We start from the raw sequence: 72,089 nt of genomic DNA, 5'->3' as shown, positions 1-72,089 counted from the left end.
TTTGCACCTTATGATCAACTTCTCCCACTGTTTGCAGGTCTAGTGGGGAATGGAAAGTGCCCAACACTAGGCCCAGAGTTGGTGGTGAAAGCACTGGCACCTCTGTGCAGCATCCAGTGGTGGGGGAAGAGGCTGAGCATTAAGTTAAGCACTACAATCCCATTCGCTCAGTAGAGGCTTCCAAAAGGTACCAAAGCAGAACATTACCTTCCCTAAGGACACCGACTCACTTTTATAAGTAGTTTTCTAGGCTAAACATAGTGCATTGCTCTTTATTTAGAGTACTGGCCTGTGCTATGCTGATAACCTTTTCCTGTCCTGAAGGTGTGTGTGTTACTTACAGCCTCTTGTGCCCCTTGCACCCCCTCCAGCTCCCCTTGGCACTTACTGAGCAGGCCCCTCTAGCTCCCCCTTGCACTTACTGATAAGCGCTACATAGCACTATAGTAGTATAGTGCCACTGCTGCCTCCTGGTTGTCTGCCTCCTTTTTCTTTTTTTCCTGGATGTACTTTCAGGCTCCCCGCCTCCCCTGCACTCTTTCTGCTCTTTCTGCACCCGCTCAGGCCCCCCGGTGTTCTGCCATTTTTTCCACGCTGCCCCCCACCCATCTCCCAGTGCCCCTCCCACTCCAGGCGGTCACTGCATGTCCCCATTGAGCAGGCCCCTTTGCTCCCCCACCCTTACTGATAAGTGCTATGTAACACCTACAGTATAGTGCCTCCTGGTTTCCATCTGAAGATCTTGCGAAGCATGCAGAGGGTGTGGAAGCAGGAGGAAGCAACTGCATTGACTTGCTTCAACGTCAGTTGGCTGTCCAAGATTATGCTGAGTTTCGGGCGTGTTCAGTCGTTGGGGGAGTGGGTCCAAGTTTTTCAGGCCACATCGGTCATGGCATTGCGGAAGTTGGTTTTGGCATTCAAGGGGTCTTTAGTGAATGATAGGCCGAGCTGGGTGTCGTCGACGTTGGAGATGATGTTGAGTCCGTGGTCTCTGACGATGTCTGCTAGGGGGATCATGTAAATGTTGAACAGCATGGGACTGAGCTTCACATGTTTCGCAAGATCTTTAGATGGATCCCAGTAAATACCAGAAAGAATGTCGCACAAGTCCTGGTCACCAGCTGTCTTTACTATGGCAACACGCTCTACACAGGTATCCCCTCCCAGCTCCTCAGAAGGCTCCAGACAATACAGAACACAGCAGCCAGACTCATCCTGGACCTACCCAAGCATACCAACATCACTCCTCACCTAAGGAAACTCCACTGACTCCCTGACCAGAAAAGATACCAGTTCAAGACACTCACACATGCCTATAAAGCCCTCCACGAATTGGGACTGTCCTACACCAACCACCAACTGAGCTTCCATCATCCCTTGAGACACCTGCGATATTCTTCACTCGCCCTTGCACAAGTTCTCCACATCCATTGCACCAGCAGCAGTGGCTACGCTTTTTTCTTCATCGCCACCAAAGTCTGGAATGATCTCCACCTTCGAATGGCACCCTCCCTTCAGAAAGCAACTCAAGGCCTGGCTTTTCGACGTAGATGCAGCACCCTCAGCGCCCAGATACCCCTAAGTGTGACAGTGTGTGCTTTACAAATGACTGATTGATTGACTGATTGCCTGGAAGGTCTAAGTACTCAAAGAGTCTCAGATTAGGTGCCCTCAATCATTCAAGTCTTACAAGCATTACATTTAGAAAAATGGGTATTTAGCCCAAAGTTTAAAAATGCACATGGAAGCATGGCATTTTGCTGCAGTGTTACAACATACTTCATGGGAGTTATAGGAGAGGATACATTAAAGTGAAAGTGTTTTACTCTATCCCGCAAAAAATTGTTACCCCTTGTACCAGAATTGCTTTCACTGGCCAATACCTGCAAGTTTAGAGCTCGTATGGCTACCCTATAATTAGGTCAGTTTGAAGTTTGAACTGCTAAACAATTGTTGTTTCTGCATCACAATATTATTACCTTCTATAATATGGCCCATGATATTTTTGACGTGACAATATTTTTGACACAATAATGTTGTACAACAATATACTTGAATATATCTCTCTCTCAGCATCACAAACAACCTTTGTTAGACTTCTGTACAGACCCCAAGGACCCAAAAAGAATGTTACCCAAAAATATCACCCAGCCCACATTATCTGAGAATTTAACTGTCCTGGGCATTTAAGCATGAAAACAATGATGGATTTTTTCTATACTTTCCCCAATGCTATAGATATATCAAGCAGCACATCACTGAAGCAACTCATTCCCAAGAGGACAGACCCAACCCCATACTCACAGCCTTACATTCATTACATTCACCACAAGTCCCAGATACCACTGACCTTGTTTAAATACCGTGTCACTACTTCTCCATTCTTCACACCATGCCTGTGTTTCAAGATCAGCAAAAAAGAGAAAAACAAGCATTCCACTTCTTCAAAGACCCACTCATGGAACCCATTCAAGAGGAACTCACCAACCTTCCATAATTGCTGTGAGTCACATCCAACATACATACATACATACTTACATACATACTTGCATGCATTGATAAATGTCTCAACATAAACACCACAACCATGAAAAACCAAGTACAACTGAGTACAACTGAATAATCAGTGAAACCAATATGCAGTAAACCTAGCCTTCCACCGCTATGGGAGACCCAGGACCTTTCTGAGAACAAAAAATTAATACATCAGCTTGTATAGATATCAATAAAAAATAGCCCACCAATCTCAGCCTCAAAGCTCTCCATCCAAATGCAGATTGTTCCCCTCTTACAGCTAAAGTCAACTTCTACAATACTCCCATCACCCCTCAGGGTGCTCAGTATCAATTAACTGCGATGCCTCCTAATCCCACAATCAGCCATCAAGTGCACTACCCTCATCAGTTCTTCATTATGAAGACCAACAAAATTGGAGCCCACATTGACACCATGAAACTGACCTCCACTCTGCCAGCAATTCCCTATCACTGCACTCCAAAACAGACGACCTTCAACCTCCCCTAGCACTGTGTCCTCAACACCTTCCTCATCTCATATGAAGGTGACCTTCTACCATTATCCATAATTGAATCTGTTTAAAAAAGATCCTTTCACAATCCTCCTCAACATCAGCAACTGCTCCCTCAGCCGACAAGCCATCGTTGGTACCTCCTTATCACATAGTCCCTCATTACGAGTTTGATGGTCTTGTTGAAAGACTGCTGTGGTTGCAGGCGCCAAAAGACTGCCAGTGTTGGTGGCATCCCGCCCGCCGTATTAAGAGTCCACAAAGTAACCAGTCGGAAAACAGCCACAAACCCAATACCGCCAGGACAAAAGGGGGCAGGGAAAAGGTGGTTGCACCACCAGCACCGCCACGCAGACAACTTCCCACCCACCAGATTACGACCCACAAATCAGCACAGCTGTCTTTCCATGGCGGAAAACCACTGCCGGTCTGAACCGCTGCGCTCAGAACTCACTCCTGTCAGAACACAACACCACATTGGACAGTTCAAATACCCCACACCCTAGACACATACACACACCAGACACACCTACTCACTGCACTATATAACACACCCCCACACACACCCACAATCCTTTGCAACCAGAAAAACACACACTGAAAGCAAGGAGCGCACAGTTACACCATAGCCACCATCACACTTCACATGCATCACACAACACACAACTGCACCAGCAAAGCAATACACACATCGCTACTGCACACAAACACAACATACAACCAGCACACACAACAAAACACCCCTAATCCCAACAACCACCCCAAACTGCACCCTTGCACACAACACACACCACCACCCACAACACAACCACCATGTCACGTCAAAAGCACCCTGTTAGAAATGAGGTCTTTGGTTGGCAGTCAGGTTACCCCCTGTCCAAGCAAGGACCCTCACTCGAGTCAGGGTAAATCACACACAATCCAAATTATCCTGTGCCCACCCTCTGGTAGCTTGGCACTGAGCAGTCAGGCTTAACTTAGAAGGCAATGTGTAAAGTATTTGTGCAATAAATCATACAATAACACAATATAGCACCACAAAAATACACCACACATTGCTTAGAAAAATATATAATATTTATCTGAATAAAGGCCGATCAAAACGATTAAAGTTGAAATAAGCAAATGTAGGGATATTACTGAAAGTGATATCAAGTGTCTTTAGAGTTCAAAGATTACTGTAAAAGCAATAAAAAGTGTCTTAAGTTCTTCTAGAAACAACAAGTGTCTTTTGCAGGGCAAAGTACCTGGTTCGTGTTGAAAAATCCTCACAAGGGACCGCAGAGGAGGCGATGTGTGGAAAACGTTGAGTGTGCGTGGGTTTCGCCCCTTCACACATGGACTTGCGTCGTTATTTTCCATGTGGGGGAAGACGTTGCGTCGATTTCCGACGTGCGGACTTGGATCCTCTTCAGGTTGGGGGGTTTTCAGACGCCCCGGGGACGATGCGTGGAATCCTGGGCTTGCAGAGTGAAGTCCCAGCGGCTGCGTCGATTCTGGTAGGCGATGCGTGGAATTTTCTTCCGCACCGCAGGTGCTGCATCGATTCCATCGAGCAGCGTCGTTCTGTGTCGGCTTGCGTCGATCCAGTAGGGCTGTGCGTTGAAGTTCTGGTTGCGTCGCTGGTGCTGCGTCGATCTTCTGTTGCAAAGTCGGGCTGCGTCATTCCGGACTCGGTGTGCGGTGAAATTTTCACCGCGAGCAGGCTGTGCGTCATTCTTGGCAGGCAATGCGTCAAATTTTCTCCGCACAGGGATTTCAGCTGCAGGAGAGAAGTCTTTTTCGTCCTGAGACTTCAGGGAACAGGAGGCAAGCTCTATCCAAGCCCTTGGAGAGCACTTCTGCAGCAAAGCAAGACAGCAGGGCAACAGCAAGGCAACAGTCCTCTTCAGAAAGTAGTCAGTTAAGTCCTTTAGGCAGCTAGGCAGTTCTTCTTGTCAGAGTGCAGGTTCTGGTTCAGGTTTCTTCTCCAGGAAGTGTCTGTCTTGGTTGGGCAGGGGCCCTGTTTTTTTACCCAAATGTGCCTTTGAAGTGGGAGAGACTTCAAAGAGTGGCTTAGAAGTGCACCAGGTCCCCTTTCAGTTCAATTCTGACTGCCAGGGTCCCAGTAGGGGGTGTGGCAGTCCTTTGTGTGAGAGCAGGCCCTCCACCCTCCCAGCCCAGGAAGACCCATTCAAACTGCAGATGTATGCAAGTGAGGCTGAGTGTCCTGTGTTTGGGGTGTGTCTGAGTGAATGCACAAGGAGCTGTCAACTAAACCCAGCCAGACGTGGATTGAAAGGCACAGAAAGATTTAAGTGCGGAGAAATGCTCACTTTCTAAAAGTGGCATTTCTAAAATAGTAATGTTAAATCCAACTTCACCAGTCAGCACGATTTTGTATTACCATTCTGGTCATACTAAATATGACCTTCCTACTCCTTTCAGATCAGCAACTACCACTCAAAACAATGTATGAGGGCAGCCCCAATGTTAGCCTATGAAGTAAACAGGCCTCGCAGTAGTGTAAAAACTAATTTTAGGAGTTTTACACTACCAGGACATGTAAAATACACAGGTACATGTCCTTCCTTTTACCCACACAGCACCCTGCCCTAGGAGTTACCTAGGGCACACCTTAGTGGTGACTTATATGTAGAAAAAGGTGAGTTTTTAGGCTTGGCAAGTACTTTTAAATGCCAAGTCGAATTGGCAATGAAACTGCACTCACAGGCCTTGCAATGGCAGGCCCGAGACAAGGTTAAGGGGCTACTTAAGTGGGTGGCTCAACCAGTGCTGCAGGCCCACCAGTAGCATTTTATCTACAGGCCCTGGGCACATATAGTGCACACTTCTAGGGACTTATAAGTAAATTAAATAGTCCAATTGGGTATGATCCAATGTTACCATGCTCAATGTGCAGAGTCTAAAAACCAGCAAAAACAGTGTCCAAAAAGTGGAGGGAGGCAGGCAAAAAGTTAGGGGTGACCACCCTAAGGCTGTCAGGTCTAACACACACACACTTCATAGATGATAGGCTGAGGTTTATGGTGGATAAAATTGTAAGGGTAGAGCCACAGCTATTTGGTGCACAGGTCCAGCAAACATCCATTGCCAGGAAAATGGTGTTATGGCAGCGAATTGTCGACAGAGTCAGTGGGCAACCATCCACACACAAGGGAGGACATCAGGAAGAGGTGGAACAACCTACGGTGGAAGGTCTGTTCCATGGCATCACAGCACCAGATAGCCGTTCACAAGACTGGCGGTGGAACCCCACCACCTGCCCCAGAGTTCACATCGTGGGAGGAGAAGGTCTCTGCAATCATGCATCCTAAGGGCCTGAATGGAATACCCGGAGGACTGGAGTCTAGTAAGCAACCATCACTCCTCAGGCACTAAGTACACATGTCCAGCATACCTCCCACCACCCTATCACTCCCCAAGGCACTTCGTCTACCACTCCATCTCACACCCAATCACCTAATAACCCTCCCCTGCATGCCACACCATCACCCTGCCACAATGTCCACACAGTCCCACCCAAGTGCACGGATAGCATTGCTAAGAACAATCTCTACAGCTCCCACAAAGCACCCGTTCATCCACATGAATACCTGCTAACAACACTGCACAGTACAACTCCTGCATGTACAAACATTACAACCCCCATATCAACTGGATGCTTAGAATGAAGACCAACTCATGGCAATGACAGCAATGCAAACCACATGCCCCAACATCCAATGTAACGTGTCATCTCACTCACAATTCACTATGTCATTGCCATAACTGGGAAGCACGTTAAGCCACTGTATGCATCAGACAAACAGACAACCAATCACAACCACACCAGATAACAATCCTCCACTCCTTTCACAGGTACCTCAGCCACTAGCACCATGGAGACGATGCCAGAGACTTGCAACCCTCCCCAAGAGGAAGGCCCCAGTGATGATTACGCCTCACAATGCTTTGACAGTGATGACCTACCTGGCCCATCTGGCACAACAGGCCAGTCCACACTCCTAGCCTCATCCTGCCCACAACCAACCCTCCCCACCTTGTGGTAATTAAAGCACAGCCAACCACTCGTCCCCAAACCTGCGTCACAAGGACTGGGCAATCAGTTGTGTGCCCCACAGTACAGGGACCAGAGTCTAAACCACAATCACAAGACACTGAGGGGCATATTTATACTCTGTCTGCGCCGAATGTGCACCAAAAACTTTGACGCACATTCAGCGCAAACCTTGCCCCATATTTAAACTTTGACGCCCGAGCCCACGGACGTCAAAATCCCACAGTGTGCGTCATTTTTGAGATGCGGGAACCCGCCTTGTGTTAATCATATGCAAGGTAGGCGTTCCCGTCCAAAAAATTACTTAAACAGCCGTGCGTCGTATTTATGCTTCCGGGCAAAAATGCCGCACGGCCGGGAGGCGGAGCCGGAAAATGACTCACAGCCCGATTTGCATCAAAAATTAACGCCTGGGTCAGGGCAGATGTTAAAATGAGGCAAACACATCTGTATTTAATCAGAACACACAGAAGCAACAGCAGAGCAGCAAAAGGGAGACATGGAGGTGCTTCTCATCCAGCGTGCACGCAGATGCAGAGCCCAGCAACAACAACAGCAGCTATCACAACACCAGCTGGGAACCCAAAGGCAGCGCAGAAGGCAGGAGAGAATATTCTGCACCAGAACAACCCTTCATGGCCTCAGGGAACATGACATCATCCAGAGGTACAGGTTGAACTGGCAAGCCATTCAGCAGCTGCTGAGCAACATAGAGCCACAGTTGGCACCCACCTTGCTGACACCCCGCACCATCCCAACAGAAAACAAGCTGCTAGCTGTACTTCATATGCTGGCAAGTGCCTCCTTTCAAAGCACTGGTGCCCTGGTTGGCGGAATATCACAGCCATCATTTTATGCCTTCTTGCGCAAAGTACTGGATGCCATCATTGGACTCACACCCCGCCACATCTGCTTCCCAAACACACTGCAGAAGCAGCAGGAGACAAAACAGGGGTTTTACTTCATCAGTGGCTTCCCACGCGTCCTTGGTGCCATCGACTGCACACATGTACGCCTTGTGCCACCTGCTGCAACTGAACACCTCTACCGCAACAGGAAGCACACACATTCCATCAATGTGTAGGCCATTGTCGATCACCAAGGATTGATCACCAACATCGTGGCAAAGTATCCTGGGAGTGTGCATGACTCATTCATCTTCCGTCACTCTACCATCAATCAATACTTCCAGGATGGACGATATGGCAATGGACTACTTGTTGGTAAGTACTGAAACCTACTTATACACACACTGCACAGCAACCCTCTAGGACACACAACACATACACCACGACAACAACATGTGGACAGGGACACACTGAGGTCGTGACACCACTAGCCATGTTTCATAGGTCTGCAGTGAACCTGTCACACATCTGAAATTAGTTTACAGTCTAATATTAAGACGTCAATGATCACAACGTATGGAGAGGTTTGGCCAACTATCACCTTGCAAAATGTAAGTGGCTCACAGATGTTTAAATTAATCCATTGCATAAGTCTAATGGTATGGGATGTCCAGGGTACATAGATGCTAATGTGTTACCACCACTGTCAAAATGAATCTGTGTATGGAACTATCATCTCACCCCCAGTGAAGACACAGGCATACCTGTATCACAAGTCACAATGCTAGGGAGTGCACACTACTGCAAATACCCAAACATACTGCTGACAAATGGTCAGCAGGCAAACACTTGTTCTGCCAAGGAAACAACCCAATGCAGATGGTACATCCTACAAGCCTAGGAAGGAACACTATAATACAAAAGAGTCAAGGACAACACAAGACAACTACTGGCATGCAAGCTGATATCAATGGGGCAAGCTACATCAACATGATCCCATTCGTTATCTTTTTCAGCTGATCAGGGGTATGGGAACAAGCCATGGATTATGACACCATTTGGCAACCCAAGCACTGCAGCAGAGCGTGCCTACAATGACGCACATAGGAGGACACGCAGCATAGTCGAGAGGACCTTCGGCATCCCAAATCAAGATTCAGGTGCCTCGACATCACTGGTGGCAGCCTCCTATATTCCCCAGAACTGGTCTGTATGATCATTCTTACATGTGCCATCCTGCACAACATTTGCATACGAAGGAACATTCCCCTCTTAGAACCAGAGCCACACATGCCTGAAGAAGAGGAAGAGGAGGATGCTGGCCTGCATCATGAGGGGGAACAACAAAAAACAGCTGCTGGAGTGCATAGGCGCCAACATATTGTGAACAATTTATTTTAAACCAACTCACCATCACAACTGTATTAACTAATGTAAATAAACACCGATAATAATCACCATATCATGGTCTGGTTAATACTTTTTACTCACCTTTGTCTCTAACTATCAGAATAATAGTGTAGCCTCATGGAGCATTGCTGATATACCGATGATGACACAGAACATTCCAAGCAATTGTGATGCGTATCATACAACAGTCACATATACACACAATGTAAATTACATATATCCTGTACGTTTCACCTTTGAAGGGCAATAGCAGAGGACCACACCTATTTCACACATACATGTTGGCAACATGGTTCATCGCAGCATATAGTGTTGCGTAGGCTCTCATTATCCTAATGAGACTACTGGATTTTGAGCGGCGAGATCGTTCACAGTGTGGGGGACTGAGTCTGACCCACAGTGGATGACACTTGTCACTCTAAATCCGGGTTTTGCTCCGGCTAACTAGCAGTGCCTCATCTCTCCCAAATAGAAGAGACAATTGGGCAGCCGAGCGCATGACATCTTAGTACTTCCCAGGGAAGTCGTGGTCACTCATGTCACAACCGGTTCTCTCATTTACAGTACTGTCTCATATATCAATGACAAAGACAGTTGAAGTTTTAAAGATTTGTTTAATAAAACAACTGCATTTTGGATAGCAAAGCGTGAGCTGCAATAACCAGAACTACACAACACAGTTAGATTAAAATAGTAACGATGAGAGTGAAGCACAAGAATAAAGCTATCATAGTGCACCTAGATTATTTTCTCTCTAAGTTATAGTTCGAGCACAGCATGTAAAGCTCTAAGCCTGCCTTTCAGGTTCCCCCGGGAGGACATCAACCCTCATACCTGAGCAAAGGCCTGTAATCTACATCAGCATCTGCAACGGGGCATTCAGCATCTAGTTGTAGGTTCCGGGCTGGAATCTCCCTCTTAACGTATACTAGGACTAGGAAGTGTTTTTATAACTAACATGCAGATGTTCTAAGGAAATGTCCCCACGTAAGGATGTGTATTTTCTACGAATACTGGAGACTAAACTTCTACCACGTTTACCGGCAATGTACCAGACTGTAGCCTTGACTGAAGCACAGAGCTATCAAGAATGCATTATTTGAGAACACAGTGCTGAACTAAGCTAAACAGTGTGATAGAAGAAATTAAAATAAGACCGTAAAACTGGTTATTGTAAAATAACAGTGCGAAGCTGAATAAAATATATCTAGGGCAGAGTGCACAGCGGCCTAGTGTGTTAAACTAACGTGCATGAAGCTATATCAAAAATGGCTACATTATAATGGCACACAACTAAGACACCATCAGTCACTGAGGGAAAAAATGCCTCATACATGACGCATTGGATGTGCTATTACATTGGTAACAGGAATGGATGACCAGACCCTTCACAGCAGTAAGTCGTACAGCACCTATCTTTGCAAGGACTATCTGTGACTAAAGTTCTATAGAAGCAGAACATAGACAGCACAAGTGCCACACCTATGACAAGCATTGCACACATGACATTCCATGTACATGTCAGCCCATTTCCTAACTCCTGACACACCCATGCCCCTGGTCTCAACCCACCTGTCTGAAGAGGTCCCTGGAATGGTAATATGTGTACCCCGATATTCCCTCCTCTACACACACAGACTAACAATAGTCATCCAGTGTGCTATACCCTTTCCTATGTTGTGCCATTGTCATAGTACACCTGGACGTCAGGTCAATTAATACACTGGCTTGTTGTTTCTAAGCCCTGTTATCACCTTTAGATTGCTTCCAGTGTGAAAGGTACTGTTGGGCATTTGAACTCGGATCTCACCTACAGGACTTGTGATAAACTGATGCAGCATACACCTGTGATCACCTCCATGCACACCACCCATTTCAACATGCACTGCCCATGCAGATGATTGGAACAGCATAGAATTTGCCATTTTGTCAAATACACTGTTATGCATTGCTAGTATTTAAGCCGTGTAACACAGCACTTGGGTTTATGTGTCACCTTCAAAAACACAGGACAAACACAATTTTCCTTGTCAACTGTCTTGTTCTTCCTCTGACCATCCTTAGTCAGACCACTGAGTATGTACCTTGTGAAATTGCAGAATCCTGATTGACCCTGCATCCTGTCAGCCTGACTGCCACCTGTCTGTGCGTTACCCTAAAGGTCCCTTGTGGCTACATATGTACCACACTTGCGTTACCAAACCTCACATTCCTCAGGGGGTATTTTGTGAGGCACTTCCTCATTGCATACCCAAATACATTGTGTAGCGTCATCTGCTTTTTAATTGTACCATATTAGTAAAATTGTCTTTGTATACCAACATCATGGCCTATCCCTTGTCTGGGTCTCATGTATGCACACAAGGTGTGACAGTATACCAGGGCCGTATGCATGTATTGGGTATGGTGCCTCCAGCAGAACCAGCAACCTCTGATAGTGTGCATGAAAAGTCCACACATGTTAGGACCCCGACAGTTCACATGCAGAATCACATTTCTCACAACATATTGATGTGCTGTGCATGGTGAATAGCTGCAAGATTAATCAACACAGAGGCTATGATGTTCCCAGATGCAGTGGGAACTTTACATGCCAACCTGTGTACAAATGTTGTAATGACACCTGCCAGAACATGACTCCTGACATATGATCTCACTCAGCACACCAAGGTTGCCCTGTTGACAGTCTCATAACACGTCTGCAGAAACAGGGTGGGACCATCCTCATGTAGGTTCTTATATCCTCATCGACTTTACTTCCATTGATCTCAGAAGGACACTCAGTAGATACAGGAATATGCCTCATGATGAGACCTGGACGTAACTGTGACAACATACACCCCTAAAAAAAAAACTACATTAGTAGCCAGTGCACATTGAGCCATAGACATTGAGGTATTGTACTTCTGTGCGTTACCATGCTATCCTCTCCTGACACCAAACATGCCCAATTTGTGCAATACATATATGTAGGCCATACATATGGCCATTTTGTGCGTCAGCCAAGCGTGAGAATCATGTTAAGGAAGTAGCGGATCATGGTCCACAGCAGTATGTTGTCTCACATGTGCCCATACACCGTCAACATCAAAGTGGGTGCAATCAGCCTATCTCAGTTGTGTCACAAATTTAACATTACATTAAAATGGCAAAATTAGCCAAACCCAGTTACTGCCCTGAAATTGACGCTCATGCCCGAAAAACGATGCATTATGCCCTTAAAATTGGTTAACTGTTAAGCCTATTTCCAAATATATGGATGCAGCCTAAATTTTACTCCTGTGCGTCGAAAAAAATGACGCACATAATGTATGCGTCAAAAATTATGACGCATAACGATAAAAACGGCGGCCATTTTATGCAGGAAGTGATATAATAGAATATCCTGTTTACAGAATGTGTACAGTGGGGGTACTTTCACTATCACTTTGCAGTCTGTGATTCTTCTAGACTGTGTGGCTGTGTTCTGAGTTTTGTACAGTGAAATTGTGCTTTTGTCTCCTGTGTGCTCCATTACTTGTTAGTTTGTTATTTAAAATTGTTGTTGTATACTGTCTGAGTGTTCATTGTGTTTATTGTGTACTATTGTCCAGTATTGTATTGTATTGTCTTGGTTTTTTGTGGGAGTCTGTTGTGGGTAGTGCTAGTTTGGGGATAGTTGGGCTCTTTTAGTTGTTAAGTTTACTTTTTTGTCATTCTACTTTCCCCCTTTTCTCCTTTGTTCTTCTTTATCCCCTAAACCCCTTTTTCGGTGCTAAGATGTTGGGTAGGCCACGTCTTGGCAAGATGGGTGAGGAGGAGCTTGGGGGGTTTATACGGCTGGTGTGCCATTTCCTCCCACTGATGATTGAGGCAGAGGGCCGGGTGATACAGGGGTATCACACCGAGGCACGTCGAATCCAGTGGGGAAAGGTCCTGCATCACTTGCAGCGCGTGTATCGGAGCCAGAGGAATGACCACCAGCTGAAGCAAGATCTGCTGGACCACCTGGGAATAGTGATTGGTGGCCCTGTTGGTGAGTACAAATCATGTAAATGTGCACGATTAAAAGCTCTGTAGTGACATCAGATGATTTGTACAATATCTGCTGGCTAAGTTGTTGAGTGTGTGGAATGCTTTGGAAACATACAGGGTCATTGATGGACTATGTGAAGGACCACAATTGCTAGCTGTCAGGAAGCAAGTGCTCTGCAAACTTACTGAATACTTTTGCTGAATGTAATTTGGTGCCGCCTTTGTGTCAGACAGCAACCCAAATTATGAGCCAATCATGTCTATATAGGACACATTTGCCAGTGAAGTATAGATTTTCCAAAATATTAGCAACCTTTGTTGACACAACAGCTAGACTGACTTTAGAAACACTACATGATGCAGAAAATGAGTGCAGGCTTCACGTCAATTGATGATAGCAATGTGGGCCAGACATATGTCTCATGTGTGTCTTGTGAGTGTGTAAGGAATGCGTTCGCGGACGTTCTATGAATGTTAGGGATTATTGTGGTCCTTCATCATTTTGGATACATGTCAGATCTGGATTTGGAAACATAGGGGAAAAGTGTATTATGCCCTCAGCTAACATCTTACACTGGTATTTGGTGTTTGGTGTTCCACCTTTCGTTTAGGGATGGCAGGCCAAAGGTATGCACATGGGTTCATATCTCTATGGTTGGTGCAAATCACCATAGCTGGGCTACATCAAATGAAGAAGATGTAACAACATGAGGGCTTACAAATGTCCCTGACCCTCTGTACATTGTACCTATGTGTCATAAATTTGTCATGGCCACAATGGCTGTTTGACTGGTAATGCACTCCTCAAGTAAACAGGCTTTGGATGTCTCTCTTGGATGCACATAATGAGACGAATACATGCCATTATTATGCCTGCTCACTAATGAAGGAGCATTTTTGCCACCACATGATAGTTAGGGACACTGCATGTGTGCAGATATGTGTGTAATTGTCACAGGAGACCCATGCTATGAACATGTTAGCCATACTATATTGGATGCAGTATCATCATGTCTGAGTGGCTTTACTTACTTATGTCATCTTACACATAGTTTTTGTCTTTGGAATTGTTGGTCATTGCACAGATTTTGAGCACCCTTCTTCCTTCCATGCCTTACAGATGGACCGGCACCCTACACTGTGGGCAAGGTGGCTTCATTTGAGGACCCCGACAACTCCAGTAAGTGTTCATATGTCTGTTATGTGTTGTGTTTGCTGGTGATGTGTGATGGACTCCTGTGTGTTGAGCACATAGCAAGGTGTGATGCGCTGGCCCATCAATTGTCTTGTTCCATGAGTGGGATTTCATTTTCTCAGCATTTCGGAGTTTGCCAATGCTCATCCTATTATCTTATCTAGGGATTCTAGGTCATTCCTGTAGGCCCGCAATGTGAACTGGGGTGAGTCATGTGGATAACACTTGTATCAACAAGAGTCGCACTGGACCTAATCTCAGATTTAGTCTGCCTGTCAGACCCACATTCTCCCAGAATGGGGCTGCAAAATGCTTCCCTATTCACTAATGTACTTATGAAACTGTAGGGTGAACTTCCTAGCAGCATGTAGCTCCACATGTAGTGCTACAAGTATGTGGCACTTGAGTGCAATGGCCTAGGTGTGCATGCAAATAATGGCCAGGGGTGTTCTTTCAACTCTGTGTCTGTTGTAAGTCATGCCTTACTGGAACTATATGATGTGGACAAAGGTCTGCATTGCCAGACATGTGTGGCGCTGGGATTGGTCAAGGGTTTGCTGTCTCATATTTGTAGATACACCTTACCTGTGGTGTGTGTGTAGAGCCAAAGACATGTCCAGCTTTCATAAGCTTCCTGGGTGTCCATGTTGTTTGAAATCGTTAGTTGTCTCTCCACCCCCCCACCCTCAAACACAGGCATGGGTTTGTTAATAGTGTACCTAGGACTGATGATACAAGTATGTTACACAGACATGTAAATCAGTGAATCTTTGGTCGGAACCTAGTATACACACTCAGGTATAGCACATGAGTACTATACTAGCAAGTCCATTTACAACTTGCAGATCATGTGGCCCTGGATTTCCATCCTGTACACTGAAATTTGTAGCCCTGGCATTGGCGGAGGATGTGCTGCATGATTGTTAGCTGACAACTGTCAGAACTCTGATGCCAGATTCATGCCAGTTGTTACCCATCTTGTAGGGTTTGGATGTGCTATGTGTGATATGACCTTTGTAGGCTGGCCTGCCATGTACTTCCTCAGGGACATTCATTGAGCTGTATGATGATATGAGCTGTTACAAGTACAGTAGATGTACTGTCTGATTTACTTCTTGTGCCATTTCACACAATGCAGTTCCTAATGTAATTTTTTGCCTTTGTCTTCACAGCACAGCTGCTAATATGACACCAATCCAGGTCCGTGAGTTCCAAAGGCGGGCAATGCGTTACCAGCATATCCTGCTGGTAGAGTTGGGGTACAGACGGATGGCCCGAAGATACAGGACCGAACGTGCCTCCGGAGCCTGGAGGGCTTTGCCCACCATAGCCACCACCAGCACAGCCACCACTTCCACCCAGGTGGCACCACCCACAACTGGGACTGCTGTCCCAACAACGTCTGCAAGTGCTCCAGGCCCTAGCAGTGGACCACCTTCAGGGCAGCCCACGGGCATTGACAATACACGGCCACACACGTTCTCAGCTGGTACCCAGACCGCCCCAGCTGCAACAATTGACCCTGCTGCTTTTCAGGACATGCAGTGCAAAATGGACCGTGTCCTCTGGAAAATTAGTCACCTGAGCCGGGATGTTCGCCATATGAACAGGCGTGTGCGGTCCATAAAGCGGACCCTCTGGAGGGCCAACCTCTAGACTTTGTTAATGGACATGATTCCCTCCCCCCCTCCTCTTTCCTTGTTCTTATACTTACTAGGCTTAGGGGGGCTTAGTGTTAGGTTAGTATAGGCTGTTGGTTTAGTTAGTGTTAGTGGGTTGATGGGTGGGGGGCTATGTTGGGGTTCTTGTGTGTTTAGAAAAAAAATCAAAAATTTAAAAAAATATATATATAGAAAAAAAAAATATTTGTTTAGTATAGGATAGTATGTGTTTAGGTCAGCATCTGTTGTCCTCCATGTGTCCCGTCTCATAAGGGGGTGAGGGGTTGATGTTTAGAACTTTTCGTTACATGTGATAAGTACGTTTAGCTTAGGTTAGTTAGGGCCAGTTGTGGGTAATGAGTAGTTAGGGTAGCTTGGGGTAGGTAAGACTTTTCCCCCAGTTTCCTCTTCTGTTATTAACGTTTAATAAATATGTAGTGAAATCTTTACAGTATGTGTAAAATGCTTGTTGATCAGGCCCTTGGCATAAGTGTACATTAATTTTGTTCTATTACATTTGTGTCCTATGCTACGAACAAATACCAACTGAGCTGAAAGATTGGCAGCTACCCCAGAGCTACCTTGCAAAGATTCCACTATTCATTGCAACCACCAATCACAGTTACTATGGATCCCAACGTCTTTTTTTCATTACGTATGTTTTCAAAGTCACAAACAGTGCTTCCAGATTTAGTATTGGGGAAACTGTTATATGTCTGACTGCAGTGTGATGTTCAAGGAAACCCTTATTAGCTGAGTGGTCGTAAGCACTCTTGTAGTATCGTGTTTATGACTCACAGACATCATTTGTGACACTGTTGAGCATGATTACTTATTTGGATGTAAACTCAGACACCTTCATTCATGCAGTTTGTTGACTGTTTGCTTAGATTTGTGAGCAGTGTTATATGTGTTAGTATTGCATGGTGGCAACATTTTGCTGCCACTATTTGATGGCTTAGATATCCCTTGAAGAAGCATTATTCTGTCCAACACAGCATGCTGGTGTATGGTTTCTCTTTTCATCAGATATTACCCTCAGGAAGGGCAGAGTATGGTGCAATCCAGGCCACTGGGCATAGTTATCAGACTACATAATTTCAGGACAGTTGTATTGACAGGCTATGTAATTTGACAGGAGGCACATTTCAGTTATCTACTGCACAGTTGATGTGTCACATTACTCAGAGACAAAGTGGTTGTGTAAGTGCTATTTATTGAAAAGTGCTGTAGTGGTATATGTACATTGTCCATGATTGTGAGTCCATTATAGTGACATCTTCCATTGTGATCCTACACAAGTGCTAAAGGAAAATGCATTTGACATGCTGGGGTGATGTGTCAGACAGTACAGAGGGACAGGAGTTGCCAATGAGTAAGTTAGAGACAATTACTGGGCAGGATGACAAGATAAACAGTGGTTTGCAGAGCAGTCGTTGAGTACAGTTGTAAGACTGGCATGTTACAAAGCGCTGGACCTTGGTAATAGTTGGCCATGTGTCAGGGACTAGTGCTTCCGGGTACTTTTCTGTGTGAAGGTGTTCTGTTCCATGTCTTCTTCTTCTGATGTGTGTGTTGCCTCCTCTGTCCTTGGTGGTGATGGTTGTGAAGGGGCAACAAACACCTCAGTGTTAGAAGACGTGGAGTCAGACATCCCAGTCGCTGCTACCTGTGAAGGTCTTAAGGGCAGTACTGCTGCAAGGAGGATCTGCAGCCAAGAGCTTAAGAGGATCTGCTTAAGAATAGCAGCCACATCACGATGGTAGGCAGCCAGGTCGGCCCTGAGGGGGTCATGATTGCATTCGTGCATGCAGTGGAAGGTTTGGGGTGCGAGGTGTTGTGGCAACTCCCTTACTGCTGTGGTGAATTCCTTGACAGTTTGTTGTAGTCCTTGCAGGATGGATGTTAGCGCTTGCATGGCTGCTGCCTGATCTGCAGATAACATCATGCACAAACGCACCCCCTCTGGGCTGGCTGCCATAGTTTGCATCCCCACCCGCACCTCCTTGGCCAGCTCCTGCTGTACTCCGACTACAGTTCTCTCAAAGCTGGTGCCTGTGTCGACTGAGTCCTCAGCTGTATTGGAGCTGGCAGGTCTTACAACTGGTGTTGTGGGTGGGTCCTCTGTGATGGCTGCTTGTTCTGAGCTCCTCCTTGTGACAGAAGGTGGGGTCTGGAGGGTTCCAAGAACCTCTCGGAGGGTCTAGTGGCTGATGTTTGTCAGCTCGTCATCCATGCCATCAGGGTATTCCTGGACAGGCATATCCGCAGGAGATCCATCGTCCTCTTCAATGAAATAGGGTACAATTAGTGTGTCTGTGTTGTGGCATTAGTGATGTGACATGCCTGCCTTGTGATGTTTTCACATTGTGATCTTGTTTCCTGTTCATTGCTCCAGTCTTTCAGATGGGAATTCTCCCAGGCCTATGGCCCACCTGCATTTCACATGTATTGTGGTAAGTTATTAGACTTGTTGGCATCATCTCCTCTAGTGTTGTTTTAGGCCAAATAGTGAATTGCTACCTTCTTGTCCTACTCAACCCTCCGTCTACATCCATTCTAATGGCGAGGCCTTTCACTGGCTGTGGGTGTTCTGATGGCACTAGCAGCACACTTAACAATCTGGACCTGCCCCAGTCTCTGATCTTTCACATCCACTTATATGTAGTTGACATGTAGCGTATCCTATGCATAGCATTGTTATAGCACGATATGGATGTTAGCATTGGTAATGTGTACAGCTGATGTTGGGGAAGGTGTGGAGATTGGATTGCCCTGATAGTCGTGGAAGTGTCCTATTTCCTCCTCTGACTGTGCAGGTGTATTTCAGTGAGCAGTTACATGTGTCCATCCCCTCAATGCTGTTGTCTGAGCAGTATGACATTTGGGATGTTGCACTGTGACCCAGGCACAGGATGGACCCTGGCATATGCTGCATGGGTGTGTCCTTAGTGCTCTGTAGCTCCTACTGTTGATGACATTGGCTGATGTTTGCGGCAACTATGGGCATTCACAATTGCAAGGACTGGAGCATTTGTATTGCTTCAGGGGATTGTTAAACTTGTCGTCCTCAACCCACTAGTTTAGGTGTGTATGATCCATGGGGACGTTACTGCCATTGGCAACTTGAGCTGCACACAGTGCGGAGGTGGTAGTGGCAACTGTTGTCACTGTTACATTCCAGTTGTCGGTATGGCTAGAAGTTGTTAATTGGGCCCTAGTTAATGTAGGGGGTATAGTGGCTGACGTGTGACAGGATGTCAGTTTGACGTTGTGCCCTTCCCTCCTGGCGTGGCTTTACCTTTGCTCCATCGTTGGCATGGCAGCATGCCCCCATGGGACTGTTGTTGGTGTAGTGTTATGGTGTGCCCCAGCTTCCCTCTGTACAGGCCAAGCCCCCATGCCATACCCCTCAGTTTTGCGTCAAAAAGTATAAATATGGGCCTGAAGGTCCCAGTGAAGCTGGGCCAAATTCCCAACATCTTGGGGGAAAAACCAAAGGCTGCAGAGGGAATACCATCAGGAGTCCATGCAGCAGTGGCAGGCGCTCAACGCCTCCATAGCCACCATTGCAGGGGTGCTCAGTGACCTCCCCAACATCCTGCATCCCACCTCCGGCCACCAGCAGGCCCCTTCCACTGGCACCCCCTTATTGGAGCCATGTATGTCAGTGGAAGCCAGTGGACTGGAGGCCCTGCCAGGGGACCCAAAGGACACTGACACCCCTCCCTCAGTAGCTGAGAAACCCTCCTGTAAACGTGGCTGGAGCACATGCCAAGACCAATACCTCTGCCAGGAAGTGAACCTCTCCTGAACATTCTCCCTTGTGTGCCACTGACACACCCTGTTGACTGTGATTGTCATCTCCCACCTTTTCTGATGGCCCTTGGGCCCTGGACTTGTACTACCTACATCTAGGCCATCTACTCCGATGAAAACATCCGCTATGACCCCACTCATCAACTGTAGGACAATGTTACACAATAAACACTGTAGAGCACAGCATATGCATTTGTGTCTCTATTGTATGATGTGGAAATGTGAGCAAAGTGAAATAATATGTGTCGTAACACCCATCAACCTACAGCCAGTGCAAATTGCAGTACAAGGAGGCATCCACATTAGGGAAAATAGGACACCAGAGATTTCACATTAGACTTCTCAAGGAGAGTTAGCAGTCCAGCCACAACCAGAGTAGATCCTGTCATCCAATCTGTAAAAAGGACAACACACGGACACAAATCAGGATGTGAGTCATGGTGCCACCCTATGCACATGTGCAGTAATTAGTAGCAGTGCCCCTTGTGCTTTGGTAAAGAAACAGGGCACAACACATTACACTTCTACATCAAGAAACACAAGAATGACATAACCAAAACTGTGGCTGACATCTGGAATGGGCTCAGCACAACACCTCCAACTCTTAACAGACCCAACTTGCCATAAAACACTCAGGCAACAGTTAGGATATGAAAAGGAAAAGCTGTACAAAACCCATAGCTTGACACACTTCTGGACAGGAGGTAACATGACACAAAGCACACTACAGGACTGTCCTCAGTAGATATCAAAATAGCAACATGCATATGGTACAAATGGCAGCGTTTAAACCACTGACAATGCTCCTGATATAAACTCATTTGTCTATCACCACCCACATATGGTAAGTGTCAAAGTGACATCCCCACTGATATACCTGGCCAGGAGGGGCTGTATATTGAATCCAAGTGCAAACATTTCACCTGCTACATTACACACACAACATACATGTGTGTCATTGGAAGTACTGATTGATCAGCTCCATCCTAGAATCTGCTGCACCATCATCATCTGCCTCCTCATCACTTTCCATGTGTCTATCACCACACACTTGTCCAGCGGCTATCTCCTCATCTGTCAGTAATTGGATACGGCATCTGAGGGCCAGATTGTGGAGCATACAGCAGGCAACAATGATCTGGCAAACATTTTGGGGACTGTAGAGGAGGGCACCTCCCGAGACGTGGAGACACCAGAATCTTGCCTTGAGTAGGCCAAAGGTCCTTTCTATCACATGCCTCATCCTGCTGTGGGCCTCATTGTAGCGTGTCTCAGCATCAGTGGTAGGGTACCTAACTGGTGTCAACAGCCAGGAAAGGTTAGGATATCCTGAGTCACCTGTATGAATAAAGGCAGGACCAGTTGGTAGGTTCCCTAACATGCGGAGTGGGCAAATCCGCAGTTCAGAGGAACCTGATGTAACTGTCCAGGTGTTTTAGGAAAGCTGACAGTACATCCCACAACAAAATGCTGAACATGAGCTGTGACATCCCTGCAGCCAAGCCCACTGTGCCCAGAAAGGACCCTATGCCAAGAAAGTGCAGAACCAACAAAACTAGGACCACTGGAGGGATGGCATAGGGATTGCAGACGGCAGGCAGTAGATCAGTGTAGGAAAGTACCACCTTGCCTGGCATGTTACCCCCATTTTTACTTGTATGTATGTTTGTTTTTGACTGTGTCAATGGGATCCTGCTAGCCAGGACCCCAGTGCTCATAAAGTGTGCCCTGTATGTGTTCCCTGTGTGGTGCCTAACTGTATCACTGAGGCTCTGCTAACCAGAAACTCACTGTTTATGCTCTCTCTGCTTTTAAAATTGTCACTGCAGGCTAGTGACTAACTTTACCAATTCTAATTGGCACACTGGAACACCCTTATAATTCCCTAGTATATGGTACCTAGGTACCCAGGGTATTGGGGTTCCAGGGGATCCCTATGGGCTGCAGCATTTCTTTTGCCACCCATAGGGAGCTCAGACAATTCTTACACAGGACTGCCACTGCAGCCTGAGTGAAATAACGTCCACGTTATTTCACAGCCATTTTACACTGCACTTAAGTAACTTATAAGTCACCTATATGTCCAACCCTCACTTGGTGAAGGTTAGGTGCAAAGTTGCTTAGTGTGAGAGCACCCTGACACTAGCCAAGGTGCCCCCACATTGTTCAGGGCAAATTCCCCGGACTTTGTGAGTGCGGGGACACATTATACGTGTGAACTACATATAGGTAAATACCTATATGTAGCGTCACAATGGTAACTTCGAACATGGCCGTGTAACATGTCTAGGATCATGGAATTGTCACCCCAATACCATTCTGGTATTGGGGTGACAATTCCATGCATCCCCGGGGCTCCAGCTTAGAGCCCGGGTACTGCCAAACTAGCTCTCTGGGGTTTTCTCTGCAGATACCGCTGCTGCCAACCCTCAGACAGGTTTCTGTCCCCCTGGGGCCTGGGCAGCCCAGTCCCAGGAAGGCAGAACAAAGGATTTCTTCTGAGAGAGGGTGTTACACCCTTTCCTTTTGGAAATAGGTGTGAAGGGCTGGGGAGGAGTAGCCTCCCCCAGCGTCTGGAAATGCTTTGAAGGGCACAGATGGTGCCCTCCTTGCATAAGCCAGCCTACACCGGTTCAGGGATCCCCCCAGTCCTGCTCTGGCGCGAAACTGGACAAATGAGAGGGGAGTGACCACTCCCCTGTGCAGCACCTCCCCAGGGAAGGTGCCCAGAGCTCCTCCAGTGTGTCCCAGACTTCTGCCATCTTGAATGCAGAGGTGTGAGGGCACAATGGACATCTCTGAGTGGCCAGTGCCAGCAGGTGACGTCAGAGACCCCTCCTGATAGGTGCTTACCTCTTTCTGTAGCCAATCCTCCTCTGTGGGCTATTTAGGGTCTCTCCTGTGGGTTTCTCGTAAGATAACAAATGCAAGAGCTCACCAGAGTTCCTCTGCACTTCCCTCTTCGACTTCTGCCAAGGATCGACCGCTGACTGCTCCAGGATGCCTGCAAAACTACAACAAAGTAGCAAGAAGATTACCAGCAATATTGTAGCGCCTAATCCTGTCGGCTTTCTCAACTGTTTCCTGGTGGTGCATGCTCTGAGGGCTGTCTGCCTTCACCCTGCACTGGAATCTCCCGTGGGTTGACGGAATCTTCCCCCTGGTAACGCAGGCACCAAACTTCTGCATCACCGGTCCTCTGGGTCCCCTCTCATCTCGAGGAGCGTGGTCCCTGGAACACAGGAGCTGTATCCAAGTGACCCCCACAGTCCAGTGGTCCTTCTGCCTAAAGTTGGTGGAGGTAAGCCCTTGCCTCCCCACGCCAGACAGTAATCCTGTGCACCACGTGATCTTCAGCTGTAGGGCTTCTGTGCACTTTTGCAAGGATTCGTTTGTGCACAGCACAGCCCCGGTCCCCAGCACTCCGTCCTGCATTGCTCAACTCGCTGAGTTGACCACCGCCTTCATGGGACCCTCTTTAGTTCTGCTGAGACAACCATCATGTTCAGCTTTCTTGTACGTCTGTTCAGGTGCTTCTGTGGGTGCTGGCTGCTTCTGCGTGGACTCTCCGTGTCGCTGAGCGCCCCCCCTGTCTCCTCGTCCAAGTGGCGACCTCCTGGTCCTTCCTGGGCCCAGGCAGCACCCCTTATCTCCAACCATGACCCTTGCAGCTAGCAAGGCTTGTTTGCAGTCTTTCTGCGTGGAAACAACTCTGCATCCTCCAGCACGCCGTGGGACATCTTCTGACCAAAAGAGAAGTTCCTGGCACCTTCCGTTGTTGCTGAATCTTTGGCTTCTTCCACCCGGAGGCAGCCCTTTTGCACCTTCATCCGGGGTTTAGTGGGCTCCTGCCCCCCTGGACACTTGCGTGACTCTTGGACTTGGTCCCCTTCCTTTGCAGGTCCTCAGGTCCAGGAATCCATCTTCAATGCTTTGCAGTCAGTTGTTGCCTTTGCAGAATTCCCTATCTCGACTTTACTGTCTTTCTGGGGTAGTAGGGTAACTTTACTTCTACTTTTCAGGGTCTTGGGGTGGGGTATCTTGGACACCCATAGGGGGTCATTCTGACCCTGGCGGCCGGTGGCCGCCAGGGCCACCGACCACGGGAGCACCGCCAACAGGCTGGCGGTGCTCCCACGAGCATTCTGACCGCGGCGGTTCAGCCGCGGTCAGAAGCGGCAAGTCGGCGGGCTCCCGCCGACTTACCGCTGCTCGGGGGAATCCTTCATGGCGGCGGAGCGCGCTCCGCCGCCATGATGATTCTGACCCCCCCTACTGCCATCCTGTTCATGGCGGGAAAGCCGCCATGAACAGGATGGCGGTAGGGGGGGTCGCGGGGCCCCTGGGGGCCCCTGCCGTGCCCATGCCAATGGCATGGGCACGGCAGGGGCCCCCGTAAGAGGGCCCCGCAAAGTATTTCAGTGTCTGCCTTGCAGACACTGAAATACGCGACGGGTGCCACTGCACCCGTCGCACCTTCCCACTCCGCCGGCTCGATTACGAGCCGGCATCCTCGTGGGAAGGGAGTTTTTCCCTGGGCTGGCGGGCGGTCTTTTGGAGACCGCCCGCCAGCCCAGGGAAAAACTCATAATACCCTCTGCGGTCTTCTGACCGCGGAGCGGTATAATGGGGGCGGAATTCTGGCGGGCGGCCTCCGCCGCCCGCCAGAATCAGAATCACCCCCATAGTGTTTTCTTACACTCCCAGCGACCCTCTACACACTACACTAGGTCTGGGGTCCATTTGTGGTTCGCATTCCACTTTTGGAGTATATGGTTTGTGTTGCCCCTAGGGCTATTGTGTCCTATTGTATTCTATGGTGTCTGTCGACCAAACACCTTCCCAGATGCCCAATCCAGGGTGGCCTTCCTGCTATCCTATTTGACTGGAGACGCGGCCACTTGGGCAGTCCCTCTTGTTCGTAAAGACAGTCCACTGCTTTATAATTGGAGAAACTTTGTCAGAGAATTTGAAAGAGTGTTTGATCGAAGAACAGTCACTTTATCCGCAGACCGAGAACTGCTAGAATTGCGACAAGGCAATAAAGACTTAGGCCCTCATTTCGACCTCTGCGGTCTTTTTCAAAGACCGCCGAGGTACCGTCGTGCTGAAGACCACCAGTGCAGGCGGTTTTCCGTGTGGCGTATTATGACTGCTGGCAGCCCTCCATCCTTTTTTGGACGGAGAACCGCCAGCAGCCATACTGGCGGTCGGCGGGGAAGTGGAGGCTGCTCCACCTCCACCACCCCGTCATCAGAACACCACCCACTGAATCACGTTCCATGATTCGGTGTGGCTGTGTTCTGGTGATGAGGAGCTGGCGGCGGAGCAGCCCCCTTGGATCCCGTCCCGTCCCAGAAGATCAACGGACAAGGTAAGTTGATCGTCCGTTAGGGGAGGGGGTGGGGGGGTGTTCTGTGCGTGCATGGGGGTGTGCGTGTGAGTATGTAGAGGTGTGTGAGTGTGTGTATGCATGCTGAGGGTGTGTTGTGTTTATGGGAAATGTGTGTGGTCGGTCTGTGTGCATGTCTTTATGTGTGCGGGTATGTGTTGTAGTGTATGTGTGCGTGTAGGGGTGTGTGTCTGTGCATGATGGGGTAGGGGTGAGGAGGGGGTGTGTGTCTGTGCATGTTGGGGGTAAGGGTGGGGAGGGGGTTCCTGCCACCTTTGGAGGGGTGGCTTGGGGGTGGGGGGTGTGGGGGGAGGACTCAGGGGTGGGGGAGGGGGATGGGGTAGACCCCATCAGTGCCAGGGAAGGAATTCCTTGGCACTGATAGTGCCTACCACCATGGATTTCGTGGCAGTTCCAAACCACCCGAAATCCATGGTGGTATGCAGGGTCCTGATACCGCTGGCGGTCTGGTGACGGCCGCTGGGCTGGAGACTGAAGTCTCCAGCCCAGTGGTCATCACCACCCTGGCTGTCAAAGTGGCGACGTGGCGGATGACCATGGCAGTAACCGCCATGGTAAAAATTAATTTTTTTTTTCCACTGGCCTGTTGGCGGTTTTACCGCCACTTCTCCCCCACCTGCCAGGGCCATAATGAGGGCCTTAGGCCCTCATTTTGACCTCGTCGGTCTTTTTCAAAGACCGCTGAGGTACCGCCATGCTGAAGACCGCCAGTGCAGTCGGTTTTCTGCACGGCGTATTATGACTGCTGGCAGCCCTCCGTCCTTTTTCGGGTGGAAAGAGCTGCCAGCAGCCATACTGGCGGTCGGCGGGTAAGTGGAGGCTGCTCCACCTCCACCGCCCCGTCATCAGAACACCGCCCACCGAATCACGTTCCATGATTCGATGTGGCGGTGTTCTGGTGGCGGAGCAGCCCCCAGGAGGATCAACGGACAAGGTAAGTTGATTGTCCGTTAGGGGAGGGGGTGGGAGGTGTTGTGTGTTATGTGCGTGCATGGGGGTGTGCGTGTGAGTATGTAGAGGAGGTGTGTGAGTGCGTGTATCCATGCGGGGTGTGTTGTGTGTATGGGAAATGTGTGCGGGTCGGTCTGTGTGCATGTCTGTTTGTATGTGTGCGGATCTGTGGTCTTGTAGTGTATGTGTGCGTGTAGGGGTGTGTGTCTGTGCATGTTTGGGGTAGGGGTGGGGAAGGGGGTCCTGCCACCTTTAGAGGGTGGCAGGGGGGTGGGGGTGGTGGTGGGAGGACTCGGGGTGGGGGAGACCCCTATCAGTGCCAGGGAAGGAATTCCAAACCACCCGAAATCCATGGCGGTATGCAGGGTCCTGATACCGCTGGTGGTCTGGTGACGACCACTGGGCTGGAGACCATAGTCTCCAGCCCAGCGGTCGTCACCGCCCTGGCGGTCAGAGTGGAGAAGTGGCGGATGACCGCCATGGTCATAATAAAAAAAAAATTCCTGCCGGCCTGTTGGCGGTCTTACTGCCACTTCTCCCCCGTCCGCCAGGGTCATAATGAGGGCCTAAGTCTGAACGTATGAAGTTGACCAGGACCTCCCACACAGCATATCCGAAGAGGGCTCCAAGGACGTCGGATCAAGATTCAGGTTTGGCCCGGTCGAAGGATTTTCACCTCGAAAAAAATTACTAAGTCAGAAGGTAAAAAACTCCACTGAGGGCTCCCGCGACACGTATCCGAGGAAGAGTTCCAGGAGGTCGGATTGGACTGGCAGGTTCATCCCGCTGAAGAAACTCTACAGAAAAACGACAAAGTCCTAAGGTAAACTTTTGACTGAGGCCTCCTGCGGGCAGTAGCCGAGCCGGGCTTCATAGCGGTCAGCCTTAAACTTTGACTTTGCCCCGGTTGAGGTGCGACCAGATGATCAGATTGGCACTTTTTGTTTCTATGCGCTAGAAAGCATTAATTCTTTAAAAATTCATATCTCAGGTTCCCCATATCCAATTTTATTCGTTTTGGCATCATTTTAAAGCTAAAAATATTTCCCATTTTGTATAATTGATTTTGGATTTTTAAACTGTTTCCTGTGTTTTATTTATTTACTGTTTTGTGATACTTGAACGCTTTACACTTTGGGGGTCATTCTAACCCTGGCGGTCCAAGACCGCCAGGGCTAAAATGACGGGGGCACCGCCAACAGGCTGGCGGTGCCCCGATGGGCATTCTGACCGCGGCGGTTCGGCCGCGGTCAGAAGTGGAAAACCGGCGGTCTCCCGCCGGTTTTCCGCTGCCCAAATTAATCCTCCATGGCGGCGCAGCAAGCTGCGCCGCCATGGAGGATTCTGAAACCCCATACCGCCATCCTGTTCCTGCCGGTTCTCCCGCCAGGAACAGGATGGCAGTATGGGGTGTCGCGGGGCCCCTGGGGGCCCCTGCAGTGCCCATGCCAATGGCATGGGCACTGCAGGGGCCCCCGTAAGAGGGCCCCAAAAAGAATTTCAGTGTCTGCTTTGCAGACACTGAAATTTGCGACGGGTGCAACTGCACCCGTCGCACATTCCCACTCCGCCGGCTCAATTCTGAGCCGGCGTCCTCGTGGGAAGGGTGTTTTGCACTGGGCTGGCGGGCGGCCTTTTGGCGGTCGCCCGCCAGCCCAGTGCAAAACCCAAAATACCCTCAGCGGTCTTTCGACCGCAGAGCGGTATTTTGGAGGGGGAAGTCTGGCGGGCGGCCTCCGCCGCCCGCCAGACTTAGAATCACCCCCTTTGTCTCCTAAGTTAAGCCTTGTCGCTCGTTGCCAAGCTACCAAGGGTTGAGCTGGGTTTAATTTACTGATACCTAACTGGACCTAAGTGGAGGTTGGTGGCCTACTGCTAAGAGTAGGTACTTACCTGCCCTTACCAATAACCCATTTTCCAACATTTTTGGTGCGCAGTGGTGGGATCCTGTACTACTGTTCAGTGTCACGTTACAGTTTTATGTAAAACAAATTAAAAATCCATTAAATTGTCCTAGTGTAAAAAAATGTTTTAATTTTTAATTTGGATTAATTTCAATTATTGAATTTTTGTGATTTTTCAAAATTCTTGTTTCCAATTTTTGCAAAACATTTTTGTTGACACAAAACCAGGGAACCATGAAGATTGATCTGGCTAGCCTACCAGCACTGACAGTAGTCCAGCTTAGGGGGTTGTGTACTGCAAGGGGGTTTCCTGCAACCACTGACCTCAGGAAGCATGTCCTGATTAAATCCCTGACAGCATGGGCTGAGGCCCAAGAAGTAGGCCCGGCGGAAGCTGTCCGGAGGAGGAAGAAGAAGGGGAGGATGCTAGCTCCAACCACTCAGGGGAGGGAGGGCATCTGAGCCTAAGTGAGGAGGACGAAGACCGGTCCTCACTGCACACAGTCACTAGGGGCATACCCAATGCTAGTTGGGGGAAGGGGGTCCCTGCAGGAGGAGAGAACCTGTCCCTCAGGGAAAGAGAGCTGGAAGCCCAGCTAGCATTTATAGCTTTGGAGGCACAGAAGCTGGCCCTAGAAGAGAAAATGTGGGCAAGGGAAGAGAAAAGAGATGGTGGCAGCGACAAAGAAGCTGAGGTGTCCATGGGTGAGGGGGGTTGCCCGAGATTACCCAAGGGGGTGATTCCTGCCTATGTAGAGGGGGATGACTTAGATAAGTGGCTGGGGGCCTTTGAGAGGGCCCTCCAGATGAGGAGAGTTAAGCCTCAGTACTGGGGTCCACTTCTTTGAGAGTTGGTCCCCAACTCTGGGAGGGATAGGCTCCTAACCTTGAGGGCGGAGGAGGCAGATTCATACCCCAGTATGAAGAGATGCTTAACTAAAAAGTTTGGTCTGACCCCAGAACAGTATAGGCTCAATTTTAGAGACACCCAAAAGACATGTACCCAGTCCTGGGGGGACTTTGTAGACATCTCAGTTAAAGCACTAGAGAGCTGTATACAGGGCAACAAGATAAGTACCTTTGAGGGGCTTTACAATTTGATTATGAGGGAGCACCTTCTAACCAATTGTGCCCAAGAGAAGCTCTGCCAGTATCTAGTTGATTCTAAGTTGACCAACCCCAGAGAGCTGGGGGAGGCAGCAGATGACTGGTTAAGAACTAGGGTTAACCAGAAACCCCTATGGGGAGATCAGAAAAAGGGAGGACATAGTTCTTCTCAGGGGAAGAACCAAGGGAAAGATGATAAAAAGCCCAAGGAGTCCTCACAAGAGTCCCCAAAAACTTCTCAGGGTATCAGGGGAAGTATTATAATCCTGTTAGGGCAGGAAAGTTTCAGGAGCTTGCTAAGACCAGCAAGTGCTTTGAGTGTCATCAACCTGGACACAAAATAGGAGATGCTATCTGCTCCAAGAAGTCCCCCACTGGTGGGGCTAGGGATGGGGTGAAAGTTGGCCCAGGGCTGGGATCAGGGTACACCAAGGTCACCTTAGTCTCTGTGGGTGGGGTGGACATTGTAACTATGGCCACCTTACCTCCCAGCATGGAGAGGTATAGACAGAGGCCTAAAGTGAATGGGACTGAGGTGGAAGCTCTGAGAGATACAGGAGCCAGTGTGACAATGGTCACAGAGAAGCTGGGGTCTCCAGAACAGGTCTTACGTGGTGTCTTCCACCAAGTAACTTATGCAGATAGCAGAACCAAACTCCATCCCATGGCCATGGTGAGCCTGGAATGGGGATGTCTGACTGGCCCTAAGAAGGTAGCTGTAGCTCCTGCCCTCCCAGTAGAGTGTCTACTGGGAAATGATCTGGAAGCATCTGACTGGTCAGAGGTGGAAAGAAGCGTCCATGCATGATTGCTGGACCTCCCTGAATGGGTGTGTGCTGTGACCAGGTCACAGGCAGCACAACAGGGAAGTGGTGGACACTTGGACCCTGGAACAATGGGCCAAGCCTCCAAGAAAAAGAGAAAGAGCACTGGGTTTGGCTTGCCAGCCCCAACAAGTACAGAGAGTCAGGAGGAATCCAAACCTGAGGGGGAGGATCTGACCTCCAAGGTAAGACCACTTTCCCTGCAAGCTCTGCCTGACTTGGCAGAACTCAAAGGGGCAGGCGGGCCCACCAGAGAAGAATTGTGCCAGGGGCAAAGAGAGTGTCCCACTCTTGAGGGCCTAGGGCAGACTGCTGCCAGGCAAGAACAAGGAGACACCAGTGGAACCCACAAGGTTTACTGGGAGGATGGAGTTCTCTACAACGAGGCAAGGGACCCCAAACCAGGGGCAACCAGGAGAGTGGTAGTCGCCCAGAAGTATAGAGAATTCCTCCTCACTTTAAGCCATGATATTCCCTTAGCTGGACATTTGGGACAGATCAAGATCTGGAACAGGCTGGTCAACCATTTTTATTGTCCCCAAATGTCAGAAAAAGTCAAGGAGCTTTGCAGCTCAGTGACAAGGCAGGGCGCAATCCAAAGACTCCTTTGATACCACTGCCAGTGGTTGGGACTCCGTTTGAGAGGGTGGGGATTGACATTGTTGGTCCCCTAGACCCTCCAACTGCCTCAGGCAACAGGTACATTTTGGTGGTTGTGGACCATGCCACCAGGTACCCTGAGGAAATACCCCTCAGGACAGTCACTGCTCCCACAGTGGCTAGGGCCCTACTTGGTGTGTTCACCAGAGTGGGATTCCCAAAGGAGGTGGTCTCAGATAGGGGCACGAATTTTATGTCTGCCTATCTGAAAGCCATGTGGGATGAGTGTGGTGTTACTTATAAGTTCACCACCCCCTATCATCCACAGACCAATGGTCTGGTAGAAAGATTTAAAAAGACCCTGAAGGGCATGATCATGGGTTTGTTTGACAAACTCGGGAGGAGATGGAATGTTCTCCTCCCATGCCTGCTGTTTGCCTACACAGAGGTGCCCCAGAAAGGGGTTGGATACAGCCCGTTTGAATTACTGTTTGGGCACCCTGTAAGAGGCCCATTGTGCTTGGTGAGAGAGTCTTGGGAGAAACCTCTCAAAGAATCCAAGGAGAATGGGCTGGATTATGTGCTGGGCCTGCGTCATGCATGGCTGAGTACATGAAGAAGGCAAGCAGGAACCTAGAGGCCAGCCAAGAGCTCATGAAGCTCTGGCATGGCCAGAAGGCTACCATGCCTGAGTATCACTCAGGACAGCTGGAGTGGGTTTTGGAGCCTTTGGCTCCTAGGGCCCTTCAGGCCAAGTGGACTGGGCCCTATGCAATTGTGGAGAAAAAGGGTGAGGTCACCTACCTGGTGGATCTTGGCACCCCCAGGAATCTTCGTAGGATCCTGCATGTCAACAGATTGAAACCCTACCAGGACAGGGCAGACATGACCATTCTGATGGTCACTGATGAAGGGAAGGAGGAGGAGAGTGAACCTCTGCCAGACCTCCTGTCCTCAAATGAACAAGATGGGTCAGTGGAGGGAGTGGTACTCTCTCCCAAGTTGACAGACCAGCAACAAAAAGACTGCAGGAAGGTTTTGGAGCAGTTTGCTGGTCTGTTCTCCCTGACCGCTGGACTCACCAATTGGTGTGTACATGACGTTGGCACTGGTAACAGCTTACCTGTCAAAAACAAGCTGTACACGCTGTCTGACCAGGTCAAGGCCAGCATCAAAGCTGAAGTGGATAAGATGTTGGAGCTCAAGGTAATTGAGCCCTCTGATAGTCCTTGGTCCAGTCAAGTGGCACTGGTACCCAAACCTAATCCCCAAGGTGGGAAGAAGGACTTGAGATTCTGTGTGGACTACAGAGGTCTAAATGCAGTCACTAGGACTGATGCACACCCCATACCTAGAGATGATGATCTCATTGATAGGTTGGGGGCTGCCAAATTCCTGAGCACATTTGATCTGACCTCAGGATACTGGCAGATTGCCTTAAGTCCCGGAGCAAAGGAGAGGTCAGCATTTTCCACACCAGAGGGCCACCTTCAGTTCAAGGTGATGCCTTTTGGCCTGACAAATGCTCCTGCCACCTTCCAACGGTTGGTGAATAGAGTCCTGTCTGGGTTGGAATCTTTCAGTGCATCTTATCTGGATTAAATAGCTGTATTTAGTTCCACCTGGGAGGACCACCTGGTCCACCTGAAGGAAGTGCTTCAGGCCCTGCTTCAAGCAAGCCTGACTATCAAGGCAAACAAGTGCCAGATTAGGCAGAGCTCAGTTGTATACCTGGGCCACCTTGTTGGCGGAGGCCATGTACAAACTCTGCAGCCCAAGATACAGACTATCCTGGATTGGGAGGCTCCTAAAACCCAGACTCAGGTCAGGGCCTTTCTTGGCCTGACTGGGTACTACAGGGGGTTTGTTCAGAATTAGTGGCCCCTCTGAATGAGCTTACCTCCAAGAAACAGCCCAAGAAGTTCATTTGGACCCCCAGATAGTCAGAAAGCTTTTGACACTCTAAAACAGGCTATGTGTTCAGCACCAGTGCTACTGGCCCCTGACTACCGCAAGGAGTTTATAGTGCAAACAGATGCTTCAGAGGAAGGAATTGGGGCAGTGTTAGCACAAGTTAATGAAGAGGGCCAAGATCAACCAGTTGCCTTCATCAGCAGGCGACTACTCCCCAGAGCGAAAAGATGGAGTGCCATTGAGAGGGAGGCCTTTGCTGTGGTCTGGTCCCTGAAGAAGTTGAGGCCATACCTGTTTGGCACTCACGTCCGTGTACAAACTGACCACAGACCTCTCGGATGGTTGATGCAAATGAGGGGGGAGGACCCAAAACTGTTAAGGTGGTCCATTTCCCTACAGAGGATAGACTTCGCAGTGGAACACAGACCTGGGACTGCCCATGCCAATGCAGATGGCCTTTCCAGGTTTTTCCACTTAGCTGATGAGGACTACCAGGGTGTAGGATAGTACCCATCACCTTTCATCTGGGGGGAAGGGCAGTGTAGGAAGTCCTCCTTTTTGCCCTGGTCACCCCCAAACGTTTTGGACATGTACTGGTGGTTACTGACTCTTGGCTGTGCCCTGGGTACTGCTTACCAGTCCCAGGGCCAGTGCTCTGTGTAAAGTGGATATGCAAATTACGATAATTATAATTGGCAAAATATACCTACCTATATGTCCCTAGTATATGGTAGGGCATGGATGTTTAGGGACCCCAGCATAGGTAGTGCCCCATAGGTGCACTGCGGAGGTGCCCAGTGTTATTTTAAAGGCAGGCCTGTCTTGCTGACCGCTTTTAAATTAAAGTTACATGCAAATTCGAATTTGGAATTAAAAGTAGTTCCAAAGTCTTGAACTACCTTATTTTTATGTATAAGTCACCCCTAAGGTGTGCCCTATGTGCCCCTAGGGCTGGGTGCCATGTAACTATAAGCAGGGACCTTATAAAAATAGTTTTATAAGCCCTGGTGAGGTAAAACAGCCAAATTTGTTTTTCCCTCATTGTAGTGAATGGGCTCCATAGGCTAGAATGAGGAGACTTTATTTTAATTTTAAAAATCTCCTAAAGTTAGAGATACCACAAGTTTGGTATCAAATTAATTGTTATAATAAATCCTGCAACTTCCAGTTGTTGGATTTAATATAACTTGTTCAGGTAAAGAGTTTTAAACTTTACCTGAAAAGTTGCCAAATTCAGCCCTGCGGTGTTTTTGCTGCTTTGCTCTGGTTGGCCAGCCTCTGGCAGCCTGGCCAGGCTGCCTTGATGAGGTGTGAAGTGGCCTGGCTCAACACAAAGAGATGTGCCTGAGGGAGGAGGTCTTCCCTCAGCAGATGGGGAAGCAGGAAAGGGGGAGGGCTGCCAAACTGGTCTTCAAAGGCAGGGAAGAACATTTGGAGCAACCAAGTAACACCCTCACATCCTGCAAACCCAGACAATTAGGTGCCCCCTTGATTAGATTAGGAGAGGGCAGGAGAGGGGTGTGTTTAGGATTTTTAGCCACACCAGTGGGTGGGCTTAGCCAGATGTAACCTCCAAAAATCACTTTCGGCCATGATGGATTTTTGAGGAATGTTGCTCCCTGGGATTGATTTTTGCCACACTTCCCAGGAAGTGGTCATCAAAGGGCGAAGGACCCTGCCCCTGATTGGAGAACCAGGACCCCGCTGTTTTTCACCCAGAAGCAAGGATAAAACTGGAAGACCTGCACCCCCACCTCAGTTCCCTACCAGATCCCTATCAGATTCCAACAAAGAAGAACTACAGAAGAAGAAGGACTGCCCTGCTGGACCCCAGGCCTGCACCTGGACATTGCACTCTGGAGGACTGCACCAGCTGCACACTTGGTCTTCACCACAAGAAGGTCTTTGTTTGGCTTCAACTTGCTAACCAGAGTCCCCTACACCAACTCCCGAAGAAACCAACCAGCTGACCACTGTCCAGTGGCCAAAAAGGAGTTTGCGGCAGGTGCATTATGGGAGTTGTAGTCCGCACCCTCAAGGAACATTTCAGAGCTTCTTGAACCTTGGGGTGAAGTCTGGACCTCAAAAGAACCTTAAAAGAACATCTGGAAGAAGATCCAGAAGTTTGGAGAAGTTTGGAGAACTTTTGGAAAAAAGCTCCATAGAGGGACCGACCCGCAGTGGCAACTCTAGCTGGCTTGCCTCAACCGCGACCAGGCCTGACTTGCAGGTTCATCCCGGTGAAGAAAGTCTCAAAAAAAGTGACCAAGTCCGAACGTAGGAAGTTGACCATGTCCTCCCAGACAGCGTATCCGAAGATATTGCATCAGATACCCTAATATATATCACAGATCCCTAATGTAAGAAACTATCCAGGTGGGACTTCACTTGTCAACCAATTCCTCCTGCGAATAAACACCCTAACCTGATCTCTTCAATGCCCAGTGCTCAGCCATTCCCATATCAATCTGCCTTTTTCCAGTAATTACAGCTTCCAAGTCAGGAGAGTAATGATGCAAGGGAAGTTACCATCCCCTCTCCGAGCTTGTTTGTTCATAACAAGCGGGAAGGGGATAAACACATGTACACATATACAAAATGAAAGGCAGAAACACACACACACACACACACAAAAACATAGAGGCACAGGCACGCACACACACAAAGATGCAGAAACACATGCATAACCACAGACGCACACATATGCATACACACAAAGGTGCAGAAACACACACAAACTCATAAATGAACATGCACACATACACACAAAGATGCAGAAACACACAAATGCATAACACACACATACAAAGATGCCGAAACATTCACACACAATTAGGCGCACATGGACACAGATACATAGACACACAGACTCACATATATTGAACCAGCAGTTCACTTTAAAGGAATGTGTATTTACTGACCTAATTCCACACTCACTTGGAAACTGGGGTATGTGGCTCAGAGAACCTAAGAACACATTTTTAGTGCTCATAGATTTTCTAAAAAAAGCTCAATTTACCACAGCTAAACACAAGGGGATTGATCCTCAGAGCACTGTGATCCTGCCTCACGTGGTGCCACCCACATTGTGTTATAAATACTGGCCTGCCCAATCGACCCTCCTAACGGAGTGTAATTACAAACCAGTGAGTAATAACACACAGCCTAACAACTGGATTGTCAAGGAGTAACAAGATTTTTCCTCTCTGGTGTGGGCAGTTCAAGTTTCAACTATGCCAACATGAATGCTGCCCAATCTGTTGAGTGAAACTGTCTGATAATGCTTGGTGTTCCGCCCACAGAGGTAAAAGGAAAGCTCACAGACATGCAGGGCAAGGTAACCATCAAGGACTCTGTAGTAACCACGGAATACAGTGATATTTTTCTAGTATTTCTTTATTCACAGGGACATAGCATCTTCAGTGGTAATCCCAAGCTTCAGCATCAGCTTCTCTCTCTCTCTCTAACTGATTCCTCGTGGAACCTTTCCTCCACCCTGTTCTAAGTTACCCCATTGGAATCCCACACACAGCATTCCTATTCTAAGCATTTCTCCACATATCTTACCCCTTTCACATTATAACATTTGCAAAACATATAAAATTAACTTTTGCACAACAGAAAGGAAACACAGTGCATGAAAAGAATTAATGTAACTTAGCTGAGGTAAGGAGAAAGAGAAACCATACTTATGAAATTAATCACAAATGGAAAAGGCAATTATACCATTTGCAATATACAAAACGCTATACTCACTCTTCTTTCTCTGGCATTCTGACTTTACACAAATTTCCAATACTCCACTTCTTACCATCATCCAATTTGACAACAGAATTCATCAATTTGATTATCCTTTGTGGTTGGAAACACTTGCTTTCTCCTTTCTTTACATGACCTGTTTTCTTCACTACCACCCAGTCACCACTTTTTATGCACGTCCTTCACACTCTTCCGATTATTGTAACTCACTTTGTTCTGTTTTCACAACTGTGTTACTTTCATCTTCATGCCTTCACGAACCACCCATACTTGTTCCTTCATAAACAACCACATGGGTGATTCTTTAGTAGCTGGCTCCCTCCCTTTTAGAGCAATGAAAGGGGACCTACATGTCATCGAATGAGGTGTTACCCTCTGGGCCCTTATCATCTTGTTAAACTCATCTCTCCACCTCAGTCCATTAGCTAAGGACAGTTGAATATTCCCCATAATGATTTGATTTACTCTTTCTACCAAACCATTTGGTTGTGGTCAAAATAACGCTACTCTGTCATGTCTAATACCTAAACTTGCTAGAAAATGCGTCATGGGCGTGCAAACTAATTGCACACCATTATCTGTAACCAGAACGTTAGGTATGTCTTCCTCCAAAAACACCTCTCTTAAAAATCCTATAACATTGCTAGTTGTTATTTTTTCTATGGTTCTGACTACAAATCACTTACTGTGATAATCCTCTCGGACAATGAGGAAACAACTCATTCTCCCTAGCCTTTCTGCAGGACCTAAAAAATCCAAAGCTAATTTCTCCCATGGATGAAGAGGAAAGTCCACGCACCCCAAAGGTGGCTGTCTGACTATTTTAACTTTATCACCATTGCCACAGGCTTACCAATCACTAACAACTTTTTCAACGTCCTTGTCCATTGTCCTTTCCTGGCCACCAATAGAACGGTTGCAACTTTCTCTTTGTTAAATTCCTACCCAAATGTCCCTCATGTACAATCCTCACTAACCTTGTTCTCAAAACCTTAGGTGGAACAATCTTATTGCATCTTAACTTACTTAAAATCTTCTCTCTCTGGCTACTAAATCCATCCTTTATTTCCAAATACTGCTTCAAACTCTCCTGTAGAACAGTAGTTTTCTGCCAACCATTAATTATTAATTTTGTCAATCTTTCATAATACTCATTTGTAACAGTAGCTTTTGCCCATTCTCCCTGTCCCAATGTTAGTTTCTCATTTATGAAAATTTCCTGTGGTTCTATATCACTCATGAGTGAAACCTCCTCGATAGTTCGCTCCACGGGCAAGCATGACTCCACGGGCATGCAAGATAGACAATCAGCCACTACATTTTGTTTCCCAATCATATATTCCATGACAAAGTTGAAGTCTATAATGGTCATCAGCCATCTCAGAATTCAAGGCATGACATTCCCTTCTAACCAACGTCCACACTTAAAAATTTGCAGCAACAGTTTATGATCAGTCTGCATTACAAAAGGCAAACTCCACAAATAGGATTTAATGGTTCTCACCCCAGCAACAAGCTAATGCCTCCTTTCCAACTGTTCCACCCCCTGTACTCGTTATGATGCAAATCTAATAATAATATCTTCACCATCCACCTTTTGCATCAATACTGCACCAAGACCTACACCACTAGCATCCGTCATCACAATAGTTTTGCTATTAACATTGAAGTGCCCTAATGTCCGAGCATGAATTGTTTCAAAAATTGTATCTTTCTTCAAAAACCCTCTCATGGGTTCAACAACATTAGCAAAATTATGAACACATATAGAACAATACTCTGCTAGTCCCAAGAACTATTTAAATTGTTCCTCGTTAATTGGGGGTGGAGCATCTCCAATTGTCCTTAAAATCCTTCTTTTTTGGATTATTCTGCCTGCATATATCTCATGTCCCAAGTAGTTTACTAGCTATGTTCTCAATTTACATTTTTCCTATTTCATAGTTAACCCATGTTCCTCAATCCTTTCCAATACTTTTTTTCCAGTAATTTATCATGTTCCACAAAAGACTTCCCTACTACCATAATATCATCTTGGAAACAAAGTACATTGTCCATTACTTTGAAGATGTTCTGCATTATCCATTGAGATACAGCTGAGGCTGATGCCAATCTAAACAGCATCGAACAAAAAAGATACACGCTCAAAGGTGTGATGAATGAAGTCAAGTAATGAGACTCATGGTGCAAGTTGACCTGGTTTGCGGCTGACATGTCCAACCCACTATACACTCTGCCACCTCCAATCATGCTCAACATATCTGCAATATTGGGCAAGGGTTGTCTGTCCACCCATATGTTCCTATTGAGGTCCCTCAAATCTATACATTGGCAGATTTTATTTCCTTCCTTCGGTGCTACAACTATTGGCGTCAACCATTTAGAAGACTCAATGGGCTCTATTATTTATTTCTTCCAATAGTTTACTGAGTTCTTGCTGGAGCGGATCTCGCATTAAGAACGGTACAGGCTTTATTTTGGGCATAGTTGGTTTAGCATTTTGCTTTAAAACTATTCGGTGAGCAAAACCTTTTAACCTGCCCAACTTGTCAGTAAACACAGTTGAATTTTTTTAATTAACTTTTCACTCCATTCTTCCTCCATAATTTACTTTTCTGTCCTGCTGACCGTCTCCTTAGCATTAGGATTAGGATCAAGCACGATGTTTAAATCTTTCTGGTGATGCCACCCTAACAGATTCGATCCCTCATCAGTAATATATACCTTTCCATGCACTCCATTCTGTTTAAAAAGGACATCCATCCATCGCATCCCGATGATATGGATCATCTTGCCCCAATATACTACTGCTTCAGCATCAGCTTCTTGCAAATCAAAGTGAACAGAAATTCAGAATCCACTAATACCTTAACCAATGTGAATTCTAATATAATATTGCAATGAGGTTTCTCTAAGCTACAGAACTCTCCTTCTTCCAGTTCCTGCTACATGCATCCTCACTGTTTTCCTGAGTAGACTCCTTTATCCCACTCACAGTCAATATTCTCTCCTCTTGAATTTCACTATTGTTTTGATACGACTGTTCTGCTCCTTCTACTTCAACCTACAAATATTCTTCCCACAGGATCTACATATTATGGCTCCTGCAGAACATGATGCAATGTGTCCAGGACACTCACATCTGTAGCACGTTATACTTCTTTTTTCATCAGCTCCACTATCTTTAGGAGGCGTTTTAAATGTAATTTCTCTAACTTCTACTGTAGTTTCCTTCTCTGAAGTCTTTGTATAGTTCTTTCCTAGTTCTAGCTCCACCCATTCATCAGTATGTTCCATACTTGTTGCAATTTGTATGGATTCCTCTAGAGATGGATTAATGGATAATAATTTTTCTTTTATTTTCTTAATGTTCATACACCGAGCAATCTGATCACGTATGTGGGAATCATTCAAATGTTTGAAATCACAGGTCACTGCTAACCCTCTTAATGCAGCAATGTATGTATGTATGTAGTGGTATTTATAAAGCGCATTCCGGCTCAAAAAGAGCATTGAGGCGCTAACAGTAGGTGAGTGGTGCAAATCTGAGGAAGGGAAAGGAGAAAAAAGAACAGGTGCCAGTGACTAGCGCGGGAAGAGCCAGGTTTTAACCAATTTCTTGAAGCCCAAATAGCTAGGTTCCTTCCTGATGTTCAGGGGGAGCAAGTTCCAGCACTTAGCCGCAGCCACGGTGAAGGCTTTATCACCCCATTTAACTTTGTTGGCTCTAGGGATCCAAATTTTGTAAGCCCCAAGTGACCTAAGATGACGCAGTATATACCAGCAAAGGTTAGAGACCAGGTATTGGGAGCCAAAGCCATAAACAGCTTTGTGGGTCATGCAGAGCGTTTTGAAGATAATGCGCTGAGTTACCGGGAGCCAGTGTAATTGATTGAGACTGTCGCTAGCAGAGGCAGAGCGAGGAAGATTGAGGATAGATCTAGCAGCCGTGTTCTGAATCAGCTGTTGCTTATTCATGGAAACTCTATCCAAGTTAAGTAATAAAGCATTACAATAGTCCATTTTAGACATAACCAAGGCAAGAGTAACTGTAATTTTCTATTCCCGTTGGAGGTAAGGAAAGACTTTTCTTAGCATTTTTAATGTCCACAGGCACGTTTTTACAGTAAGATTCACCTGGTTTTTTAAAGATAGGTGATCATCAAAGATGATTCCTAGGTTCCTACTGGCAGTAGTAGGGACCGGGAGGGTGCCACAGTCTGTCGGCCACCACTGTGTGTTCCACTAGTCCTAACCGGGTCCGAAACAAAGAATTTCGGTTTTGGCGCGTTAAGTTTAAGCCAGTTGGTCTTCATCCAGTTATTAACTGCCTGCATGCAGTTATTAAAACGATCAGCCACTTCCTCCCAATTCTTGTTAACTGGGATAATCAACTGTATGTCATCTGCATATGAAGTGGGAGAGAAACCAAATGACCAAATCAGGTTGGCCAGCGGGGCGACATACACGTTAAACAAAGTGGGGCTCAGCAACGAGCCCTAAGAGACCCCGCAAGGTAACAGGTAGGCTTGGATCTAAAGTCGCCGCAGCTAACCAAAGTCCATCTATTGGTCAGGAAGGACTCAAATAGGCTGCTCTCTGATACCTGCTTGGTAAAGGCGAGCTAGCAAGATTTGAGGTGAGATCTTGTCAAAGGCTGCGGACTGGTCTAATAGAATTAAGAACGCCCCTTGATGTTTATCGACCATTCTCCGGATAGAATCCAAAGAAGAGATAAGAGCAGACTCTGTGCTGTGTGCCTTTCTAAAGCCATGTTGGGAAGGATCTAAGCCTCCCTCCACCATTAAATATTTTACTAGTTCCTTGTTGATATATTTTTCAAAGATCTTAGCCAGAAAAGGGATGTCATTATGTCTTTATCATATCCTTGTATACAACTAAAGAACTTACGTCTTTCAAAAACTATACTTGCTTTGGGCGGAAAATGATTTTCTACATTTGTATTGACATTATAGGGTGCCCATTTCCCATACCCAACAAAATCTCAGGAAGATCATCGTAGATCCTTCTCCCTTCTGTCCCTAAATGGTCTAAGAGAATGGCTTGTTTTCTAATGGGACCATACTTATCTCCTCCAATGGCTAATGTGTAGGTCGAAAATATGGTTTTCCACCTTTTTTAAGGTATTGATGGTTCCCCAGGCAAGGGTAAAAGGGTAGGTGGTGCTGTCATGCTCCGTTCTGCCATACCTGCAAAAAAAATGTAATATAACAAACTATCATAAAATACTAAAAAAATAATAACAAGCTAAAACAATCTATAATAATAATAATACTGTGTCAGGACTGACAGGACTGACACAGTTCCAAAAGCCTTCCTTTTTCTCTGTTAAGTGCTATGGTTAGCATTTCAACTTCTTCATAGACTTAAGGCCTCATTAGGAGTTCGGTGCACGGTTTGCACCGTCTGCCAAACTTCCAAAGGGAGGTTGCTGTCACGCTGGCTACCTCGCCGCCGGACCCATTAACAGTTCCCCGCTGGGCTGGTGGGCGGATACCGAGGTTCACAGCAGACAGTGAACATTTTGATGGTGCTGGGCAGGGTGACCCATGCACTGCCCATGAGCGGCCCCCCTGTAGATCCACCTGTTCTTAGCCAGCCTTTTTCATGGCCAAAAAACCATCATGAAAAGGCTGGTGGAGAACGAAGTCGTAATCAGCAGGGCAGCGCTGCATGCAGCACAGCCCTGGCTGATTGCGATTTCCGCCACCGCCAAGCCGTTGGGGTCATGAATCCCGGTGGTGCGGGCGGTACCCTGGCAGTCTAACCGCCAGGGTCTTAATGTGGTGGTCGGACCACCACAGCAGCGGCGGTCCTGACTGCCACCGCCAAGCAGGCGGTCTCAAAACTGCCAGCCTCATAATGAGGGCCTTAGTCTTCTTTTTATTTCACTCACCTGTTCCCTCCTTTCTTCCTACACAGTACTGCACAGAGACTAGAGTCGGAAACGGATGACACAGGCACCTCGGGAAACACAGATACTGTGAGCCACAAGGTAATTCCTAACATGTGATCACTTTATTGCCTCGAGGATCTGCACACGCTAATGGTTTAAATATCAACTTGATGTGCAGGTAATTCCAAATGCCCGACCAACTTCATTGCGCTTGAAGACCTGCATGAGCTGAAGTTTAAAATTAATTTCTCTAATTTAACGCTCACAGCTTGAAATACTTACCAAATGAATAACTCAACCTGCACAGCATGAAACTTTCTTGATTTCCTGAACTTTTACGGGTCAATAATACAGCTGTGGTTGTAAATAGCAGTCTACGAAGCTTCCACTTAATTCAAAGTCTCCTAATTAAATCACTCTCAACTACATGACTATCTTGTTATCAGTTTCAAAACTGTACATCAAAATATATAAAATAACTTACAGTTTTCCTCTATGTTCCTCCTATTGTTTGGTAGCACAGCTCAGATTCTTCATGTCTAGCGTTTTTTCCAGATAACGTTTTTCCAGAGTTAGGGGTTACTCACATGATTTCTGCCTCCTGCGCAGAGCCCCACATCGCTAAAATTTGTAGTAACCACGGAATGCAGTGATATTTTCCTTGTATTTCTTTGTTCGCAGGGAAATACCATCTTCAATGGTTACCCCCAGCTTCATCATCAGCTTCTCTCTCTCTGACTGATTCCTCATGGAACCTTTTATTATGTTTTGTAATCTTAGGAATGTTAAGCACAAGATAGTCTAGTTCCACTGTAAACGTTTGCAGGAGTCCAACAAGACAGATCTGTTTCCTGTAAAGTGTAGCATAAAATAAAGAAATGTTCAGGTAATTGGAGTGTTCCTGTAATTATTTACCAAGGAAGAAGCTCAACAATTTGGCAACGAACTGGGACTATTGGTGGAGTATCAAACCTTTTCGTGCTGGCGATGTCAGTGGTATTACCGTGGTGTTTCAGCTGCGGTCGGAATTTGGAGGTTGGACCACCACTACCGTGGCGGTCCGATGGCCACCCCAAGTCTGGCGGTCTCAAGACCGCCAGACTCAGAATGACCCCCTCAGTATCTCCTGCTATCAAAAAGATGGTTTGGGAAGGAAAACCAAAAGAGGATAAAATTAAGCAAAAAATTCTAAAGTACACGTATGAAGGTTGCCCTAAGAAAAAATCCTTGCCTGATGATTGTAAACCCTTTTTGGAGATTAGGTCAGAGTTGTCAGTGGACAGAGATATTATTATTTATGGGGATGCAAAATTATTCCTCCATGTGGGTTGAGGGACACCATTGTGAATCTTTGCCATGAGGGCCATTTTGGTATAGTGAGAGCCAAAACAATTGTAAAGGAGTCATTTTGGTGGCCCGGTGTGGACAAAGCAGTAAAAAAGTTCATTCGCAAGCGTGGTAGGTGTTCTTCATCTGATAAAACTTTGTGCACATTAAGACCACCCATGAGTGAAGGCTTGATTCCCAAACAACGTTAGGAAGGTGTAGCAGTAGATCTTTTAGGTCTTATTGGCAAAGGCACAGGGGTATGTGATTGTACTGATGGATCTTTTCACCAAATAGCCTGTGGTAGACATAGTAGAAAGGGCAGATACCGCCACTGTGTTGGAATTTTTGGACAAGACATTTTGTTCAGAAGGGATTCCAGCTTTACGTTTGAGTGACAATAGAGTGCAGTTTGTTTCTATTGCGGCCAAACATATTTGTAAAGAGTGGGCGTGAAGCATAAAACCACTGCTCTTTATAATCCCAGTGGGACTAGCACAGTAGAAAGATTCAATCGTGTGATCAAGGGGGTTATTCAGGGTGCTGTTAATGAAAGATGTTATTGGAGAATAGCTGTAAAAACAGTATGGGCTGACAGAGTAACTATGAATAATTCTACAGTTAATCACCATTTGTAATGATGAGAGGAAGAACTCCCAGGTGTGAAGGTACTCCAGAATGGATGTGTGAAAAGATTTAACAATGGTCACCACAGTTGGTAAAAAAGAATTTGAAGGAAATACATAACAAAAGCAAAGAATATTATCATACTTGTCATAAGGGTAAACCAATACACATTAAGGTGGGCGATTGGGTACGGATTAAGAAACCTAATAACGGATTTTATCAACCCAAAAAAGTTATAGAAATTCTAAGAAATGCTGTTAAAGTGGAAAGTGGAGAGGTTTGGAATTTAAAACAAGTAGCCTTATGTTCTAATATACTACAGAATGATTGTGAAGATAGGAGTGTGAAGAGTAATGTGGATCCCCTCTGGTCACAAGATATTGCTGAGTTGGCAGACAAACAGTTTTCAATGCATCATGGTAATGTGGGGGGAGTACTGGAACTGGATGAGCGCACTGGTAGTGCTGATGGAAAAAAGTGCTAGTAATGTGGGGAAAGGTTTCGAAAAAAATATGCAGGATAAATGTTTTTTGATGGACAGAAAAGAAAAAGAGTTGCCTAATGGTTAAAAGATTTTCATCATTGGATAAAGTTGTTTTTAAAGTTTTTTTTGTTTTCTCTATTATTTGGGGAAGTGATGGTGAGTGAGTTGTATATTGTAGTTGTTGTATTATTATTAAGGGAAGGGGATGTGTTATCGCTTTTAATTTTAGGAATGTTAAGCACGAGATAGTCGAGTTCCACTACAAACATTCACTGCAGGAGTCGGTTGGTCAGTGGAACAAGACAGACCTGTTTCCTGTAAAGTGCAGCATACAATAAAGAAATGATCCGATAATTGGAGTGTTCCTGTAATTATTTACCAAGGAAGAAGCTCAACACCTTTTCTCCACCCTGTTCTAAGTTACATCATAGGAATCCCACACACAGCATTCCTATTTCAAGCATATCCCACAGTCTTGTTAAAACCACCCAGAAATGCATGTTAAATGCAAAGACATAATTGACCTCCACCGGTTTCTTATAGGGAAACAGCAAAATGCCTGTTAGCTACATATTAGAAAAGGACATGTCCAGAGGGATTTCTATGCATTAATCCAATAAGAGACATAGAGATGACAGACAAATCGCAGACAATACAGGCATTTGGTCAATACCTACAGAATGATGACTGGCAAATGTTTAGTTATGTCAGAGTGCTAACAGATGTATTTCAGTAACTACAGATCTCTAACAGCTAGAAAGATAAGCAGGTAACTGATCAAAATATACAGAGTGAAATATGCAAGGGTCTAAAGGGTCTGGGAAACGGAAAAGAAAGCCTATTCATAAAGGCATTTGGATGACCCATGGAAGAAGAACAATACAATGGTAAATCAATGGAAGTGATGATAGCAAAATCCACAATAAATATTAAATGTTAGACGTCAAAGGCTCAAAATTAAGAAGTGATACTAGAAAATGCCCCAATAACTCTATGTTGGGGACAGGCAAATCTCATATAACTTTAGAGTAGGAGGGTATTTAAAAGTTCTAGTGAAATAGTAGTCCTATAATTTGAATTACAGTAAACCACAAATATCCTATAATTTCAAATTAATGAAAAATGAAACTTGATAATGTAAGTACAGCCAAACATGCTATAATGGAAAATAAATACAGCCAAAGACCATGACATTGCAACATAATAGCTGACACCTTTCTCTTCAATCTTATCTATCTTTATAACAACCCCATATGGTAGGGAACTTACAGACAATAGACACCCTGTCATTAGAAACTAAATACAAATACTCTAGAACTAAAATACACTTATAAATGCTTTACACTGTCACCAAAGTTGAACACAAACACATGATAAATATGACTCTCCTATAATCAAGTACCAAATAATCAGAGATTATTTAGTTAAATGTCCGAATCATAACATAGTTAGAAATATTGTGTAAAAATAATTGTTATTATTATAACTGAATAATGAAAATACATTACAGCTGTAAAGGTAATACAATCAAAAACTGTATAATTATAAAGTAACTTTGAATATGAATATACAGTAGGTAAAATGTTAAAAATATATAAAGGTAAGAAAACAGGCAAGCACCAAACCAACCCATTACAAAGAAGTATATTTAATAAATAAAGGAGCGATAAAACAAAATTTAATGATTACATAGTGAAAATTCCTGATAATGACCAAGCAGTAGCAAAAGCAGGCTGAAATGATACGGTACAGTGAGGTTAATGCCAAAATAAAGCAGAGTACATGCATCTTTTCCATAGTAAAAGTGTAATACCAGGGGAATGTCCTGTAACTGCAGCACAATAAGAGATAGATAAGTAGCAAGCAAAACATTGTGATATCAAGTAAATTGTAAATAGCTGCAAAATGATACGAACGTCCCATGACTTTTCTTCTAGACAAAACAGTCATATGAGGTGTAAGATCACATATATAACTATTACAGTGAAAATCAATTTTTTTAAAGGTAATACACTGCATCACTAAATTGTACTTTAAATACATCCACAAGCTCTATACTACAAAGTGACTACAATACAATACTGCATGTCTGCAATAAAATAACAAATACTAAAAGTTACAAAAAAATGAAAATCAAATCCACAACAGAGTAATTCCAGTTAAATACTATATAATTATCAAGTCAGGCCTTGAAATATCAGAAACATGTTACTAGACTGACATGTCTAGTTACTTGATTAATCTACTCAACCTAATTGTAATGTACTTGAACTGTAAACTGGTCTCAAATTCTGTGATCTTAGGCAAATATTTTATTTCACTGAGTCACATTTTTCTTCATTATCACATATGACACAACCTTCAAAAATGTGATTTCAGCATGTCTGCTGTACAAAAACTCATTTGATTTAATAAACTTAGGCCCTCATTACAACCCTGGAGGTCGGTGTTAAAGTGGCGGTAAGACCGCCAACAGGCCGGCAGTAAAAAAAAACTGAATTATGACCGTGGCGGAAACCGCCAACATAGACAGCCACTTTAACACTCCAACCGCCACGGCGGTACAAACAAACAGCATGGCGGTCACCGCCAACAGACAGGCGGAAGACAATGTACCGCCCACACCACTACGAGAGGCCAATCTTCCACCTTTTCCGGGGTGGATTCAACGCGACCAAAAACACGGCGGAAACTGGACTTGGAAGGGAAAACTCTCACCTCTACACACCCCACGAGGAATCAGGACGCCATGGAGCAGGAACTCCAAATTCTACCTGCGATTGTCTTCCTGCTCCTCTACCAGGAGCACAACCGACGGCGGCGACGACCGCAGTGAGTATTGCACCTACGACACAGGGGATGGAAAAGAGAGTGACACACACACGCAACACGCAGCACCCCCACCCCCAACTTCACACACAACAACACACACACCAATACATGCTGAAACATTACATTTACACCCCCCAACCCACCTTGGAGGAACGCAGGGACAAAAGGAAATCAGGTGAACGATTGTAATCAGGAAAAATCCATTAGTCAAAAATATATATACACTATTAACAAATATGTACACCAAGAATTCAAGTCCATGTACTGCACCTACATAGTCCGTGGACCACTGGGCCCAAAATGCATAGGCGAGGCCCACACTTAATACCCAATCCAAACGGAGAGAACACTGCAGGGGCATCAGATCGAAATAAAACAGGCACCTCAGGGGGAAGGGAAAGGGGAAGTCGGATGAGTGCACGATGCCAGCCCCACGAGGGGGCTCCATGCCTACTACTTTATCCTGGGGAGTGCAAAGCCACAGTCTCTCAAGTCTCTCCAGTGGGTGGGTTGCCCTCTGCTTTATCCTGGGGAGTGCAAAGCCACAGTCTCTCAAGTCTCTCCAGTGGGGGGGTTGCCCACAGCTTTATCCTGGGGAGTGCAAAGCCACAGTCTCTGAAGTCTCTCCAGTGGGTGGGTTGCCCACTGCTTTATCCTGGGGAGTGCAAAGCCACAGTCTCTCAAGTCTCTCAAGTGGGTGGTTTGCCCACTGCTGTATCCTGGGGAGTGCAAAGCCACAGTCTCTCAAGTCTCTCCAGTGGGTGGTTTGCCCACTGATTTATCCTGGGGAGTGCAAAGCCACAGTCTCTCAAGTGGATAACAGTCTCCACTGGTTCTGGAGGGGGCTTTGCGCCCAGAGTGCTTCATCCTGCTAAGGACAGAGGTAGTGCATGTAATTCTCCACTGGTTCTGGAGGGGGCTTTGTGCCCAGAGTGCTTCATCCTGCCAAGGACTGAGGTAGTGGATGTAATTCTCCACTGGTTCTGGAGGGGGCTTTGTGCCCAGAGTGCTTCATCCTGCCAAGGACAGAGGTAGTGGATGTTATTCTCCACTGGTTCTGGAGGGGGCTCTGTGCCCAGAGTGCTTCATCCTGCCAAGGACTGAGGTAGTGGATCTGACACTCCACTGACGGTGGGGCAACATGGAAGCTGTCCAGGCCCCTGGAACTGACCACCAGCCTCGTACAACTGACCACTGGGGATGGCAGCCATGTCTGCGGTGGTGCCACTGGCACAGGATGTGGCATGGCTGCTGGCGGTGCTTGCGGCACTCATTGGGCAGCAGTGCTGGTGGGGGCTCACTGAGCGTGCTGCTGGCGGCGGTGTCCTGGGCGGCGGTGCTGGTGGGGGGCTCACTGAGCGTGCTGCTGGCGGCGGTGTCCTGGGCGGCGTTGGTGGTGGGGAGCTCACTGAGTGTGCTGCTGGCGGCGGTGTCCTGGGCGGCGGTGCTGGTGGGGGGCTCACTGAGTGTGCTGCTGGCGGCGGTGTCCTGGGCGGCGGTGCTGGTGGGGGGCTCACTGAGCGTGCCGCTGGTGGTGGTGTCCTGAGCCTCTGTCCCCTGAAGCATGTGCCCACTACCACTGCCCCCGGGTCCCTGCTGTTCTTGGGGTGGTGGGTTAGCCTGGGTTCCCTGTAGTGGTGGACACACTACTGCTTGACTTGTCCTGGGGACAGAGGTATGGGCCCGCTGGGTGGGTGCTGTGCTGGTGTTTCCTGAGGGGGGAGGCTCTGTGGTGGCCTGTGACTGTGTGAGGGAATCCGACTGTCCCGAGGTACCAGATGGGCCGGGATGGTCATCTAGATCCAGTTGGACAGAGCTGCTGTCATCACTGTGGGACTCTTCTGTGGGTGGAGTGGACATGTCTGGAACCTCCTGTCCGGTGACGTTGGGTAGGGGTCCTGCAGGGGTGTAAAGGCATGATTATTGCATCTGTGTGTGCCATGGTGTGCAATGGGTGGGTGACCCTGTACCCCAGTGCTTCCATTCCTGTGTAGGACCTTGTGTGATAATTGTTTAGGGGTCTGTGTGGGTATGTGTAGTGGACATGCATTGGTGATGGGTGTCCATGCTTTGTTGTTGCATGCAGAGCTTAGTGTTGGAATGTGTGGTTTGTGATAGTGGGACATATGTGAGGAGTTGGAGTGATGGGGGTGTGGGCGAAGGTGGGGGTATGTGATAGCATGCAGGCAGGGTGGGGGATGAAGTAGTTAAAGATTGAACTTACCAGAGTCCATTCCTCCAGCTACTCCTGCGAGGCCCTCAGGATGCAGTATAGCCAAGACCTGCTCCTCCCATGTTGTTAGTTGTGTGGGAGGAGGTGGGGGCCCGCCGCCAGTCCTCTGAACCGCAATGTGGTGTCTGGAGACCACGGAAGGCACCTTCCCCCGTAGGTCGTTCCACCTCTTCCTGATGTCATCCCTAGTTCTTGGGTGCTGTCCCACTGCGTTGACACTGTCCACAATTCTGCACCATAGCTCCATCTTCCTAACTATGGTGGTGTGCTGCACCTGTGATCCGAATAGCTGTGGCTCTACCCGGATGATTTCCTCCACCATGACCCTGAGCTCCTCCTTCAGAAAACATGGGGGGGGTCTTTGTGGTGCCATGGGGTGGTGTGTTGTGATGTGTGGGGTGATGTTTAGGGGCGTGTGGTGTTTTGTGCGTAGATGTGTATGTATGATGGAGTTGTGTGCCTCTGTATGCTGGTGTTATCTTTGCTTTGCTGTCTCTCTGGCCTTCTTCAAATTTTTGGGTAGTAAGGATTTATGGGTAATGTGGATGTGTGTTTTATATTGTATTGGGTGTGTGGGAGTGGTGTGTGCATGTGTATCAGGTGTGTGTATTTCGATTTGTCCAAGGTGGTATTGGTTTGTAAATGTGTGTGTATTTTGAGCGCTGCGGTGTGTACAGCCAATGGAATACTGCGGTTGAAATACCGCCGCGTGGATTTGTGGGTTGTGATAGTGTGGGCGTATTCCTGTTGGCGTGACGGTGGAGGTTTTGCTTTCGCCAGTTTATCACTGACCTTTGGTGTGGCGGACTTGTGTGGGTGCCTAGATTTTGGCGGGTTCTGAGCTGTGGGTCGTAATAGCTGTGGCAGAATTCCGCAGCCACGGCGTCGTGTTGGCGGTCTTCTGCACAGCAGTAAGCGGCATTTACCGCCAATGTTTTAATGAGGGCCTAAATGTTTGGTTGAGCTATAACAAAAATCTAGCCCACATTTAGTATACATGTGGCTCCTGACTTGTCTCCTAGTTCAATAATAGCATTCTCATCAGAGTGGGGACAAGGATGTTTCTCAGTTTGTATTTAAACTATCACTTTTAATAAATGCATTACTGACACATGAAGTAGTAGTGCACTGTCATTTACAGACAGACATTTTTCATTGAAGTGGCCACAAACGTTTCCATTGGTGTGAAGTTTACTGATAAAACTACATACTGTACAAATGATAATATGTAGAAATCGAGTTTCTGCAAATATTTATCAGTTGCATATCACTAAGTAAAGAATTCTGATTTATTTTCATCCTAGTGAAATCTTTGTTTCCATCTTCCTTCAGAATTACAGAAAAGTACTTTTCTAATTACTGAAAAATACTTTGAAAAATGTGTACAGTTAATTTACAAGCTATTTAAATGTTTTGTGCCAAGCACAGTTGTGAGACAGTTCACTTTTGCAAATGTGTCTAACTCTGTAGTCAGGGAAATAAAAGTAAATATCAATCTCCAGGATAAAATAAGTAGCAATTTGTTAGAACACATTTGACCTATGTCTTTGAACAGCAAATATGACAAGATAAAAACAAGATTTAAAAGGCATCTTTATTGTTAATTGACTCTCTGAATGAACAGACGCAGAGCCTTAAATACCTCAAAATAGCACACACATACATGCCCATGTGCTGCATAAACATTCTTAAGTGTTTGAATAATGTCACTGTGATATTCAATCAAACACTACTACTTAATATCGACACTAGTATCATGCCCAACATAATTGCAGCCAGATGTGTTGATTGGGTACAGCTTGTCTTGGACTGATGTGCCAGCCTGTCTGTTTCCACATACTAGTGTCTCAGTAGACCAAGTTAGGCACACATTTCCATTCCAAGTGTTTGACATCCAACAACCCCCAATCAAAAGTTGCAAACATAACATCTGGGGATGACATAAATGGATGCAAAAAATATCCCAAAAGGTCAGGATTTGCTACGCCATTGTCAGACCTCAAAATACAGATTCCAACTTGACATGGCCTATCATGTCCCACAAAGTATAAAATACTTCCCTTCACGTCATTCTTCAACTCTCTATGAGCTTCACATTCTGTACTTTCCAAATACATTATCAGACACAAATATTTAATTTAAATAATTAGGGACTGTGTGGGGAATTCCACTCCACTGGTGGAGTTAACAGAGTTTTTGGAACTCCGCACTCCCCTTTGGAGCGCGGAGTTATCCAAAAAACTCAGCTAGCCCCACCAGTGGAGTGGAACTCACCCGGTGCGCACTGCAGCACAGTACGGCTTGCACAGCACAAGCGCAGACAGTCTGCGCTTGCGCTGTGCAGCCCATAACTGGGCTGTAGCGCACATCGGAGTAGAGCCAGAGGGAGGCACCCACTGAAGAAGACTCATCGACGTCGGACGAGGAGGAGAGGAGGACCCCCTGGTAGACCCAGGTAAGTCCTTGTCTCTTTCTTTTGCTGTCATTGTTTGTGCACACTGGTGCACAAATAAGGACTCAAACGGTAGTCTTTACTGCCTACGACCCTGGCCTGAACTCAGGCCAGGGCTGTAGGCAGTGAAAACGGCCGTTTCAGGCCTCTTGTGCACCGGCCTGTCCCGTGCGCACTGCATACAGGGTAGGCCGGTGCACAACAGGCCTGGCAGCTCTCACTGCCTACGGCCCTGGCCTGAATTCTGTCCAGGGTCATAGGCAGCAAAAGAAAGCTGCTGTTTCAGGCCTCTTGTGCACCGGCCTGTTCCATGTGCGCCAAAGGCCTGAAACAGCAGCTTTAACTGCCTGCGCCCCTCCTGAATGCGCCAGATCTCGGAAGCGGTAAGCAGGGTTGGAGCCTGGCTGACCAGGCCTGACCCTGCTTAGCACTTCCGAGATCGGTGCATTCAGGACTCCGCAGGTCATGGAACTCCGCCTCCGCATGTTCCACAGAGTTTTTTTTTCAACTCCACGGAATTCCGCGGCGACGGACTTTGTCAACTGCACCCAGGCCTAGAATTAATGAGGAAGGCATCACAGGGGGAGTACATAGGTTTACATGGGATGAACAAATAAAAAGATACACAGATCCCTAGTGGTCATATGTTCTCTTGCCTACTCTACCTTCATTCAAAAAGTGTTTTGGATTCAGGGCGTTGTTTCTTTGCTGCAAGCAGTATGTAGAAAACTGTTGGCTACAAATATCTGAAGATGACCCTTGTAGAATGTTGCAGGGTGGCAGGTATGCAGATGGATGTATTTACTTACTTAGCACATCCTTCACATTTCCTTGCCTCTACATGCTACCATTTTAGGCAAGCATGGGAAATGGGGTATAGCAGACGAAAGCAATGTTCCCATCATCACATAACATGCACATGCCAGGATGTAAACCATTATCTTTATTTGAAGCTGAACACTCTGCCATCGACCATCTTTACCCTTCAAAATGAACATGTTACAAAAGTGCATAGTCTGTTACAATCCATTGTATAAGTTTTGTTTGTGTTACTTTACTCTTCTTCTATGGAATTCTCTTACTGGCAAACAACAAGCATTCACGTCTTCATATCCTGCTGCAGAACATCCACTTTTGCATAAATCAATGCACATTTTATAATGAACAGGATGCTATAGGGCATGACCAGTTGTAATCAAATATCTGAAAAGAGTAATAATACTCTTCTCATCCTCCACTGGTAAAGAGGCCTGACATATGGTCAGTGATGCGTTCTTTCACTACTACCAAGTAAACCCATTCAATGTCATACAACTTAGCCAGTCCTAATTTTCAATCAGCAGCACTTTGTGTGCCACAAAGTAATTTATAAAATCAAGACTGCAAGTGCAATGATCCACTGGCTGGAGAGACAAGGATTGCTTGGGGTGTCACACATGGCAAGGGACAGTTTGATATTTATATTTTTTCCAGATGCCTATTGGAGCAGCACAGGCCAGTAACCCTCTATCAGACAGTTTTACAAGCTGCAACAATGGTGGGACAAATGGTGGTGCCCACCAAAGCCAATGTCTGAAGATCAGACAAAATGGCAGTCTTTGATGATCAGATAAGTGTGACAGAGAAGAGCAGAGGGACAGACAAACCTCACAGTGAGATTGGGATTTTCAAAATGGTGCCCGATCACATTAAGCAGGTAAGAAGGACAGACTATGAAAGTGCATTGTTGAGACCCTACGGCAGGGATCTGTTACAGGCTAAACATCCTTTGACTACAGTTGCCGAGATGGACTGATGCCAGTCTCAAAGGTTAAGCCAGTATCAGCATCAGGAGGAGAGATGTGGTGAGAAACAGCTCCTATAGAGGTGTGAAAGGTTCAGAATGGTCTTTGTGAAGTCTTGCTCCAGAGTAAAGAAGGGACTCCTAGCGTTATGTATTATTATGGAAGAGAAACCCAATAAAAGACAAAACAAGACTTTTTCTAGCTGACAGGGAGAAGGAAGAAAGAAGCAGCTGACGATAGTGATGGTGCTTCCGACACTGATGAGGTTTGAGTGTGAAAAAACTCTTAAATCTTTGGATTAGATCTTCCCTCTGGTAAAATGCATTCCAAGGGTAGTTCATCAGCTAAAACCTACATATTTCATCATAATTGGAACAAGTAGCAAGCTCACACATAGAACTCTGTAGCACGTGCATTAACCACACAATTGTCAGGTATGATATAGCGAGATAAAAACATCAATTACTTACAATGCTACTGCAGCAAGAAGCTTTCCTATACAAACACAATTACTTTGTACTTCTGAGTCCTGTGAAAAATGATATATGGCTCTCTAGGCAATGGAGAGGGGTCAATCCTATGGTGTAGATGTTTGTTCGATGTATAGAAAAAATATCGAAAACAAAAATATTGTGGGACAAAATATTGTGTCAAGAATATAAAGGACAAAAATATCATGAAGGCAAGTTTCTATAGGTAAGCAAAGTTTTACTATATATATCCCCACATATATGTACCTTGTAAAAAAAATATATATATATATATATCTATATATATATACATATATATATATAGATATATATACATATATATTTTTTTTTTTTCTCAAGGTACGTAGACGTAGAGTTAAGAATTGTAAATATTTACTTCCCTATTTGCACTTCTCGATTTATTTTTTTGGTCCTTGATATAATTCACACTATATTTTGTTCACACAATACTTTTGTTTCCAATATTCTGTTAGTACATCCTGGTTGTTCATGGTACCACAAGCGCCCAGGGCCCATCGGTCAAATTACAAGTGCAGGACCACTGGTGACAGACAGGAGAGATGCCTACATGGCATTTCAGTGAACTTCGAGGACTCAATCTAGGTGGCCAGACTGCAGGGAAGATCCATTGCTATCTTTATATGTCCAGTGTCTGTACTCACATAGAAGGGAGATTGATGTATTGTGTCCTGTAACTGATCAATGCTGTCTTGTTCAAAGAAAGATACCACAACACTGAGCTTTCACCTGTACCATGTTCCTGTCTGGTTTAGTCAGGGATGCTTTGAACAGTGTGTTACTAGGCAACAGCTTCTGGCACTTTTTCTGAAACTGTGGGTTGGGACCCACTGGTGGGTCATGAGTCAATTTTTGGTGTGTCAGGACAGACCATCTTAATGTGTAAGTAAGATTTAAGATGATTAGCCCTGTTTGTGAATCGGTACAGTGTCCCTAAATCCAGTTTTAAACCAATCCCTTGCAAGTATTCCCACGCGAGACCCCGGGTGAGCCTTTCAGTATTTGTTGCTGCTGGTGTTTTACTTCATATATCCATTTCCACAGAGTATGTGCTCACTATGGATAAGTGTGGCACAATGGTTAGAGTGGCAGACCCTAAAGCAGAGATTTGGCTCAAGACCAGGGTTCAAGTCCTGCTTCAGCATGTCTTGGGCTCAATTCCCTTGGACCAGATAATTGGTGCCTAATCTAATTAATGGGTCCAACTCTGGGCAATAGCTTGCTTAATCTCCACAACAGCCCCAACAGCGCTTGGATGCCTGGCTTCACCCTGGGGGTGCCCAGGAGTGGGCACCTCACAGGGAAAAGCCAGGAGGGGTTCCATAGCGGTATGAGTACAGCACCTTGAGACCCTAATGGGTGAGTAGTGCGCTATACAAGTGTGAAGTTTACAGTTTACTATGCGTGATCATACACAAATATAACACTTCTCTATGACTTTCACAATTAAACTAAGAAATATGGGTGTGACTTGCCAACAAAAGCTGCTGACTTTGAATTTGGAAAGGAACTTGGCATTGGTTCAACATCCTTTGATTGATCCAGCTGCAAGCCACTGTTTTGCCCTTTTGATCCGTTGCTGTTACCTTGTTGCCATTTGCCTCTCGGTGCTGCTTGCAATCTTCTTTGTCTTTCCTCTGTGTTTTCTGACCTACTGCTCTTTGTTTTTCTCACTTTCACTTGCCTCTTTCATTTGTTTGCCTCTTACTCTCTCCTTTTTGCCTTTTTCTGACCTTTAAGCTCTTGCCTTTTTTCTCCTCCTACCACCCCAGTGCCCTTCATGCTTCCCCCACCCACTTACCTTCTCTCCTGCATTCTTCTCCCGCCTCTTCTTCTTGCCTCCGCTCGCCCCGCCCACCTGACACCAGCACCCCTCCCACCTCCCAGAATCTTCTTAATGGCGGCCACAGTGTGACCCCATTGAGCAGGTCCCCAGGTTCCCCACTCACCTGGACTGGTCCTCCGACGAGCGAAGGCCCTTTCGGATGCAGCTACAAGCCGCTATTGTGCCCTTTTCCTCCGTTGCAGTTGGCTTGTTGCCATTTACCACTTGGTGCCTCTTGCACTCTCCCTTTCCTCCCCTTTACCTTTTCTGACCTTTTCTTCTTTGTTTTTTCTCACTCTCACTTGCCTCTTTCATTTGTTTGCCTCTCACACTCTCCTTTTTACCTTTTTATGACCTATTGCGCTTTGTTTTTTCTCACTCTCACTGCCTTTCCATTGTTGCCCTTTTCTATTGTTTGCCTCTTGTACTCTCCTTTTTGCTTTTTTCAAACCTTTTATTCTTTGTCTTTTTTCACACTCTCACTGCTTTTCTATTGTTTGCGTCTCACAACCTCCTTTTTGCATTTTTTCTGACCTTTTTGCTCTCACTCTCTTACTCCCCCTTCTTTCCCACCCAGTGCCTTTCACGCTTCCTCCTCCCCACCTCCCTGCTACTTACCTGCTCTCCTCCGTGCAACTCCCTTGCACCCCTTCCACCTCCCAGGACTTGCTTAATAGCAACTGCAGCACAACAGTGCAGCGGGCGCGTGACAGGCATGCCAAAGGCACACCAAAGACAAGCCAGTCTGTGCCCATTCGTGCCTGGACCAAGCCCAGCACCAGGAACCCTGGTCATGCATCCCCCGACTCAGCTACTCCACTGCGGAACTACGCACTCTGAACACAGGTAACACCAGCGATCTTTGTTTCAGTGCCTTCCCCCGCTTCACACAAGGCCCTTTCACCTGCACCCACTGCAGCATCACCTACCTCAGCACAGTCACTAGCTTAACCCCAGCACCATGCAGACCTCCAGCACTACAGCGCCAACCTACCTCCACACCACCACAGCGCCCCACTACCAGCTCGTGTGCATTCTCCTCAACATGCACTCACTGTGCACACACGCCACCAAAATATAGGACCTCATCTCCAGCCTAGAGCTTAACGTTGCCTTCCTCACCAAAACAAGGCTCAACCCTTCATCCTCCCCCTACATCACCATGGCAGTACCTGAAGGATACAAGATCATCCACAGAGACCGCACTAACAAATGCAGAGATGTGATCGCCATTATCCACAAAGAAACCATCCAATGCACCACCACTACTGACACCCTCACCCAACCTCATCTTTAGACTCCAACCCAATGGCAAGTCGACCATCAGAGGTACCCTTGCCTACCAGCCACTGAGACCTCATCCCAGCTTCTGCAACTCCATCACCAATTTCATTGCTTCCCTTACCACCAACTTCATTGACTACATCTTCCTCAGTGACCTCAATTTCCACATCGATGACCACAGCAATGCTAACACCATCAACCTCCATGAATGCATGAATGCATAGGACTCACCCAATTCATCCATGACCTTCCACACCACAGGACACACACTGGACCCCAGATTTACCTCAGGCAACCAAGTCTCTTACAGCCACATCACTGAACTCACCTGGACCGGTCACTTAATAATCCACTTTAAACATCACCAGCACACCAACCACCTCCCGCACCTGAGAGAGCCCTCCATCACAGGTGGGTCGAAATTACTGAAACCCAATGGACTGATGCTCTCAACCACTCCATTCCGGACCATGCCACTTCTCTCAACCAGGGATTCAAGAATGTCAACACATGGATCACTCACTGTGCCAACAACATCGCCCCCATCAGGGGTAACTACCACAAAAGGTCCACCAAAGAGGCCAGCTGGTACACTGAAGAGCTCAGGACAGCAAAATGGGCCTGCAAACAGCAGCAGAGAAGATGGCACAGTACCAAGGACACAAATTACAGAATCTCCTTCAAGACCTCCCTAAACCGCTACCATTGCCTTCTAAAAGAGAAGAAGCGAGAGACCTTAGCCTCCCACATTGGCTCCAGCCTCCACAACAACAAGGAACTCTTCAATATCATTAGGAGTTCTCCAAACCCACAGCCACCGAGAACTGCTTCATGCCTGTTCAGGAACTCCACTACAACCTTGTCATCTACTTCCATAACAAGATCTCCACCATCTACAAGAACTTCGAACCCCAACCTGAGCCCACCAACCTTTGCAACCTACACCGGCCCACTACTAATGGCACAGAACCCCATTCAGGCACTTGGAACACCCTCACCACCCAGGAAACTGCAACCCTCATTAACTCCATCAACCCAGGAGGATTGAATGACCCCTGCCCACACCACAACTTCAACCTCGGAAAGGACAAAATCAGCCAAGAACTCACCTCCCTGCTCAACACCTCTATAACTATGGCCACGTTCCCAGAAGACTGGAAGCACTCCGAGATCAAACCTTTACTCAGAAAGACATCAGTCGGCCCCAGCAAACTCAAGAACTACTAACCCATCTCCTTGCTCCCCTTCCCTGCCAAACTACTGGAAAAGGCATACAACTCACCACCCACCTCGAGCAACACCACCTTCTTGACTCCTCCCAGTCCGGATTCCACAGCAACCACAGCACAGAAATGGCTCTCATCACAGCAACAGATGTCATACAAGCACTCCTCGCTCAAGGAGAAACAACAACCCTGATCCTCCTCGACCTCTCGGCAGCGTTTGACATGGTATCCCACCACACCCTGATATCAGACTACACAACATTGGTATCCTAGGAAACGCCCTGTAATAAATTGCCTCATTCCTCGCCGGAAGAACCCAGAAAGTCAGTTTAACCCTTTTCTCCTCCGAACGCAAGGAAATCCTCTGTGGGTCCCTCAGGGCCCATACCTCAGCCCCTCCCTCTTCAAAAACATTATGACACACTTGGCCAACTATGCCAGGCCCACAGGCTCAACATCATCTCATACACAAACGAAACTCAACCTACCCTCTCCCTCTCCAAGGACCCCACCACCACCAAACCAGATTCCATAGTTGCATGAAGAATGCCGCCAATTGGTTGAGAGAGAACTGCCTGAAGTGCAACACTGACAAAAAGTTCTGATCTTCAGCAAAAACTCTACCTCATGGAATGATTCCTGGTAGCCTGCGGAACTAAGAACAGCACCATCCCTGCCCCATCATGCCAGGAACCTCAACATCATCCTAGACCGAAAATTAACTGTGAAATCCCAGGTCAACACAGTCTCATCAGCCTGCTTCTTCATTTCTGCTCATGCTACCGAAGATCTTCAGGTGGCTCCCCACCAACATCAACACACGTCACACAAGCCCTTGTCACAAGCAGACCCAACCATGGCAACGTCCTTTACTATGTGATCTCTATACACCTCTTCAAGAGATTACAGGCCATGGAGAACGTCACAGCCAGACTCAACCTCGACCTCCCCCGCCTGACCCACATCTTCCCGCACCTCAAGGCACTCCCAGTAAAAAAGAGATGCCTATTCAAGCTACTGACTCACTTATCCTACAGGAGTCCAGGTCCCTCAGCAGATTTGGGGCACCTGTGATCTGTGACCCATCCCACAACGCTGCATCCGTTGGCCCTGCCCGCACTGACTCCAAAGGTGTTAAACTCCCGACAACCTTGGAGGTCCCCTCTCAGTCGAGGATAAACTGGACATTGTCTTAGCAGCCATAGAGAAATCTTGTGTCTCACTGGAGAATAAGACTGGTGTGGTGCCCTAAGGCATGATGACCACAGCAGTCGTCTTCGATGATTTGGGTGTACTATAGGATATGGCTGTGGGGCCTTATCGTACACTCACAAATACTGTCCTCTGTCCAGTCAGGCTTGTTTACTTAGTCCTAAGCTCAACCCTGGGTAGCTGTGGCTGCGAGCAGTAAGGCTTGGCAAATGCATTTAGTGTAAAGTATTTAACAGTACTGTGCAACAAAATAAGAATGCCACGCAACACGAAAGAGCCACAACACCAACACAGCATATTTGTATGCATTTTTAGAGTCCATGATCATCAAAATCCACTGGAGGGTTCCAGAGATATTAATTTTTAAAGCATTTAATAACGTTTATGTCATCTACAAACAAGCATTGGCCTACAAAAAGTTTGTAAACTTTTGAAAAGTTGTAAAGGGTTAGTCTAGTAACTCTGACCCAGTTTGGGTGACCCATTCTGCCAGGGCAGAGGTCTAGGAGGATACTTTTGACAGTTACCTGACCACCAGAGCCATTTCCAGTCCATTCCCAGCCTTTAGGAGATGGCCGTCATAGACTGTAATGGAGTGGTCCTGATGCTGGGGATGCAGAAGAAAAAAATGCTCAAAGGTGCTCCTGATGCTGTGCGGTCAACAGAGGTGAGTTATGGGTGAGCCGCCAGTCCACGGGTGAGGTGAAGCTAATTTGGTGACTCAACTTGGGGTCCCACGAAGTCCTCATTGCAATGATAGAAGGGCAGCTGCTGTGGACCTTCTCCTCTGACAACACAGCAGCCAGGCTACAAACCTTTGGTGGGGGCTGGTGTCCCTCTTTGCTGACGAATCTTAGTTCAGACAACACCCTTGGTTTTCTGTACATAGTTCCAGCAGACATGGGTGTAACTTTTGGCAATCTTGTTTGAGTCTCTTGAAGTTCCCAGCGACAGGTAGTGGCAAAACTTCTGCAGTAATATAATGTAGATTTATATAGCGCAGCTTATCACTCGTGAGGGTCTCAAGGCTCTGTCCATGGGTACAAGAAGATGAAGTGATTTGTCCAGAATCACAGGACCAATCACTGATGCGCAGGATCAAACCGCGATCTCTAGCTCCAGAGGTGGTTGCTCTGACCGTTGCTCTACATCCTCCTGCAGTGGCTGTGAACTTTGTGGTTTGGGCTCTTCAAGCTTTGGTGTCCCTGGTGCTCTCCCCTGGGGCCAGACAACTGACCTTTGGAGTCACTGCTTCGATCTGGGGCTAAGAATCAAATTTTCTCTGAGCCAGGAGCCACAGATGTGATCCAAACTTCACTAGCCCAAAGTGCAGAACGTGCAGTCCTTCTGGCAGTGCAGCCTCTTTTTGAATGCTTCCATAGCCAACAGGATGGCCCTCTTTCACTCCTTTCTAAAAATTCACAGTGTCCTGAAAGCAGGGTACCAGGAGTGCCATTATTTATCCCAGGAAAGGGGCCTGGGGCCCCGGCCCTAGGCCCCGCACCCACCCCGCAAACCACGCACGCAACCTCGGCATCATACTGGACCTCTCCCTCTCCATGGCACAGGAAATCAATGCACTAACATCCTCCTGCTTCCACACACTCTGCACTCTAAAAAAATCCTTCAAATGGATTCCCCAAGAGACCAGGAAGACAGTCACCCATGCACTCATCAGCAGAAGACTAGGCTACGGTAATGCCCTCTACGCCGGCACCACACTCAAACTCAAACGCAAACTCCAGACAATCCAGAACATAGAGTCACGCCTCGTCCTTGGCCTCCCCCGCCGTGAACGAATTTCACCATACCTCAAATCCCTTCACTGGCTCCCCATAGACAAGAGAATCACTTTCAAGATTCTCATCCACGCACAAAAATCCCTCCAAAACACCGACCCGAACTACCTCAACGAAAGAGTGAACTTCCACACTCCCACCCGCAACCTCCGATCAGCCGACCTTGCACTAGCTACAGTCCCCCGCATCCAACCACCACAGGAGGCAGGTCCTTCTCTTACCTCGCCCCCACAACCTGGAACTCCCTCCCCACGACCTCCGTAAAACCAAAGACCTCCTACTCTTCAGAAAAACCCTCAAGACATTGTTGTTCGAACAGTAACCCCTCCCTCACCCCCCCACAAGCGCATTGAGACCCTCATGGGTGAGTAGCACGCTCTATAAATTTTTTGATTGATTGAGCCCCGAGGGGACAACGTGGTCACTAGCCACTAGGCTAGTAGGCCCCCTCCTCTCTCGTGACATTTTTCCTGTAATGTGTGGCATAAGGCTATCACAGAGTGCATTCTTGCCTGTTTCAAGATGGCACGACCATTCTTCAGTCACCAGGAGCTCAGTAGCCCACCCTGTGGTGTGGCTACCTAAGGTCTACACTCGCACAGTAAACTGACTTGGGGACAGGTTTTCCATCTTTGTCCCACTCTCCAACTTGTCGACAGAAACTAAAGGCAGCCTGCTCTGGAGTGTTACCTCGGTCAGCCATTCAAAGGCTGCTTCCCCTTTTAAGCTCGCCTTTTGGGCTAACACCCCGAGTGGCCAATCTGGGTGAGGAGGTCACACCTCACTCTGCAGCAAATGCCTTTGTTCCTAAGCCTGGGAGTCGTTGACACATCTCCCCAGGTGGACAGAAACCTGTCTCCATCCCAATGCCTGTGTGATGCCACTGGACTAGCGGGAGCACACAGTGGGAACTTTTTAAAAAGTTGCTTAACTTTACATGTGACATTAATCTTGACTTAGCTCTCAAGTTGAATTTAATGCCACGATTATTATGATACATGACTTTATCCAGTTAGGTAGTCCCATTCAGAAGTTAGCCAGACAGGGACCTCTTTTTAGCCAATGGGGCTATTAACTTTTCCTCAGCAAAACAACAATTTCAAAGTGTTGCTGCTAAGACATATGAAAAATATATGTCTCACTTAATAATATACAGCTCCCTGCCTTAGGGCTTTATAGGCTTTAGGGGAAACTTACATTTCTCATCAAGGGAAGTGGTGCCTTTGTCATAGGTTTAAATGGCAAAGTCGAACTAGCAGTGCACACATTGCTACTTCCGTCTGCAGTGGCAGACTGGAAGCCATTTTGTTCTTTGTCACACTCAAGGTGGCACAAACAGTGCTGCAGCATTGAGTGGCCACTCTACCTGACTTGTCCTTGGTAACCGAGGCACCATATACTAGGGACTTAGAATTAAGTTAGTGCTTGTCAACTGGGGACACCCAGTTCAAAAACTTTTGCAATGGATCAAAACACTGCAACTGAAGTCTGGTGGGTAGGCCTCTGTGCACCCTCAAAGTAAAACAAACAGCAGCTAGTAGTCTAGATATTTGATTTCACATTATCATCCACTCTCTGAAGGCGTCATTATCAGTATCAAAGACAAGTTGGTATTCACATCGTGTTCTTTCCCACTTACGTGTGACAGGAACATAATGTACTTTCGGAGGGAATTTTTATGTAATTGCCGCAACAAGCATGCCTTCTTATCTATTGTTTGGGAACATACCTGCATCAGGGGTCCTAAAAGATCTGTATAAATACATCTCACGCTGACAAGGTTATCAGAGGGATTCCTACCAGATGCCATCAACGCTATCTATGCTACACTTCACCTTGATGCAGACCCAGCCCTCATGTCCCCACGGAGTCTGATCTAGAGACCTCATTCCAAGATAACGAAGGTTGAGGAGCTCTTCTCATGGACGTGGTACTGGCAGATTAAGTTTACACACCTAGCTCTCTTTAGGTTAAAGATCCGGTTCATCATGCTAGGGTATTAGGGCCTATTTCATGTATCATTTTGTCACAAAATGGGGGGAGTCTTTATACTCATGACCCTTGTTTTTACAGTTCTGTTCCTTGCATTGTTCATTATCCTAATCAAGGCAGCTCATGCATTTTACAGTAGATTGCAGTCTTGTTAATAAAACCTATTGAAAACTTTACTGTATCTCCTTCATTGCCTGTGCGTGACTGAGACTTGTTGCTCATGTGAGAAAAGGGCAACCTCCGTTTACCCAAGACTCCCTGAGATGTCGCACTCTTGAGTCCATGCGTAAAGGCGGCCAGAAATCACCTTTTACTGTTTGAGTTTACTGTTTTTGGTGAGGTAATGCTTGTGAGCGGGATGCTTGGGCTGACAGTTGCAACTTGTTGTAAGATTGGCCTAGTTGCTAACAAACAAAAGTGCTGTCATCCCTAAACCAGCAGTTATGTCTAGAGCAAGAGTCCACCTGCGACAACTGCACCTTTTCCATCTTTTGTCTAGAGTGGCGCTGCCCTGTTCCCCTCTTTTACAAGTGGCATGCGGCTGTTACAGATGATGCCTTTTCCTTACCAGAAAGATGCAGCCATATGCTCCAGCCTTACCACTACTGGGCACGCTATAGGGAGAACTGGTCACTTCCTCTGTAGAGGTGACTTCCTGGTGCGAAGCAGTTCTTCATAGTTAGGGATACTTTTCTCACGATGGCACTCTCCTCCCTATGGATGAACTCCTTGCAGATGCTGGGCTTCCTGTAGGCCGATTTCTGCTATACAACTCTCTCTTTAGGGCGCTGGGAACACACTGGGGGGACATGCAGCAAGAACACAAAATGCATCTCACAATTCAATATTTGCACGTCATTGGGACGGGCTGCCACTTAATACGCTGGCTAACCAGCTCTTTAGGCATACGTACAGCTGCAGAACTTACTTCCTTTCGACACCACTGAGACGGCGGGCTGTGCCGCCCTTCTACAGATGGAGAGTGGAGGTTAATCTTGGTGTATCCCACCCTGGTGTCCCACAATACCCACTTTAGGCTCATATAGTCGCCCCCGCCAGCAGCAGCTGCTGCAAATCCTCAGGATTGGCTGCAGGGCAGGCTGGGAGTGTGTGCCTAAAGTGACGAGGTAAAGAGGAGCTGCACTGTGGCGGACAAGGTATATATATATTTTTTTTTATTAAATGTTTTTGTGACCCCCATCGCCCCCTCTGCATGCCACCCCGCCTCTTTAGAGCGCAGTGAGCTGCGACTCCATACTACATAGGGCTTAACTCACCCCAAATAAAATCAACTGCTATTTCCACCGCACGAATGCGGTCTGCACCCACTGCACTTGCTTGATGCTGATTGCCTGCACATGTTCTGGGCATGCCCATCGCTTGTCTATTACTGGTAAGATGTCACCACCCTCTTAATGAACTGCAAGGGCCCCGCCTCATTACACATATGGAAGGTGTATCTGCTGAGAATGCTGCTTCGGACTAAGAGAAACAGGGTCACTACCTGATTCATTGACTTTGGTTTCCTACTTGCCAAGCTCCAGATTATTCGTAGATAGAAATCGTCATCTCTCCCTATGACCTCTGCCCGGGACCCCTCCATGAAAGCCTGGGCCCAGGCTGAGAGTGTGGCCTTGCATAAGGAGGACACCAGAGGCCTGCACAAATACCCCATTTCTGCCAGTTGGGACACATTGCTAGTTGAGTTCCAGTCTAACCTACTGGGTGCTGACGGCTCTCTGAAGGCGCTCCTGTCCCCCGTTTAACCGCAGCCCCTCATACTGAGTACAATCGCCTTTTTCCCCCTCCAGGCTACACAATGAACATGTACGTGCTCTAGACAGATACATACTGTAAAACGTGCAGGTGCAGACTAGTTCCAATGTTTAATTTGTTCCTTTTTTTAACAAAATTGTCTTTTGTTGCTCATGTAATGCTAAGATGTTATACGCTTTGTCACAATGGCGGACATGCAGCTGCATGTGGACACAACTGATCTCCGCCCTGTTTACTATGACCCTTGGAAATGTGATGTAAGCAATGTTCATGTCACCAGATTGATGTATGTCTTCCATGCATTTTTCTCCGTAATAGAGTGAATAAGGTAAAAATGTTCAATAAAAATTAAAACATTGTGGCGTGACAGTGTGTTGGGTATTGTGTGGAAGAATGAAAGACAGAAAAGAAACATTTAGAATAGGTGGACCATGGAAGAGCATAAGTGAGAGATGTTTGTGGCTAAAGAGAAGATGAGAAAGAAAAACGGCCAGTAGTGAAACATGAGGAAAAATGTAACAAAACAATGAAAAAAACTGATGGTAACAAGTGGGGAGAATCATGAGTAAATAGAGTTGGCTGAGAAGTTATTGATGCAAAGAAGAGGGAAAAACAGTTAAAAAAGAGGAGACGTCACAAAAAAGGGAAAAACTGAATTTGAAGAAAAAAATGAACATGAAGCAAAGAAAGCTCAAGAAAACAAGACCTTAAGAGGGAAGAAAAGAAGGCAAATAGAGAAATAAGAACGTTAAAAGAATAGTACAATTCTGAGAAAACTAAAAAACACCATCCACGAAAAAAGACATTAATAAAATGATAGTTAAAAAGATTTAAGTGTCATGGAAAAAAGCATAATTATCGAATATCACAAAGGAGTGATGGAGGAAATAAGTACTTACTGCACAAGAAGATGAGAACCAGGGTGAGGAAAGGCAAGAGACACATGAGACAGTGGAACAAGTATAGCAGGAAATGTGAAAAAGAGATTTGTAAAGACGGGGTATCGAGGGAAATATTTGATACAACCAGGTAAAAAATACATAAAGACGTTAACACCCTCCTTTAAACCCTTTGCGTCGGTGTAGTCCACCACATCACATCTTGGGGATCACTGTCTAACTGCTGCACTCCACAATCCCCTCATCAACTTCCATTCCGCAAAACTGGACCATGTTTGTAAAAAAATCCTTCAAATGAGACATAGAACCTGGGAGATGAGGCAAGAGAGACGACCAAAGATGAAGAAACAAGAAACTAGAGGCAAGTCTTGTCCAAGAGCAGACAACAGAGTGCGTGGACTGGATCCCCCGACCGGCGTCATCCACCTACTTGTGTATGTGACTGTAAGTTCACAGGGAACCAACTGGGAGACGTTTGAGTTACTCAACAGTACTCACCTGGTCCTCAAGGTCTGTCCTGCTGAAGAATGAAAAGACCATCCCAAGGGGTCCTAAACATCTGAGCCAGAGTCATCACTGCACCGGCCAATCAGGATTCAGAAATGAGCAGTGCTTTACCTTATATGGACAGTGTGAGACATGGACTAGACTGGCTGTGATCCACTGATAAATTTCCAAAAGTAATGGGAGTTGGGGAATGCGCCCTCAACAGAGGGTGGTAGAGCTTTGTTTGGAGTCCAGCGGTATCAGGGGTGTCCCCATAAAGAAAAGTTAAGTTCTAAAAGTTGCAAAAAAAAAGGGAGCACACTGCCTCACACTCCAGCAAAAAGTTGGCCCCAATGCATCTTGATAAATGCTGTCAGATTCGTTTCACATTAACAAAAGTAATCAAAGTCTTTCACCTTAGTAGGTGCAGCAAGTGCTGTGTATCTCTGGACACGTGTTTCTGGGTTTTGCCCGTCATCAGCAGAGAGCAGCATATTTTGTGGGGTTGCTTGAAATGCCACCAAACGTCTTCTCAGGTTTATGTACCACTCTGGTGCGCAGGTGCCTCACCAAGGCTCGTCAGCCCGTTAGCTCAAGGGAGCCGTCATTCGACACAGTGCAAAAAAAAAGGGAGCACACTGCCTCACACTCCAGCAAAAAGTTGGCCCCAATGCATCTTGATAAATGCTGTCAGATTCGTTTCACATTAACAAAAGTAATCAAAGTCTTTCACCTTAGTAGGTGCAGCAAGTGCTGTGTATCTCTGGACACGTGTTTCTGGGTTTTGCCCGTCATCAGCAGAGAGCAGCATATTTTGTGGGGTTGCTTGAAATGCCACCAAACGTCTTCTCAGGTTTATGTACCACTCTGGTGCGCAGGTGCCTCACCAAGGCTCGTCAGCCCGTTAGCTCAAGGGAGCCGTCATTCGACACAGTGCAAAAAAAAAGGGAGCACACTGCCTCACACTCCAGCAAAAAGTTGGCCCCAATGCATCTTGATAAATGCTGTCAGATTCGTTTCACATTAACAAAAGTAATCAAAGTCTTTCACCTTAGTAGGTGCAGCAAGTGCTGTGTATCTCTGGACACGTGTTTCTGGGTTTTGCCCGTCATCAGCAGAGAGCAGCATATTTTGTGGGGTTGCTTGAAATGCCACCAAACGTCTTCTCAGGTTTATGTACCACTCTGGTGCGCAGGTGCCTCACCAAGGCTCGTCAGCCCGTTAGCTCAAGGGAGCCGTCATTCGACACAGTGCAAAAAAAAAAGGGAGCACACTGCCTCACACTCCAGCAAAAAGTTGGCCCCAATGCATCTTGATAAATGCTGTCAGATTCGTTTCACATTAACAAAAGTAATCAAAGTCTTTCACCTTAGTAGGTGCAGCAAGTGCTGTGTATCTCTGGACACGTGTTTCTGGGTTTTGCCCGTCATCAGCAGAGAGCAGCATATTTTGTGGGGTTGCTTGAAATGCCACCAAACGTCTTCTCAGGTTTATGTACCACTCTGGTGCGCAGGTGCCTCACCAAGGCTCGTCAGCCCGTTAGCTCAAGGGAGCCGTCATTCGACACAGTGCAAAAAAAAAAGGGAGCACACTGCCTCACACTCCAGCAAAAAGTTGGCCCCAATGCATCTTGATAAATGCTGTCAGATTCGTTTCACATTAACAAAAGTAATCAAAGTCTTTCACCTTAGTAGGTGCAGCAAGTGCTGTGTATCTCTGGACACGTGTTTCTGGGTTTTGCCCGTCATCAGCAGAGAGCAGCATATTTTGTGGGGTTGCTTGAAATGCCACCAAACGTCTTCTCAGGTTTATGTACCACTCTGGTGCGCAGGTGCCTCACCAAGGCTCGTCAGCCCGTTAGCTCAAGGGAGCCGTCATTCGACACAGTGCAAAAAAAAAGGGAGCACACTGCCTCACACTCCAGCAAAAAGTTGGCCCCAATGCATCTTGATAAATGCTGTCAGATTCGTTTCACATTAACAAAAGTAATCAAAGTCTTTCACCTTAGTAGGTGCAGCAAGTGCTGTGTATCTCTGGACACGTGCTTCTGGGTTTTGCCCGTCATCAGCAGAGAGCAGCATATTTTGTGGGGTTGCTTGAAATGCCACCAAACGTCTTCTCAGGTTTATGTACCACTCTGGTGCGCAGGTGCCTCACCAAGGCTCGTCAGCCCGTTAGCTCAAGGGAGCCGTCATTCGACACAGTGCAAAAAAAAAAAAGGGAGCACACTGCCTCACACTCCAGCAAAAAGTTGGCCCCAATGCATCTTGATAAATGCTGTCAGATTCGTTTCACATTAACAAAAGTAATCAAAGTCTTTCACCTTAGTAGGTGCAGCAAGTGCTGTGTATCTCTGGACACGTGTTTCTGGGTTTTGCCCGTCATCAGCAGAGAGCAGCATATTTTGTGGGGTTGCTTGAAATGCCACCAAACGTCTTCTCAGGTTTATGTACCACTCTGGTGCGCAGGTGCCTCACCAAGGCTCGTCAGCCCGTTAGCTCAAGGGAGCCGTCATTCGACACAGTGCAAAAAAAAAGGGAGCACACTGCCTCACACTCCAGCAAAAAGTTGGCCCCAATGCATCTTGATAAATGCTGTCAGATTCGTTTCACATTAACAAAAGTAATCAAAGTCTTTCACCTTAGTAGGTGCAGCAAGTGCTGTGTATCTCTGGACACGTGTTTCTGGGTTTTGCCCGTCATCAGCAGAGAGCAGCATATTTTGTGGGGTTGCTTGAAATGCCACCAAACGTCTTCTCAGGTTTATGTACCACTCTGGTGCGCAGGTGCCTCACCAAGGCTCGTCAGCCCGTTAGCTCAAGGGAGCCGTCATTCGACACAGTGCAAAAAAAAAGGGAGCACACTGCCTCACACTCCAGCAAAAAGTTGGCCCCAATGCATCTTGATAAATGCTGTCAGATTCGTTTCACATTAACAAAAGTAATCAAAGTCTTTCACCTTAGTAGGTGCAGCAAGTGCTGTGTATCTCTGGACACGTGTTTCTGGGTTTTGCCCGTCATCAGCAGAGAGCAGCATATTTTGTGGGGTTGCTTGAAATGCCACCAAACGTCTTCTCAGGTTTATGTACCACTCTGGTGCGCAGGTGCCTCACCAAGGCTCGTCAGCCCGTTAGCTCAAGGGAGCCGTCATTCGACACAGTGCAAAAAAAAAGGGAGCACACTGCCTCACACTCCAGCAAAAAGTTGGCCCCAATGCATCTTGATAAATGCTGTCAGATTCGTTTCACATTAACAAAAGTAATCAAAGTCTTTCACCTTAGTAGGTGCAGCAAGTGCTGTGTATCTCTGGACACGTGTTTCTGGGTTTTGCCCGTCATCAGCAGAGAGCAGCATATTTTGTGGGGTTGCTTGAAATGCCACCAAACGTCTTCTCAGGTTTATGTACCACTCTGGTGCGCAGGTGCCTCACCAAGGCTCGTCAGCCCGTTAGCTCAAGGGAGCCGTCATTCGACACAGTGCAAAAAAAAAAGGGAGCACACTGCCTCACACTCCAGCAAAAAGTTGGCCCCAATGCATCTTGATAAATGCTGTCAGATTCGTTTCACATTAACAAAAGTAATCAAAGTCTTTCACCTTAGTAGGTGCAGCAAGTGCTGTGTATCTCTGGACACGTGTTTCTGGGTTTTGCCCGTCATCAGCAGAGAGCAGCATATTTTGTGGGGTTGCTTGAAATGCCACCAAACGTCTTCTCAGGTTTATGTACCACTCTGGTGCGCAGGTGCCTCACCAAGGCTCGTCAGCCCGTTAGCTCAAGGGAGCCGTCATTCGACACAGTGCAAAAAAAAAGGGAGCACACTGCCTCACACTCCAGCAAAAAGTTGGCCCCAATGCATCTTGATAAATGCTGTCAGATTCGTTTCACATTAACAAAAGTAATCAAAGTCTTTCACCTTAGTAGGTGCAGCAAGTGCTGTGTATCTCTGGACACGTGTTTCTGGGTTTTGCCCGTTTAAATTCGTGCTAATGACTGCATTTACCATGATGCCTTGGGGTCACAAATGCTGGAATGGAAGACAGGGTGCTCCCCATTTTGACTGTTGTAATTAAGGCTCCCGTGAGCCTCTGAGCTGACGAGCTCGGGTGAAGCACCTGTGCGCCTTCTTGAGTGGTACTTAAACCTGTGAATACTTTCAAGGCGGCATTTCAAGCAACCCCACCAGCTACACGTTGCTCTTCGCTGACGACGGCCAAATAGCCAGAAACACGTGTCCGAAGATACGGCACTCGCCGCACCAACTTATGGTGAAAAACTTTTAAAACTCTGTTTAAATTCGTGCTAATGACTGCATTTACCATGATGCCTTGGGGTCACAAATGCTGGAATGGAAGACAGGGTGCTCCCCATTTTGACTGTTGTAATTAAGGCTCCCGTGAGCCTCTGAGCTGACGAGCTCGGGTGAAGCACCTGTGCGCCTTCTTGAGTGGTACTTAAACCTGTGAATACTTTCAAGGCGGCATTTCAAGCAACCCCACCAGCTACACGTTGCTCTTCGCTGACGACGGCCAAATAGCCAGAAACACGTGTCCGAAGATACGGCACTCGCCGCACCAACTTATGGTGAAAAACTTTTAAAACTCTGTTTAAATTCGTGCTAATGACTGCATTTACCATGATGCCTTGGGGTCACAAATGCTGGAATGGAAGACAGGGTGCTCCCCATTTTGACTGTTGTAATTAAGGCTCCCGTGAGCCTCTGAGCTGACGAGCTCGGGTGAAGCACCTGTGCGCCTTCTTGAGTGGTACTTAAACCTGTGAATACTTTCAAGGCGGCATTTCAAGCAACCCCACCAGCTACACGTTGCTCTTCGCTGACGACGGCCAAATAGCCAGAAACACGTGTCCGAAGATACGGCACTCGCCGCACCAACTTATGGTGAAAAACTTTTAAAACTCTGTTTA

The sequence above is a fragment of the Pleurodeles waltl genome, chromosome 6 (assembly GCF_031143425.1).
Source record: "Pleurodeles waltl isolate 20211129_DDA chromosome 6, aPleWal1.hap1.20221129, whole genome shotgun sequence".
NCBI lineage: Eukaryota > Metazoa > Chordata > Amphibia > Caudata > Salamandridae > Pleurodeles > Pleurodeles waltl.
The sequence above is the reverse complement of the archived record's forward strand: the minus strand, read 5'-3'. Positions refer to the sequence as shown.